Here is a 72,089-nt window from a genome sequence, read left to right on the forward strand (position 1 = left end):
TAGATGCACAGCTACCATAGATAGTCTGGACTTACTTGCTTTATTGGTCATTTGCACAGATATTCTGTCACAGTGACCAACCTGACACACAAATCACAGGCTGGGAGCAGCTCATGGGCACTTAGGGGTAAAGTGCCTTGCTCAAGGGCACAACAGCAGTAGGTAGTATACAGAGATATTGTAGCTGGTAACACTCTGGCAGACGGATCACTCCCTGCAGATTTCCCCACAGGCAGCTCGGGGGTTCGAATATTGGCCTGCCTTTCTAACCTCGGAGCTACTGCCGCCCCTATTCATTTTGCTCTTTCCTCAATCCCTTGCCCTTGTTCAACCATTTGACCTGGCTTATCAACCCTTCCCTCCTCAAAGTATTTAACTAGAAATGTGGGTGAAACTATCCCTTAAATCTCCCACCTAGCAGTTAAGCCTAGCAGTTAAGAGTGTTGGGCGAGTAACTGAGAGGTCGCTGGTTCGAATCCCCGAGCCAGCAAGGTGGAAAAATCTGCCGTTCTGCTCTTAAGCAAGTCAGTTAACCCCCAACAACAACTGATCCCCGGGCACTGAAGACGTGGATGTCGATTAAGGCAGCCCCCCACACCTCTCTGATTCAGAGGGGTTAGGTTAAATGCGGAAGACACATTTCAGTTTAATGCATTAAGTTGTGCTTTCTCTTTTGCAGCAGAGGAGACGGACCAGGAAACGTTCTTGCTTTTGAATGACTCGACTATAGCCTGAAGTTAAAGAAGAACATAAAAGCCTTTTCTGTAAATGCCAAATTTTTATAGACGAGGAGAGGTCATCGGGACATACACGTGAATACGTAGGGATGTGGACACATCAAGCGACACACCAAGCTTGAGCAGTCTTGCCAGGTACATGTTGAAAGATTTGTTGTGTATTTTGAAAACTGATTGTTAAAAGGAATTTATAATTAATTGAATACTTTGTGCTCACAACAGAGTCAAATGTGAGAGGGTGACCAAGTTGCTGAAAAACAACATCTGACCGGTAAACCAAGTTGCGGAGTACATGAAGGAGACCACGATCCAGAGAGCTCAGTGGACCAAACAGAATGAGGCTAAGACAGTGGCGATAGTACGAGAGTATCCACGTCTGCTGGATACTCCAGGCATGGTGAATTACATTTTTTACAAAAACATTAGACTTGAATTTGATTCTGTTTGCTGTGATTAACTAGCCTGGCTGTCGCGACCCACGTGACTCAGCACAGGGAGAGCTGTGACCACACTGGTCTGGAAATGAGGCTGTTTGTTAATGCAATATTCGCTCATAAATTGTGCAACAGGGTTCGATTGGTTCTCTCAAATAGTAATTTTTTCCTCTGGGGTTGAGACCTCTCATTGAGCCATTCCATACTCTGAAGTCAGGAGGACTTTGAGAGTTAGGTGTTAGCCAGACTAGTGATGAACTGTAATGTAATTGTTTGTCTGGCTAGAACATAACACAATTTGAAGTCATATGGGGCAGAGTCTCACAAGCATTACAAACAACATTGGGTGTGAATACGGTGGCAACATGTTGATCTGAGCAAGTATGATATCACTAATGTTTGTGGATATGTATGTAAATGTTAAGTTGTCTATTGTTTGTTTTCTTTACTACAGATTGCTCAGGACATTTTAAACCCGGACTGCTCGGGAAACTGACTGATAACTGGATCACGGTCTTCAAGGACAAAAAACGTTGCTTCGCCAGCCCAGAGAAGCAGGCCCAAGATCTTCTCTTTGAAGTGCAGGTATAGTTTGAAATGACCCTGCTGGTGATGCCTCAGATGCTCATTCATTTTTAGCCTAAAACAATCAAGTTATTCAATAAATATTATTATCTCGAGATACACAAGGTGCAGTGGCAACCCGTCATTCAGGTCATGTGGGTGGTGGTGGGGCAGCCATTGGAAAATACGGAGCATAGGGGTTGGTAATGTTTTCTAGTTGCGCCATGATTGGCTCAGTGTTCTGTCACTCATGGGGACACTACATCACCGCCAAATTTAAGGGTAGAGCTCAAATATTCAAGCCCCTTGGTGGCTGCCGTAGAGTTACATTAGAAGTGCCCATCCAAGAAGGCTCAAGGTCATTGGCCACAGATGAAATGATGTCAAATCACGTTATATCTACAGTAGCTTTGATTGAGCTGATCATGTCAACATCATACTTTCAAAATGTTAGCTAGCCGTCATCATCATGAATCAAGTCGACAATATACTGGCAAATCCTTTTTAATCCTTGTCATATGAAGATAAATAATGAAGAGAAATTATAGATTAAACGTATCGGTGCTCATCGGCCATTGGACATAAACATTACATATCAAGTTGGAAATCGCAAATTCAACAATGAGTGGTTTGGAAGGAATCAGTGGCTGACTGCAAGCATTGCAAAGCAATCACTAGCCTGCTATTCAGTGGAGTGGGTGTGTGGTCCCAAGTCGGGGTTTAAGGGTCTCTTTTCCAAGCTTAAAAGGAGAAACATTCAACATTGGCAATGCTGCCAATCCAGCATGACTTCTGCCACGCTCAAACAACTGGAAACTCGGAACTGGGAAATCTGACTTCAGTCCTAGCTCACTCATTAATGTCTTAATCGAAATTATGGATTGCCTCTTATCCGCTCATCGTTTCGTTATGCCATAGTTTGTACATTTCAATTGTCAGTAGAAACCACATTTGTTTAAGCAAGTCAGCCATATCAGCTATATTTTTTTTAAAGGCAGTAAATTAGGCTGAATTAACTGTTTCGCTGCCAGACAAGGCTCCGCTGATAGCCAGGTGTAACAGTGGTAATGTGTTGGGACTGCTGTTGGGACTCTGCTGTTGGGACAGCTTTATGTAGGCTCTAACAGTTTGTGGGCACCATTTGTCACCGTTATAGTGCAATTAATGTATTGTTTAGTGTTGTGTCGTGTAGTGGCTTTGCTGGCATGCATAAAAAACATTTTTGTTTTTGTTTGCCCCACCAAGATTTACATGCTAAAATCGCCACTGACAAGGTGACATCGCTTTAAGACTTCTGCCAATGGTCCTCCCAACACCAGTCTACAAGATTGGCAGGAAGACATTCCGACCCAGCATCAATGAGACCAGAAATTCCTTAATTGACTTGCAGCCTGCACTGCAAGTTTAAATAGTGGATAGGCATAGGGAGATTGATGGGGAAATTAGATGATAGCATTTGTAAACCTTGAAAGGAAAAGCATTCCAAAATCTGTTATGCATAACTGCACACTCCAAGACATTAGACAGGTTTCCATCCAATTTGCGACAGATTTTCATGCAAATATAAAAAAATCTGCATAAAACAATATGAGCATTTTCAAACCGGAGATGTGTTTCCATTAAACAAACTTTTTGCAGATAAAAGGCTGTGCGTGATGACGTAGTGCACATGAAAATAACTTTTGCCGTTAAATTCCCATGTACCTAAAAATAAAATGGGTTTCCATCACATCTTCAACTCTACTGATGGTTTTGTTACAAAAACTGTTGCATTATATAGCAAATGTGCCCACTCTGGTCTTGGCACATGCGCTCTAGCCAACAGCTCGAACATACAGTGGGGGTAGGCTATCTACATTGAGATTATTATGGATAAGAGCGATATTATTTGTATTTTTCAAACAGCAGCCAAGCATCAATCATCATATCACCAGAATAAGACCCTCGATATTTATTGGAAATGAGCATCAAGCTCATCACCTTGCACAGTCACCACCCTGTGAAGTTAATAATTTATTTAATCTGTAGCTTAATAAACTGCATGCTTTCCTGAGTCTTAGTGGGTGTACCACACAACATATTATCGCGTGACTCCAAGTTTACTTCGATATGATGGTTATTATATCAATATTTGCACATAAAGGAGTTTCCACCGCCATTTCTCAAATAATTAATTTTAACGACACAAAAAGATCCCACCATGTCGAAACGAACATTGTCTGTAGGCATTTATAGAATTGTACTGGCGTTTCATGTTTCCATCAGTCCGGTTTCTGAAATGTTTTATGCGTCAGGTAATTCATCCACATGAAATGGTTGTATGGTAATGAACCTATGAGCCCCAGCCCCAAATTAATGGAAGACGTAGGCATCAAACAGGGATTGGGTGCTGATTGATGTAAATGACTATAAAGTATACAAAATGCATTGTGTGTGATGTCATTGTCAGTGTGCCTCCATACTTTGCCCATATTCTAAAATCGAATGATTTCTCTAACAGGTTGGGACCAACATGGTTGAGTACCTGCACCAGATGGAGGTGACCAGAACCTACCCATTTGTGTTGGCTCTTGAGGACTGCTCACAGGTATTTACAGTCATTAGTGGACAGGCATTGGAGAAAGGTACACTGCTTGGGACGCTGGATGTGTGCTTCAAGTCCTATTATGTGTTTGATATCAACTTTCCTAGACTGTGTGCCCCAGCATGGGAATTCCTAGAGACCACGGTGTATCAGCTGCCAGGAACAGAATCCCCCGCAGTAAGACTGTTTCGAGCATGTCTTTTTTCAAATGAACAATAGTGAATAACAGTGGCGGTCAGTGCCGTTTATGATGAGGGAGGACCTTATTTCTATTACAGCATGTTGGATGACTGTCATTCATATTTCATTCACCCAGTTCAATGTAACATCGATATGTTTAGGCTACTACAGTGGCTTGCGAAAGTATTCACCCCCCTTGGATTATTTCCTAGTTTGTTGCCTTACAACCTGGAATTAAAATTGATTTTGTTTGTATCATTTCAAATCAAATCAAATTTTATTTGTCACATACACATGTTTAGCAGATGTTATTGCGGGTGTAGCGAAATGCTTCAAATCTGACCAGTTTCCCAGTCCCTGCTGATGAAAAACATCCCCACAGCATGATGCTGCCACCACCATGCTTCACTGTGGGGATGGTGTTCTCGGGGTGATGAGAGGTGTTGGCTTTGCACCAGACATAGCGATTTCCTTGATGGCCAAAAAGCTAAATTTTAGTCTCATCTGACCAGAGTACCTTCTTCCATATGTTTGGGGAGTCTCCGACATGGCTTTTGGCGAACACCAAACGTGTTTGCTTATTTTCTTCTTTAAGCAATGGCTTTTTTATTGCCACTCTTCCGTAAATCCCAGATCTGTGGAGTGTACGGCTTAAAGTGGTCCTATGGACAGATACTCCAATCTCTTTGTCCCTGACTTTGTCCCTGACCTGTTTGGAGAGCTCCTTGGTCTTCATGGTGCCGCTTGCTTGGTGGTGCCCCTTGCTTAGTGGTGTTGCAGACTCTGGGGCCTTTCAGAACAGGTTTGTATATATACTGAGATCATGTGACAGATCATGTGACACTTAGATTGCACAAAGGTGGACTTTATTTCACTAATTATGTGACTTCTGAAGGTAATTGGTTGCACCAGATCTTATTTAGGGGCTTCATAGCAAAGGGGGTGAATACATATGCACGCACCACTTTTCCGTTAAGTTATTTTTTTCATTCCACTTCACAAATTTAGACTATTTTGTTCATGTCCATTACATGAAATCCAAATAAAAATCTATTTAAATGACAGGTTGTAATGCAACAAAATAGGAAAAACGCCAAGGGGGATGAATACTTTTGCAAGGCACTGTATATGATACTCAAATTTTCCCTATACCCATCATGAGGTTGCTACAACCTAGCCTATGAATGAAAGTTTACAACATAGGTGCACACAGGTTAAAACATTTTTTTTAGATGACAGACAGTGACACATGTACAGACAGTGACACATTCAGTACCGCCTTGCACACTCTTGCCTGCATCTAGCTTAATTAGGGTGCAATCATTAGTCCAACAGTTGCAAACAAGAGTTTCTACTGGACAAATGCAGGTATTTTTATCCCTGTTTCGTTTGTTTCCATTTAAGAAACGTTTTTCAACAGAATCGGCGGAATTAATACACCTCTGATCACGCATAAACAGAGTTCACTTTCATAGCAGCCACGTTGTATTCATTCTAGCCTCTATGCACTCTCCTCCTCTCACCTTTTCCCTTTGTCAGTGGACTTCAATGAACAACACATCAGCTGTATGTGACCAGGCGAAGAAACCTTTCAAGCCAAACCATGTCATAATAATATGCCATTTAGCAGACGCTTTTATCCAAAGCGACTTACAGTTGTGCGTGCATACATTAATTTTTTTGTGTATGGGTGGTCCCGGGGATCGAACCCACTACCTTGGCGTTACAAGCGCCGTGCTCTACCAGCTGAGCTACAGAGGACCGCTACACACAGCCTATATCTTTGTCCCCATATTAGCTAAAGTAACATCCTAGTCAACATAGCTAATAGAAGTAATGCGTTAGTAAACCCGCTACAATCATGCAGTAACATTATAGTGTAAAGTCAGTAAGCAGTTAGACCGGCGGGCCCCGGTGGCAATAAATTAATAAAACCAAAAGTTTACCTTGACTTGGAAGAGTTCCAGTGTTGTGTTGGATAGTCATAGCCAGCTAGGTAACATAGCATCCCTCTGTTTGAGCCGGGTGTTTGTGTAACTAAACTAGCCAGCTGCATTCGCTAGCTAAGTAAGGGAAACTGAAACTTTCTTGCTTCTCCTTCATTTTTGAAGAACTTAATTTGTTGAAAACTGTTCTTTCTCTCTCTTTGAGTCAACTACTCACCACATTTTATGCATTTCAGTGCTTGCTAGCTGTAGCTTATACTAGATTAATTCTCTAATCCTTTGATTGGGTGGACAACATGTCAGTTCATTCTGCAAGAGCTCTGATAGGTTGGAGGACAACCTCTGGAAGTTGTCATAATTACTGTGTAAGTCTATGGAAGGGGATGAGAACCAAGAGCCTCCTAGGTTTTGTATTGAAGTCAATGTACCAAGAGTAGGAGGGAAGCTAGCTGTCCTCCGGCTACACCATATTGCTACCCTACAGAGTGCTGTTAATAATGATAATAATAATAATATGCCATTTAGCAGACTCTTTTATCCAAAGCGACTTACAGTCATGTGTGCATAAATTTTTTACGTATGGGTGGTCCCGGGGATCGAACCCACTACCCTGGCGTTACAAGCGCCATGCTCTACCAATTGAGCTACAGAGGACCACCTGTTGAGGCTACTGTAGACCTTCATTGCAAAACAGTGTGTTTTAATCAATTATTTGATGACGTGAATATATTTAGTACAGTTTTATCTAAAAAGGATAACTCTTTCAATGTTAAACATAAAAAATAAAAAATGAAATTCACTGAGAAGGATGGTTCGCCCCTTCACTGGTGGATAAGTATGTGCTCTTGTTTGTAGTGTGAGAAGTGACAGGAGGAAGCACAGCCCTCTGAGGGCTGATGTGTTCTGTCGTGGAAATTCTAATCAATTGTTCTTCAAACAATCAATCTTTACTTGATATCGATTAATTATTGCTTAATAATGGAGCTGGTCGACGGACCCCTCGTAGGTGATTCGTTGAGAGCCCTGCAATAATGAGGCTGGTCGACCCCACACTCTTGAGTGTTGGGCCGAGAGCTCTGACATACAGAAATAAACAGAGGTCTTACATAGTAGACCTATAAATCATGTCTGGTTCCACCCCTCTCCGTCAGCTCGGAAGAAAACAAGCTACCTTACTTTCTTCTCGCGGCTATTTGTATCGAAACAAGTAAATGTTCTTGGGGTACATAGCGCACAAACAAGTGATAACGTTAGTTCCGTTACTCCTCTCCGTTCAAGCCAGCCTTTCTCAGAAGCACAGTATTATAAGTTATGAAAATGTCTTCACCACTGTTAAGCTATTGTTAACTATTAAACAAAGCAGGTAAATACAGAATTTTTTCTCTCATGTGAATTAACAGATCAGTGGATGGATGAGCCATGAGTGTCTCATTCCAAAGATAATATGCTCTCAAGGCACTATTTATAGCTCTGTTAAGAGTGACCTTCAAATGTAACAATGTTTTAACTCGACCCAAATGTAGACTATTATTGTATTGCAAAACAGCAGGATGTGTGTGTGCTGTCACCTAAGATATCTGAAGTGTGTCAGTGAATATCTATTGATTAGCTCTGGCACTGTCTGATAGACAGATTTCTGTTAATTCCACTTAAGACAATGTCACACGCATGTTTGTTTTTCTCAGATTGCAATCTGAGTGTGCTCATCAAGTTCAGTCTGAGGCTTTAGTCTGATGTTTGGACTGTTTGGTTCATGAAATAATATACAGTGCCTTCGGAAAGTATTCAGACCCCTTGACTTTTTCCACATTTTGTCACGTTACAGCCTTATTCTAAAATGGATCAAATAAATAAAAATCCTCAGCATTCTGCACATAATACCCCATTATGATGAAGCAAAAACAGGTTTTATAAATGTTAGCAAGTTTATTAAATATAAAAATATGAAATATGACATTTACATAAGTATGCAGACCCTTTGCTATGAGACTCGAAATTGAGCTCAGGTGCATCTTGTTTCCATTGATCATCCTTGAGATGTTTCTACAACTTGATTGGAGTCCACCTGTGGTAGATCCAATTGATTGGACATTATTTGGAAAGGCACACACCTGTCTATATAAGGTCCCACAGTTGACAGTGCATGTCAGAGCAAAAACCAAGCCATGAAGTCGAAGGAATTGTCCATAGAGCTCTGAGACAGAATTGTGTCGAGGCACATATCTGTGGAAGGGTACCAACAAATGTCTGCAGTATTGAAGGTCCCCAAGAACACAGTGGCCTCCATCATTCTTAAATGGTACAAGTTTGGAACCACCAAGACTCTTCCTAGAGCTGGCCGCCCAGCCAAACTGAGCAATCGGGGGAGAAGGGCCTTGGTCAGGGAGGGACCAAGAACCCGATGGTCACTCTGACAGTGCTCTAGAGTTCCTCTGTGGAGATGGGAGAATCTTTCAGAAGGACAACTATCTCTGCAGCACTCCACCAATCAGGCCTTTATGGTAGAGTGGCCAGATGGAAGCCCCTCCTCAGTAAAAGGCACATGATAGCCCGCTTGGAGTTTGCCAAAAGATTCTCTGGTCTGATGAAACCAAGATTGAACTCTTTGGCCTGAATGCCAAGTGTCACATCTGGAGGAAACCTGGCACAATCCCTACGGTGAAACATGGTTGTGGCAGCATCATGCTGTGGGGGTGTTTTTCTGCAGCAGGGACTGGGAGACTAGTCATGATCGAGGCAAAGATGAACGGAGAAAAGTACAGAGTGATCCTTGATGAAAACCTGCTCCAGAGCGCTCAGGACCTCAGACTGGGGCGAAGGTTCACCTTCCAACAGGACAAGTCTCTGAATGTCCTTGAGTGGCCCAGGCAGAACCCGGACTTGAACCCGATCTCTGGACAGACCTGAAAATAGCTGTGCAACAACGCTCCCCATCCAACCTGACAGAGCTTGAGTGGATCTGCAGAGACGAATGGGAGAAACTCCCCAAATACAGGTGTGCCAAGCTTGTAGCCTTATACCCAAGAAGACTCGAGGCTGTAATTGCTGCCAAAGGTGCTTCAACAAAGTACTGAGTAAAGGGTCTGAATACTTAAGTAAATGTCATTTCAGTTTTTTATTTTTTATAAATTAGCAAAGATTTCTAAAAAACTGTTTTTGCTTTGTCATTACGGGGTATTGTGTGTAGATTGATGAGGGGAAAAAAACAATGTAATCGATTTTAGAATAAGGCTTTTAGAATAACAAAATGTGGAAAAGGTCAAGGGGTCTGAATATTTTAGATACATTTTAATAATCAATCCTATCTTATGAAATCTTATCTTGTGAAATAACACATAATTAGACAATAGGGCTTTGTTTCAATGTGCTATTCATAAAAAGTATATATTCTTGTACATTGTGGACAAGTCTCTGACGTGTTGTGATGTACTGTATGTTCTGAAATGCAGGCAATGCAAATGAATTATTTGAAATTCTTGACTGTGTGTGTAGGAAAGGGAGCGGGTGGGGTGGTAGAGAAGGCAAATATATGCACGAAAAATTTAAATGAAGATGACACTGAAAATAACCCAAGGATTACATAAAACATTACCCAGCTTCTGGGTCAATCCCCCAACCCAATGTGCTGGGTTTATGTCACAACCCAACACACTGGTTTGTTTTAACCCAGCAATATAGTCTAATTTACCCAGCAGTTGGGTCAAGTGCTCAACATTTTTACATTTTTTTACATTTTAGTAATTTAGCAGACACTCTTATCCAGAGCGACTTACATTAGCAATTAGGGTTAAGTGCCTTGCTCAAGGGCACATCGACAGATTTTTCACCTAGTCAGCTCGGGGATTAGAACCAGCGACCTTTCGGTTACTGGCAAAATGCTCTAAGCTACCTGCCGCCCGCAACTACCTGCAACCCAAGGCGTTGGTTAGAAGCACAACCCAAACCCACTGAGTTGAATTAACCCAATGCTGTATTTGTCCAATATTGACCCTTGTCGAAATGACCCAAATTTGGTCATTTTTAACCCAGTATTTTTTTGAGTAAAATAATATGAATCTACCTTTTAAGATGCCAAAATATAAATTGTTTTCAGTAATTGTTTTCAGTATCCTAATTTTGTTTGTTTTGTTTTCTGATTGTTTCAGTGCATGCATTCAACAAGCTTCGGACGAAGGACTTCCACAGGATCTCCAAAGTTCACTCAAAAAGGCGATAGTTCTGAACTGGGTTCGATTTAGTTCTTGTTGTGTCACGCCCTGACAGAGTTCGCTAGTTGGTTTGGTCAGGGTGTGAGTATCTATGTATGTGTATATCTATGTGTATGATCTAGTATGTGTAGATCTATGTTGGCCGGGTGTGGTTCCCAATCAGAGGCAGCTGTCGATCGTTGTCTCTGATTGGGGATCATACTTAGGTAGCCATTTTGCCTACCTATGTTGTGGGATCTTGACTCTTGTTTGGCTTGTTTGTGTGTAGCCATTGTGAGCTTCACGTTACGTTGCTTTTGTTGTTTTGTCGTGTGTTAACTTAGTGAATAAACATGTATGCATTCCACGCTGCACCTTGGTCCAATCCTGTACTCAACGAACGTGACATGTTAAATTTTTTTTAATGTTGTTAATTATCTTTTAAACTTCCATTGGTTTAAATCTATTGATCATGTAAATAATTCTGTAGCTATACCTTTAAACATCATAAGGTCAAAATCCCCATAGTGTTCACATTTCTCTCATGTAAATGTTGTAGCTACATAAAAAAATTAAACAATTTTAGTTGGGAAATATCCAGTCTTTGCTATTTTCTTCATTACCATACTAATCATTTAAAGTTGTATTGGATTTATTTTGATCTGTTAAGACATTGAATACTTGTTGTTTAGTATATTTACTACATTTAGTATGTTTAGTTTTTTCTCTGTGAAGTACGTTCATTTAAAGTTATGTGATTTGGTTTATGTAGATACATTTCAATGTTAAAACACAGTAACCAAAAACCTGATAAATTTTGCATATTCATACAGAGTTTGCAGCAAACAGAAGAATGTTCTCCACAAATGTCCCAGATTTTTTTGCCAGAAGTTCACAAGTTGCCGCATATTTACCGCAACAGTTTTCCTCAACTAATTTGCATGTGAAAATATGAGCTTGCTGCAAACTTTGAGGCAAATTGGCCAAAGGTTTGCCACAACTGTTTGCCAGAAGCCATTTTTTTCGGTAAGGGTTGGGAGAGTTGTCTGTCTGAAGAGGACAGACGAAAGAGTCCGCCGTTGAAACCAGACCCTAGTCACTGTTGCCTAGGGTCGGGTTTTTGAGACTAAGCATTCAGTTACTGTACTGACCCTGTCTTTTCCCCTGTTTCGCCTGTAGGGTGCGGCAGCATACATAGTCAACTATCTGATGTTCATGTTCTGGGCTCTACTGTTCTTTTTCTTGGCTGTTATATTGGTCCGGGCCTTTGCATCTTACGCCTGTGGATCAGGAGTACCAGAAGTGAGCACACACATGGACGGTACACACACACATTCACTGAACTATGCTCACGTTAAGGAGTAACCTCACTCTGAGGACTATCAACTTCCAAAGTGAAAACCTACATTTTAGTTCAGGGGTTCAGTTAAAGCTTTTGTCAAAAACGTTTATTTATTTATTATATTACTCTTTCACTTCTGCCTCCTACAGTCTCATCGATGTTCATCCATACATTCATCTATTTAAAGCCAGAGCCTGAACTCCGTTCTCTCTACTTTATTTCTGAGAAAACAAATGACTGAGAATAGTGTGTGTCCCAAATGGCATCCTAATCTTTAAGTCCACTACTTTTGACCCGGACCCATAGGATAAAAGTAGTACACTATATAGGGAATAGGGTGCCATTTGGGATGCAGTCAGTTTGTTTTGGAGTGAAGACTATATCTGTGTTTTTGGAGCTGTCACTGGAGACACACACACTAGCATATTGATGCTGGCAAACACACTGTCCTATAATATCTGTTTCATTGTTTGCTTGGGGGCAGAGCACACACACACACTTGTAACTAACCTTGTGGGGACACACAATTCAGTCCCATTCAAAATCCTATTTTCCCTAACCTGAACCCTAACCTTAACCCCAAAACCTAACCTTAACCCTAAACCTAACCCTAGCTCCTAACCCTAAAACTAACCCTCGCTCTAAACCCTAACCCTAAACATAAACCTAATTCTAACCCTAACACTAATTCTAACCTTAACCCTAAACCACATAGAAATAGCATTTGACCTTGTGGAGACTAACAACATGTCCCAAGTTTTTGTTTGTTTACTATTCTTGTGGGGACTTCTGGTCCCCACAAGTATAGTTAAACAGTCCACACACACACACACACACACACACACACACACACACACACACACACACACACACACTCCTAGACCCACAAGAAGAAGCAAATAGAACCACACGCAGATGGAGCTATAGCTGTATCTCATTCATTTAAAAGTAGAAAGAAATGTATGTACCAATCACAGACTGCAGCTTTAGGAGTCTCATTGGAGTTGACTAAAAAAATCTAACTGAGGGAACAACATTGTGAAAGCTTAGTCAAACGTCCCATATTCAGAGGATAGGTTTAAAACCATCATTGATACGTTGGTATTGTATTGCAATCACACCAGCTGAAGTAGATTAGCACATCTCTTAGAGTTATAAAGTTAGGATGTTACAACTGTAAAACTCTATGTCTTGGCTGGGTTTTTGGCTTAGTGCGTTAGCCTAGAACGTGCTACAATATTATATCTGCAGTCATTGTTTTGTTGAAGATGGATAGAGAAAAAAAGAACTATGGTCACTTTCTGTTTGCTCCCTCCCTCCACTTTTCCCTTCACCCTTCACACCCACCAGCCATAACCTCCTCTCTAACCCCCTCTCCAATCTCTCCAGAAAGTAATATTCTTGGGATAATAAAGATTACCTGACTTGACCACAGTTTCTCCCCTCAATAACCTCCATGCCCTAACCCCCTCTACCCTCTCGCCTCTCCCCAGATAAAGACTAGCCTCTCTGGGTTAATCATTAGAGGGTACCTGGGGTAGTGCACCCTAATCATCAAGACCATCACCCTGGTCCTGGCTGTGTCCTCGGGGACTCTCTCTCACCCTCTTTCTAAAATGTACACGATATATACAAAAGTATGTGGACACCCCTTCAAATTAGTAGATTCGGCTATTTCAGCCACACCCGTTGCTGACAGATGTATAAAATCAAGCACACAGCCATGCAATCTCCATAGACAAACATTAGCTGTAGAATGACCTTACTAAAGAGCTCTGTGACTTTCAACGTGGCACCGTCATAGAATGCCACCTTTCTAACAAGTCAGTTCATCAAATTTCTGCCCTGCTAGAGCTGCCCCGGTCAACTGTGCTGTTATTGTGAAGTGGAAACATCTAGGAGCAACAACTGCTCAGCCGCGAAGTGGTAGGCCATACAAGCTCACAGAACGGGACCGGCGAGTACTCTGTTGAAACACTCACTACCGAGTTCCAAACTGCCTCTGGAAGCAACGTCAGCACAATAACTCTTCGTCAGGAGCTTCATGAAATGGCCGCACAGAAGCCTAAGATCACTATGTGCAATGCCAAGCGTCGGCTGGAGTGATGTAAAGCTCGCCGCCATTATACTTTGGAGCAGTGGAAACGAGTTCTCTGGAGTGATGAATCACGCTTCACCAACTGTCAGTCCGACGGACTAATCTGGGTTTGTCGGGTGCCAGAAGAACACTACCTGCCCGAATGCATAGTGCAAGCTGTAAAGTTTGGTGAAGGAGGAATAATGGTCTGGTGCTGTTTTTCATGGTTCGGTTAGGCCCCTTGGTTCCAGTGAAGGGAAACCTTAACGCTACAGCATACAATGAAATTCTAGACGATTCTGTGCTTCCAACTTTGTGGCAACAGTTTGGGGAAGGTCCTTTCCTGTTTCAGCATGACAATGCCCCTGTAAACAGAGCGTGGTCCATACAGAAATGGTTTGTTGAGATCGGTGTGGAAGAACTTGACTGGCCTGCACAGAGCCCTGTCCTCAACCCCATCGAACACCTTTGGGATTAATTGGAAAGCCGACTGCGAGCCAGGCCTAATCACCCAACATCAGTGCCCAACCACACTAATGCACTTGTGGCTCAATGGAAGCAAGTCACTGCGGCAATGTTCCAACATCTAGTGGAAAAACTTCCCAGAAGAGTGGAGGCTGTTATAGCAGCAAAGTGGGGACCAACTCCATATTAATGCCCATGATTTTGGAATGAAATGTTCGACGAACAGGTGACCACGTACTTTTGGTCATGTACAGTGGGGGAAAAAAGTATTTAGTCAGCCACCAATTGTGCAAGTTCTCCCACTTAAAAAGATGAGAGAGGCCTGTAATTTTCATCATAGGTACACGTCAATTATGACAGACAAATTGAGAAAAAAAAATCCAGAAAATCCCATTGTAGGATTTTTAATGAATTTATTTGCAAATTATGGTGGAAAATAAGTATTTGGTCACCTACAAACAAGCAAGACTTCTGGCTCTCACAGACCTGTAACTTCTTCTTTAAGAGGCTCCTCTGTCCTCCACTCGTTACCTGTATTAATGGCACCTGTTTGAACTTGTTATCAGTATAAAAGACACCTGTCCAAAACCTCAAACAGTCACACTCCAAACTCCACAATGGCCAAGACCAAAGAGCTGTCAAAGGACACCAGAAACAAAATTGTAGACTTGCACCAGGCTGGGAAGACTGAATCTGCAATAGGTAAGCAGCTTGGTTTGAAGAAATCAACTGTGGGAGCAATTATTAGGAAATGGAAGACATACAAGACCACTGATAATCTCCCTCAATCTGGGGCTCCACGCAAGATCTCACCCCGTGGGGTCAAAATGATCACAAGAACGGTGAGCAAAAATCCTAGAACCACACGGGGGGACCTAGTGAATGACCTGCAGAGAGCTGGGACCAAAGTAACAAAGCCTACCATCAGTAACACACTACGCCGCCAGGGACTCAAATCCTGCAGTGCGAGACGTGTCCCCCTGCTTAAGCCAGTACATGTCCAGGCCCGTCTGAAGTGCATTTGGATGATCCAGAAGAGGATTGGGAGAATGTCATATGGTCAGATGAAACCAAAATATAACTTTTTGGTAAAAACTCAACTCGTCATGTTTGGAGGACAAAGAATGCTGAGTTGCATCCAAAGAACACCATACCTACTGTGAAGCATGGGGGTGGAAACATCATGCTTTTGGGCTGTTTTTCTGCAAAGGGACCAGGACGACTGATCCGTGTAAAGGAAAGAATGAATGGGGCCATGTATCGTGAGATTTTGAGTGAAAACCTCCTTCCATCAGCAAGGGCATTGAAGATGAAACGTGGCTGGGTCTTTCAGCATGACAATGATCCCAAACACACCGCCCGGGCAACGAAGGAGTGGCTTCGTAAGAAGCATTTCAAGGTCCTGGAGTGGCCTAGCCAGTCTCCAGATCTCAACCCCATAGAAAAATCTTTGGAGGGAGTTGAAAGTCTGTGTTGCCCAGCGACAGCCCCAAAACATCACTGCTCTAGAGGAGATCTGCATGGAGGAATGGGCCAAAATACAAGCAACAGTGTGTGAAAACCTTGTGAAGACTTACAGAAAACGTTTGACCTGTGTCATTGCCAACAAAGGGTATATAACAAAGTATTGAGAAACTTTTGTTATTGACCAAATACTTATTTTCCACCATCATTTGCCAATAAATTCATTAAAAATCCTACAATGTGATTTTCTGGATTTTTTTTTCTCATTTTGTCTGTCATAGTTGACGTGTACCTATGATGAAAATTACAGGCCTCTCTCATCTTTTTAAGTGGGAGAACTTGCACAATTGGTGGCTGACTAAATACTTTTTTCCCCACTGTAATGTCCTTTAGATAAATCTGACTTGAATTACTCTGTCTTTTCAGGGCTGAGTCTGGGCAAGGAAGGCCCCCTGGTCCATGTGGCATGCTGTTGTGCTAATATCCTCTGTCACTTGTTCACCAAGTACAGACAGAACAAAGCTAAACGACGAGAGGGGAGGGAGGAAAAGGTAAAGGAAGAGAGGAGGGGGGATGTTGGGGAGGAGGAGAGGAGAGATGGAACTTTATGTGCATCTCAACAGCAATGATCTCCTGTGATTTTTGCATATCCTTCATGAACACTGTCATTTGGTGTCATATGTACTGATAATACTCCTGCTCTATGTGTTTGTGTAATGAACTGCTATGTCTCTTGCTGTAGGTGTTGTCTGCTGCTGCAGCAGTGGGTGTGTCTGTAGCCTTTGGAGCGCTCATTGGAGGCGTTCTCTTCAGTCTGGAGGAGGTACGTGATATGGGACTATTTAGCGAGACCAGTAAGAATAATAATATAATATGCCATTTAGCAGACGCTTTTATCCAAAGCGACTTACAGTCATGCGCGCATACATTTTTTTTTTTTTTTGTGTATGGGTGGTCCCGGGGATCGAACCCACTACCTTGGCGTTACAAGCGCCGTGCTCTACCAGCTGAGCTACAGAGGACCACCAGAAACAGACCAAATACTTTAAGTGTTTGCTTTAGCCTGCCTGAAGTGCCAGATAGGTGGGATTTGCAGTTTTGCAACTATTCCACTGGTTCCATTTCGCCGGGCAAACTCAACCAAACCCAGATAAAGTATTTGAAATGAAATAGTATTTGAACCCAGGTCTGGTAAGGAAGTCAACAATTAAAGGAATATTTTGACATTTTGGCAATTAAGACCATTTTTCTACTTACCCAGAGTCAGATTTCTCTGCGTGCACTTTGAAGGAAGTTTGAAGGTAGTTTCTGGAGTCATTGCTAACTAGCGTTAGCGCAATGTCTGGAAGTCTACAGAAGCAGCTAGCATGCTTTACTGATCTCTCTTTCTCCCCTCCCCCAGGTGAGCTACTATTTCCCTCTGAAGACCCTGTGGAGGTTGTTCTTCGGCTGAGTTGGTGGCAGCCTTCACACTCCGCTCCATCAACCCTTTCGGGAACAGCCTAATTATTATTTTGTTTTAACGGTAACAGTCATTTGGTGTTATTCTATGTAGAGTTCCATAATCCCTGGCACATGGTGGAACTAGTACTAGTCCCCTAGTATAATTGTAAAGTGGTTATCCCACTGGCTATAGGGTGAATGCACCAATTTGTAGTCGCTCTGGATAAGAGCGTCTGCTAAATGACGTAAATGTGCCCTTGAGCAAGGCACTTAACCCTAATTGCTCCTGTAAGTCGCTCTGGATAAGAGCGTCTGCTAAATGACTTAAATGTAAAAGTCCTGCTTTATGTTTGGTGGCCTCTGGGGGGCACCCTTCATCAGAGAGAGAGAGAGAGAGAGAGAGAGAGAGAGAGAGAGAGAGAGAGAGAGAGAGAGAGAGAGAGAGAGAGAGAGAGAGAGAGAGAGAGAGAGAGAGAGAGAGAGAGAGAGAGAGAGAGAGAGAGAGAGAGAGAGAGAGAGAGAGAGAGAGAGAGAGAGAGAGAGAGAGAGAGAGAGAGAGAGAGAGAGAGAGAGAGAGAGAGAGAGAGAGAGAGAGAGAGAGAGAGAGAGAGAGAGAGAGAGAGAGAGAGAGAGAGAGAGAGAGAGAATACTTATTTTACTGGTAATGAATGACCCTCTCTGTTTCTCTCCTGTTCCAGTTTTGATTGTCTAACTAACTGATTGATTAACACAATTATTAAGTAATTAACTCTACTGACTGATTGACTTCCTCCAATCCCCCCTCCTCTTCCCAGGAAAGAACACTCGTTTCGGCCACTACCCGGTGCTAGAGGTCCTGGTTGTAACTGGAGCTACAGCCCCACTCTCCTTCCCTAACATGTAGTTATAATGTGTGCTGGTATAACATGTACTAATGCACTAACAGTGTGTAATAGCACACACATACTGTATACACATTACAAACAATTTGCTGACGTTGGGTTACCAGGTAGCTTTTATGAATGAATAAAACTAAAAACAAACTTCTTCCCTAACAGTTACACCCGTAGTTCATACATGCATAATCTATGAGCAGAATTACTCTCTTACCTCAATTATCCACAAAATCCCTAGTTTGAAAGCAACTGTTTTCTGGAAGCTATGCTATGCTATTATCCCTAGCAATTTGAGTTTCAGCCAATGAGCTTCAACCCCCTCGCTATTTGAGTGACAGTTAGCAAGATGCACACACAGCAAAGTGAGAGCAATGACGTGGTGCACATATCTGCACGTGTGACGTAAGCAATTTTCGGGGACCACTTTTGGCTCGTGAGCGCTACTTTCAGAACTACTGGCTAAAAAGTATATAAAAGTACCAGACAATCTCTTTAACATGGGTCCAGGAAACTGTCCCCTAAAGTTGCCCCAACTGAGTGTACAACAATGTTTTATATACAAATCTGTATTTTTATAAAACATATTTTAGATCAATCTATCATTGGTGATTGATTTATATGCATTTATTTTTTAGTGAAACATTTTCTATAGGACAGCAATACTCAGTCGATATTCACGTAATAATAAGGAATTCCCCTCGACCACACCCACAAATTGGGGAAACAAACATTCTTTCCCATTGTCCCCCAGTGTAAAAGAGCCAACTTCGTCATCGATTTTTTTGTTATACAGAAATAACAAAACATGCAGAAAAGCTGCTGTGTTGTTCAATGTACATGTAACCAGGTTATGAATCCCGACCTACGGTTCGCAATGGTCCCACATAGGGAAATAGACCCTGCGAGAAGAGCACTGTGACTTCAGGCTATTCAGCGTGGGAGAGTATTTAGTCAGCCACCAATTGTGCAAGTTCTCCCACTTAAAAAGATGAGAGAGGCCTGTAATTTTCATCATAGGTACACGTCAACTATGACAGACAAAATGAGAATTTTTTTTCAGAAAATCACATTGTAGGATTTTTTATGAATTTATTTGCAAATTATGGTGGAAGATAAGTATTTGGTCAATAACAAAAGTTTCTCAATACTTTGTTATACAGTGGGGAAAAAAAGTATTTAGTCAGCCACCAATTGTGCAAGTTCTCCCACTTAAAAAGATGAGAGAGGCCTGTAATTTTCATCATAGGTACACGTCAACTATGACAGACAAAATGAGAAAAAAAATTCAGAAAATCACATTATAGGATTTTTTATGAATTTATTTGCAAATTATGGTGGAAGATAAGTATTTGGTCAATAACAAAAGTTTCTCAATACTTTGTTATACAGTGGGGAAAAAAGGTATTTAGTCAGCCACCAATTGTGCAAGTTCTCCCACTTAAAAAGATGAGAGAGGCCTGTCATTTTCATCATAGGTACACGTCAACTATGACAGACAAATTGAGAATTTTTATTCCAGAAAATCACATTGTAGGATTTTTAATGAATTTATTTGCAAATTATGGTGGAAAATAAGTATTTGGTCACCTACAAACAAGCAAGATTTCTGTCTCTCACAGACCTGTAACTTCTTCTTTAAGAGGCTCCTCTGTCCTCCACTCGTTACCTGTATTAATGGCACCTGTTTGAACTTGTTATCAGTATAAAAGACACCTGTCCACAACCTCAAACAATCACACTCCAAACTCCACTATGGCCAAGACCAAAGAGCTGTCAAAGGACACCAGAAACAAAATTGTAGACCTGCACCAGGCTGGGAAGACTGAATCTGCAATAGGTAAGCAGCTTGGTTTGAAGAAATCAACTGTGGGAGCAATTATTAGGAAATGGAAGACATACAAGACCTTGTGTGAAAACCTTGTGAAGACTTACAGAAAACGTTTGACCTGTGTCATTGCCAACAAAGGGTATATAACAAAGTATTGAGAAACTTTTATTATTGACTAAATACTTATTTTCCACCATAATTTGCAAATAAATTCATTAAAAATCCTACAATGTGATTTTCTGGATTTTTTTTCCTCATTTTGTCTGTCATAGTTGACGTGTACCTATGATGTAAATTACAGGCCTCTCTCATCTTTTTAAGTGGGAGAACTTGCACAATTGGTGACTGACTAAATACTTTTTTTCCCCACTGTATACCCTTTGTTGGCAATGACACAGGTCAAACGTTTTCTGTAAGTCTTCACAAGGTTTTCACACACTGTTGCTGGTATTTTGGCCCATTCCTCCATGCAGATCTCCTCTAGAGCAGTGATGGTTTGGGGCTGTCGCTGGGCAACACGGACTTTCAACTCCCTCCAAAGATTTTCAATGGGGTTGAGATCTGGAGACTGGCTAGGCCACTCCAGGAACTTGAAATGCTTCTTACGAAGCCACTCCTTCGTTGCCCGGGCGGTGTGTTTGGGATCATTGTCATGCTGAAAGACCCAGCCACATTTCATCTTCAATGCCCTTGCTGATGGAAGGAGGTTTTCACTCAAAATTTTACGATACATGGCCCCATTCATTCTTTCCTTTACACGGATCAGTCGTCCTGGTCCCTTTGCAGAAAAACAGCCCCAAAGCATGATGTTTCCACCCCCATGCTTCACAGTAGGTATGGTGTTCTTTGGATGCAACTCAGCATTATTTGTCCTCCAAACACGACGAGTTGAGTTTTTACCAAAAAGTTATATTTTGGTTTCATCTGACCATATGACATCCTCCCAATCCTCTTCTGGATCATCCAAATGCACTCTAGCAAACTTCAGACAGGCCTGGACATGTACTGGCTTAAGCAGGGGGACACCTCTGGCACTGCAGGATTTGAGTCCCTGGCGGCGTAGTGTGTTACTGATGGTAGGCTTTGTTACTTTGGTCCCAGCTCTCTGCAGGTCATTCACTAGGTCCCCCCGTGTGGTTCTGGGATTTTTACTCACCGTTCTTGTGATCATTTTGACCCCACGGGGTGAGATCTTGCATGGAGCCCCAGATCGAGGGAGATTATCAGTGGTCTTGTATGTCTTCCATTTCCTAATAATTGCTCCCACAGTTGATTTCTTCAAACCAAGCTGCTTACCTATTGCAGATTCAGTCTTCCCAGCCTGGTGCAGGTCTACAATTTAGTTTCTGGTGTCCTTTGACAGCTCTTTGGTCTTGGCCATAGTGGAGTTTGGAGTGTGACTGTTTGAGGTTGTGGACAGGTGTCTTTTAAACTGATAACAAGTTCAAACAGGTGCCATTAATACAGGTAACGAGTGGGGGACAGAGGAGCCTCTTAAAGAAGAAGTTACAGGTCTGTGAGAGCCAGAAATCTTGCTTGTTTGTAGGTGACCAAATACTTATTTTCCACCATAATTTGCAAATAAATTCATTAGAAATGTGATTTTCTTGATTTTTTTTTCTCATTTTGTCTGTCATCGTTGACGTGTAACTATGATGAAAATTACAGGCCTCTCTCATCTTTTTAAGTGGGAGAACTTGCACAATTGGTGGCTGACTAAATACTTTTTCCCCACTGTACCAAACTCAAAACAGACAGAGTAAACACTTCGTCACCAGTGGACGGGCCTCCAATCTTGGTCTTTGGGAGATCAATCCATGTTGAAATCATAAGTTCCTTTCTTCCGTTTATCCTCCTTCTCCACTGTACGTTCTGTCTCCCCAAAAACCTCCTACTCCTTCACCTACCAGGGTCAAAGAAAAGACAAAGAAAGAAAACCCAGGGCGCGGTTAAGTAGAGGCTCTGATTGGTTTCACCTGTCTGCAGTTTGGCTCTAACAACTGTAGATAGGTGTGGCTGTTCTGCTGCAGTCTAGAAGTGTTGAGCTGTCCATGGTCCTGCCTCTTGGGAATACTTCACATTGCTGTCCGTGGTCCTGGCAGCCAGAAAACAAAGAAACCTTGTAGGGACATACCGTCCCTCCACCACACAACCCCTGAAACAGCTACATACCTTCCCACTCAGCGTTGACCCTGTGGTCAGAGCAGTCAACGAAAACATGGCATGCATACGGGACATGGCATCAGCATTAGCATGTTTAGAACCCGAACGGTGGACGATCCGATAGTGGAAAGACTGAAGGCTGAGGAACCACCAGGTGTTCCGGGCGTTATTGTCCTTATTCTGCTTCATCCAGGTAAGGGGAGCGTGATCTGTCATCAACACAAATCTGCAGCCTAGAACATAATATTTCAAGGACTCCAGAGCCCATTTGATTGCCAAACACTTCTTTTCCACTGTTGCATATTTGGTTTCACAGGGAATTAACTTACAGCTAATGTTCAGCACCGGATGTTCCTGCGAGAGTACAGCTCCAATTCCAGTGTCCGATGCATCTGTCTGTACAATGAGGTTTAGAGAAATCCGGCGAATACAACACGGGGCAGTGCATAAGGCCGTTTTCAGTTTCTGAAATGCCTCTTCGGCCACAGGGTTCCACTGTACCATGGCAGGTTTTGTCTTCCGGGTCAGGTCACACAGGGGACCAGAAATGAAACAGGAGACCAGAAATAATCATGGATGAAACGTCTGTACTAACAGGTTATTCCCAGGAAAGCCCGTACCTGTTTCTTATTCACAGGTCGAGGCCAATTCTGGATTGCAGCGACCTTCTTCTCTTGTGGTTTGATCAACACTCACCCTATGGAATAGCCCAGATACTTTTCTTCACTTACCCCCAGCGTGCATTTCTTTGGGTTGGCCGTGAGTCCTGCTTGCCGAAGGGCATAGAGGACTGCTGTTAATTGGATTAGGTGCTCCTCCCACGTGTGGCTGTGGATTATCACATTGTCCAGGTAGGCTGCAGCATAGGATTGATGTGGGCGCCGAATGCGGTCTATCAGCCTTTGAAACGTGGCGGGGCTCCATGAAGTCCAAAGGGCAGTCACACATATTGGAACAGACCGTCTGGAGTGGAGAATGACGTCTTCTCACGAGCTGCAGGGGTCAGAGGAACCTGCCAATATCCCTTGGTTAGGTCAAGTGTACTGATGAACCGGGCATTTCCCAGTCTTTCTATCATCTCATCTATTCTCTGCATGGGATAAGCATCAAATTCCGAAATGGAATTCAACTTACTGAAGTCATTACAGAATCGTCCTGTACCATCTGGTTTCGACACCAGGACTATCGGGCTGGACCACGCACTGTGTGACTCTTCAATGACATCCAGCTCCAACATCTTCCCCACTTCTTGTTTTATTGCCGCTCACTTCGCCTCTGGCGCCCGGTAAGGTTTTTGATGGACCCTTATCCCCGGAGGCTTGATGATGTCATGCTGGATGTGATAGGTGTGTCCTGGTAAGGAAGAAAACACATCTTTATTTTCCATAACCAACTCACGTAACTCTTGGGTCTGGGACGGCGATACATCTCCAAGGGTAATCTCTTCCAGCAGGTTCTCGGAAGAAGAGGAAGTGGCCGAAAGTACTGAAGTCTGTATCTTTGTCCACCCCCCCCCCCCAGCCCCTCCCCACCCCACACCCCACAGTGCTTCTTGACTTACTCACTTTTTTAACAGGTTAATATGATACACCTGTTCTGGCTTACTTCTCCCTGGCAGATGGATGAGGTAGTTCACATGCCCCAATTTCTGCAGCACCATGTAGAGACCCCGCCATGTGGCCAGGTATTTACATTCCGTTGTGGGTACTAACACAATAACCCGATCCCCTGGGCCAAACTCTCGGTGTTGAGCGGGACGGTTATACACTCGACTCTGGGCTTCTTGGGCCTGCTGTAAATGTTCCTTCACAATGGACATTACATCTAACAATCCCCTGGGCCTGTGGGACAACAATAGCTCAAATGGGGAAAAACCAGTAGGATACCAGGGGTACCTCTCTTATAGCAAACATCAAAAACGGCAGCAGCTGGTCCCAGTTTCGCCCATGCCGCTTCATGGTCCGTCTAAGCATGGATTTCAGGGTTCTTTTGAATCTCTCGACTAGGCCGTCTGTCTGGGGGTGATATACAGACGTGCGCAGTTGTTTGATTTTAAGCAATTTACATAAATCTTTCATCACCTTGGACATGAACACTGTACCTTGGTCCGTCAGTATATCTCGGGGTAAACCTACCCTGGAATACATCTGTAGCAGCTCTCTGGCGATTCTCTTGGTGTTGGCACTACGCAGGGGAATAGCCTCGAGATACCTGGTGGCATAATCCACTACGACCAGTATACGTTGAAAACCTTTTTCCGACTTTGGTAAGGGTCCAATTAAATCCATAGCAATTCTATCGAATGGAGTGTCTATCACTGGCAACAGGATTAAGGGATTTCGTAAATCAGGGGAGGGGTGAGGTTCTCTGACTGTCAGGACACCCCTGACAATACCTTACCACATCTGTATATACCCCTGGCCAGAAGAAGCGTTTTAACACCCGTTCTTGTCTTTTTTCTCTCCGTAAATGTTCTCCCAACAAGTGGCTATAGGCCAGGTTCAGCACTGTCCGCCGAAACAGGGTTGGAGCCAACAGCTGCTCCACTGTGACATCATTGGACTTCGTGACCTGGTATAAGAGATTGTTTCTCATGGAAAAATGGGGAAAGGTGAGTACATGAGCAGGAGTTACAGGTTCACCATCTACAGTGAGGGAAAAAAGTATTTGATCCCCTGCTGATTTTGTAAGTTTGCCCACTGACAAAGAAATTATCAGTCTATAATTTTAATGGTAGGTTTATTTGAACAGTGAGAGACAGAATAACAACAAAAAAATCCAGAAAAACGCATGTCAAAAATGTTATAAATTGATTGGCATTTGAATGAGGGAAATAAGTATTTGACCCCCTCTCAATCAGAAAGATTTCTGGCTCCCAGGTGTCTTTCATACAGGTAACGAGCTGAGATTAGGAGCACACTCTTAAAGGGAGTGCTCCTAATCTCAGTTTGTTACCTATATAAAAGACACCTGTCCACAGAAGCAATCAATCAATCAGTTTCCAAACTCTCCACCATGGCCAAGACCAAAGAGCTCTCCAAGAATGTCAGGGACAAGATTGTAGACCTACACAAGGCTGGAATGGGCTACAAGACCATCGCCAAGCAGCTTGGTGAGAAGGTGACAACAGTTGGTGCGATTATTCGCAAATGGAAGAAACACAAAAGATCTGTCAATCTCCCTCGGCCTGGGGCTCCATGCAAGATCTCACCTCATGGAGTTGCAATGATCATGAGAACGTTGAGGAATCAGCCCAGAACTACACGGGAGGATCTTGTCAATGATCTCAAGGCATCTGTGACCATAGTCACCAAGAAAACAATTGGTAACACACTACGCCGTGAAGGACTGAAATCCTGCAGCGTCCGCAAGGTCCCCCTGCTCAAGAAAGCACATATACAGGGCTGTCTGAAGTTTGCCAATGAACATCTGAATGATTCAGAGGAGAACTGGGTGAAAGTGTTGTGGTCAGATGAGACCAAAATGGAGCTCTTTGGCATCAACTCAACTCGCCGTGTTTGGAGGAGGAGGAATGCTGCATATGACCCCAAGAACACCATCCCCACCGTCAAACATGGAGGTGGAAACATTATGCTTTGGGGGTGTTTTTCTGCTAAGGGGACAGGACAACTTCACCGCATCAAAGGGACTATGGACGGGGCCATGTACCGTCAAATCTTGGGTGAGAACCTCCTTCCCTCAGCCAGGGCATTGAAAATGGGTCGTGGATGGGTATTCCAGCATGACAATGACTCAAAACACACGGCCAAGGCAACAAAGGAGTGGCTCAAGAAGAAGCACATCAAGGTCCTGGAGTGGCCTAGCCAGTCTCCAGACCTTAATCCCATAGAACATCTGTGGAGGGAGCTAAAGGTTTGAGTTGCCAAACGTCAGCCTCGAAACCTTAATGACTTGGAGAAGATCTGCAAAGAGGAGTGGAACAAAATCCCTCCTGAGATGTGTACAAACCTGGTGGCCAACTACAAGAAACGTCTGACCTCTGTGATTGCCAACAAGGGTTTTGCCACCAAGTACTAAGTCATGTTTTGCAGAGGGGTCAAATACTTATTTCCCTCATTAAAATGCAAATCAATTTATAACATGCGTTTTTCTGGATTTTTTTGTTGTTATTCTGTCTCTCACTGTTCAAATAAACCTACCATTAAAATTATAGACTGATCATGTCTTTGTCAGTGGGCAAATGTACAAAATCAGCAGGGGATCAAATACCTTTTTCCCTCACTATATGACCTTGACATTCTGTCTGGCGTTCTGTAGTGTGGAGTCTTCCAGCTGAGCCGTACCAAACCTTCCCCTATACTGTGTTAACTCAGGAGGAAAGATCTCATTGGCATAAGAATTTCCAGGCCCCTCGCCTCATGTTCCTCCTCTTCCACCATTTCTGGCCCGTTTATCCCCACTGGGTTTCCTGCCTCTTCGTTGTTTCCTTCCCCTTCTTCTCCCAGGAGAACTCGAGTGTCAGCTGCGGGAGTTGGGCAGGTTAAGTACCAACTTGTTAATTTTCCTTTCATAGGTATGGGAGTTATTTGGTAGCGGTTTCATTTTATTTTCACTGGAAAATGTAAAATGTAAATGCTACCTGGCATGCCCTATTACTGGCACCGCCAACTCCTTTGTCCTGTAGTCCTTTCCACAATTCTTTAACATATGGACAGTCGCGACCCAGTAGCACGGGATATGGTTCTCAATCAACCCTAGGTTACCTCTGAACCGCCCTCTGGTGGTGTTAATCTCTACATCTGCGGTTGGGTAAGTTTTGGTGTCCCCGTGTACACAGGTGATGTCCAAGGTTGGAGCGGTAGTCCTCTGTTGCTGGGTTAATAGTGAAGGCATGATGAGGGAGACCATGTTCCCGGAGTCTAGAAGAGCATCAACTTCTTTCCCTTGGACCTGTACCCGACTGAGGTGCGGTGGGTGGTGGTGGGCTTGGATATGGGCAGAAATGACATGGCAGTGGTGTTTATTGGAAATGTCAACCTGCATGGGTTCCTCCTTCTTAGGACAGTTCCATGCGATGTGTCCTATTTCGCCACACTGGTAGCACTCCTGGATGTCGGTATCCACCCCTCTATTCCAGGCTGACAACCTTCTTTAACTCGTTAGGTAAGGCCCAGATGTAGTGGTCAATCACTATTCTTTCCACGATGTCCCCAGTACTGAGGGTTACGTGCTCTAGCCATACCTTTGCTAGGTGGTCCAGGTCAAACATGACCTGGGTGCCTTCTCGGGTTGATATGTCCAAGTGTGGAACCGCTGTGCCCTCAAAGAGACAGTGACTCCCAACCGTGCTAATATTTCCTTCTTCAGTGTGTCATAGTCATTGGCTTCCTTTGCTTCCAGTTCAGACCACGCCTGTCTTGCATCCCCACAAAGAAACCAGTATTCCTGCCCATTTTATCTGTGGCCATGCCTCTCATTCTGCCGTTCGCTCAAATGTCTTGAGAAAAGCCTCAACGTCATCATCCTGCATCATTTTCTGCAGATACCGAGTGGCCATGAAGGGTAGACCAGCGGTCTGTTGAGCCATTTTCACCGCAGTGATTTCAACAGTTAACTTTTGCATGTCCATATTTGTCTGCAGTTGACCCTTCCTTTGTTCCTCCAATATCAAGTGATAGGTTTCCGTTTGCTACCGAGTGGCTTCTTGTTGCAGGTTATTGGAAGTGACTAAATACTTCAACAGATCTTCCATGGTTGTCTGTCCTTAAACAACCCCCCAAAGAATTGGTGTGGCTGTATGTGTATCCTCACTGCCTTGCCCGCATTCTCCACAAATGTGGCAGTTTCGGCGCCAAGAGCTTTGTAAGGCAGGGTTTACACATACAAACACACACCACCAGTCCAAGTGAAGGGTTCAACCGGTCTATTACTATCAGGTTTCGGCAGCGTTCCTGATATACCAAACTCAAAACAGACAGAGTAAACACTTTGTCACCAGTGGACGGTCCTCCAATCTTGGTCTTTGGGGGTTCAATCCGTGTTGAAATCATAAGTTTCTTTCTTCCGTTAATCCTCCTTCTCCACCGTACGTTCTGTCTCCCCAATAACCTTCTACTCCTTCACCTACTGGGGTCAAAAAAAAGACAAAGAAAGAAAACCCAGGGCGTGGTTAAGTAGAGGCCCTGATTGGTTTCACCTGTCTGCAGTTTGGCTCTGATTACAACTGGAGAGGTGTGGCTGTTCTGCTGCAGTCTAGAAGTGTTCCCCTGAGCTGTCAATGGTCCTGCCTCTGGGGAATACTTCACATTGCTGTCCGTGGACCTAGCAGCCAGAAAACAAAGAAACCTCGCAGGCACATACCGTCCCTCCACCACAACAACCCCTGAAACTGCTACAGTAACTACAGGTTGTTTTCCCCACAGGCGGGCGGAGCCGCAACATTCTATCTAATACCGACTGGGACTATATTGATTTGACTGGTTGTATGCTTATACACATAATTGTTTTAATGAGTAAGCAAATAAAGTCCCTCTCTCCAGGTCCCCTCCGTTTTTTTCATCCCCAGTATGGCTGTGGGACCAATAGCAGGCAGACTACTGGGCATTGCCATGGAACAGATTACGTTAAACCACCATGATTGGGTCATCTTCAAGGGCTGTTGCTCTCCAGGGGAGGACTCTATCACCCCAGGGTTGTATGCCATGGTGGTGGCTGCTGCATGTTTGGGTAAGGAGATCACTAGATGGCCAAGCTGGGAGGGACAACAGTGTTGAGGTTAGGGATAGGTGCAGGGACGGCCTGTTCAATAGGGCGATATGGGCGACGCACTGCCAAACGGGAAAAGGAAGGGATTTTTTTTCTAATCAATTATATCACGGCAACAGTAGTTATCAGTGTTCACGTCTGATCTGCCAGCCACTAAATGTCAAATCAGGCTAAAGTCGTGCTTCAAATGGCCACGCCCGTTTTTGGGGCGATTTCAGTCAAGTTGAAAATCGCCCAGAAGTCTCTCATAGCCTGTCATGTAAAATCTATTTTTTTCACATTTCAAAGCTTTCAATACATTCTCTATGGGTGTCTGTGGGCATGCACTTACGCGCTTTCGTCATACGTGACGTAACGTTGAACGTAACTAAGACAATGGCGGATAGCAGCGTCTCTGTTGTGACCTGCAGTGTGGCGTTATTTTATGTTTTTAATTTGTAGACTTAGTTTACAAACATTCTGCCAACCATGGATTTCCAGTGGTTGGTTTTGGACTGATCTTGTTGATCGTGTACATACCCGCTACGAACGGACTAAATAATGAAAACGCTGCTGGCAGCTGAATCCCAATACAGCTGGGAGACTTGGCTGGATGACAGAGTCCCGGACAGAGAAGTGGAGCCGGCCACCTTCACCCTGGTCAGAGCGGACCGCGATCCTGGTAAGAGAGCGACTCTGTACCCCGACATTGAACTGCTTTCTGTGTCATTGCGACCTTACTATCAATTCAATTCAATTTAAGGGCTTTATTGGCATGGGAAACGTGTGTTAACATTGCCAAAGCAAGGGAAGTAGATAGTAAACAAAAGTGAAATAAACAATAAATATTAACAGTAAACATTACACTCAGAAGTTTCAAAAGAATAAAGACTTTTCAAATGTCATATTATGTATATATACAGTGTTGTTACAATGTGCAAATAGTTAAAGTACAAATGGGAAAATAAATAAACATAAATATGGGTTGTATTTACAATGGTGTTTGTTCTTCACTGGTTGCCCTTTTCTTGTGGCAACAGGTCACAAATCTTGCAGCTGTGATGGCACACTGTGGTTTTTCACCCAGTAGATAAGGGAGTTTATCAAAATTGGGTTTGTTTTCGAATTCTTTGTGGATCGCTGTAATCTGAGGGAAATATGTGTCTCTAATATGGTCATACATTTGGCAGGAGGTTAGGAAGTGCAGCTCAGTTTCCACCTCATTTTGTGGGCAGTGTGCACATAGCCTGTCTTCTCTTGAGAGCCAGGTCTGCCTACGGCGGCCTTTCTCAATAGCAAGGCTATGGTCACTGAGTCTGTACATAGTCAAAGCTTTCCTTAAGTTTGGGTCAGTCACAGTGGTCAGGTATTCTGCCACTGTGTACTCTCTGTTTAGGGCCAAATAGCATTCTAGTTTGCTCTGTTTTTTTGTTTGTTCTTTCCAATGTGTCAAGTAATTCTCTTTTTGTTTTCTCATGATTTGGTTGGGTCTAATTGTGTTGTTGTTGTTGTTGTTGTTGTTGTTGTCCTGGGGCTGTGTGGGGTCTGTTTGTGTTTGTGAACAGAGGCCCAGGACAAGCTTACTTAGGGGACTCTTCTCCAAGTTCATCTCTCTGTAGGTGATGGCTTTGTTATGGAAGGTTTGGGAATCGCTTCCTTTTAAGTGGTTACTATCTGCCCCGTGAGTTCCCCCAATTGTTTGTTACCGTTGTGTACTGTTGATAATCACAAGTTTACTGGAGAACTGAGACCAAGTAGAGACTTTGGACAGGGTGGATATGGTATAATAAAGGCAGTTTATTCAGAGGTAAAGATATCTGGAATCGCGTGCACGGACTCGTTCGTGCACGCGAGTAAAGTAAAAGTGTCCTGTCTTAGGTCAGCTAGGATCACCACTCCTTGGCCACCTGCTGACAAGGCTGACAAGATAGGACTCTTTTGTCCATTGTTATAGGATAGGAACAGCATTGATTGAAAACAAACGCCCAACACAAAATGGGTCATGCACAAGATTTTAGTCAGACCAAGCTATAACATTATATATTTACTACGACAGTACATTCAACCAAAAGCTAATATAACAAAGGCATCAGAGATTATTTATAATCTGTCACAGAAACTGGAATCCATCTCCCCAGATCAGTCAATAAATGCTTCTGGTATTGACTTATATGCTGCCCCTGTCTTCATGTTGTTGCTGGACATATCTTTTTTAAAATGTGTGTAGGTCACCTAAATCATCAGAAAAATTGCCCCTCCTGAGAATTTTTTCAGGAGCCGCCACTGGATAGGTGTATGGTTGGGGTTAGTAGGGATGTGCATCATTCCCTTTCAAGACGATTCAATATTTATCTAGATACATGGACTCCGAAACAATACAGGAAGTATAAGTTTTAGTTTGAAACGATTCGGGTCGATTCGGTTTGATTAGAGGAACGAATGGATGTGATTCAGTTCAATGCAATGCGATTCAATGCACTAACATTTGTTGATGCACTAACACATGATGCACCCTAGGCGGTCGGACCCTCCCTTGGTAGTGCTCAGCAGGGTATGAGTGTAAGGAAGGTGGAGGGGATGGTAGCAGACACAGGGTTCCTTGTGGTGGTCTCACAGGAATCTCAGAGACTAGTAGGCTTTGTGCTGAGGAGGGTCCTTGTTGTATCTCTAGGTGATGGTGGTGGAGGGGGGGGATGTGTGAGATGCAGAAACAACTATCTCATTATTTTTCTTTCTCACAGTAACCATTCTCTCTGCTACTCACCCGTTGTCTGTCTGCCTGTCTCTCTCTGTCTGTCTCTCTCTCCATCTCTCTCCTCCTTCTCTCTCTGTGTCTATGTTTGCTTTGTGTGTTTGCCAATCAGTTCCACATGTGATGTGTGTGTTTGCCAATGGACAGGTTTGACAATGAGGTGTGTGGCAATGTTGTGAGCAATGTTGGACTGTGTGGCTGATCTGTATTTGCTAACGTGTGTCTGTTAATGTGTAATCTTCAGATATGTGTGTCCGTGAGGCCCATTACAAATTACAAATCAGTATGTGTTTGCATATCGCTGTGTGTAGATACTTTAGTTTTATGCATCTATGACGAAATCCTCCCCACTTTCTCTACATCCGTCTTCCCCGCGTTCCCCCCTCAGTCCCCCCTCCCTCTCCTTCCCCTTTTAGACAACGCTCGTAAGCGACAGGAGGGGGTGGTCAGTGCCTCATTTAGTGTTCTTCACAGAACACGTGCCCCCCTCCACCCCAGGCTCCCTGATGTCAAACTGAGGGGTAAGGTCCCACACACACAAACACACAGAGAATATGTTATATAATGTTATGTTTATATTATACTATGTTATATTTGTATATGTATAGGCATCCTGGACCTTAGTCCCTTCACTGTGACAGGCCATAGCCCCATGGAGATACAGTGGCTTGCGAAAGTATTCACCCTTCTTGGCATTTTTCCTATTTTGTTGCCTTACAACCTGGAATTAAAATATATTTTTTGGGGGGGGTTGTATCATTTGATTTACACGACATGCCTACCACTTTGAAGATGCAAAATCTTTTTATTGTGAAACAAACAAGAAATAAGACAAAAAAACCTTTTGCAACAATTACAGCGGCAAGTCTCTTGGGGTATGTCTCTACAAGCTTGGCACATCTAGCCACTGGGATTTTTTCAAGGTAAAACTGCTCCAGCTCCTTCAAGTTGGATGGGTTCCGCTGGTGTACAGCAATCTTTAAGTCATACCACAGATTCTCAATTGGATTGAGGTCTGTGCTTTGACTAAGCCATTCCAAGACATTTAAATGTTTCCCCTTAAACCACTCAAGTGTTGCTTTAGCAGTATGCTTAGGGTCATTGTCCTGCTGGAAGGTGAACCTCCGTCCCAATCTCAAATCTCTGGAAGACTGAAACAGGTTTACCTTAAGAATTTCCCTGTTTGGAGAGGTCCTTGGTCTTCATGGTGCCGCTGGAAGGTGAACCTCCATCCCAATCTCAAATCTCTGGAAGACTGAAACAGGTTTACCTTAAGAATTTCCCTGTTTGGAGAGGTCCTTGGTCTTCATGGTGCCGCTTGCTTGGTGGTGCCCCTTGCTTAGTGGTGTTGCAGACTCTGGGGCCTTTCAGAACAAGGTGTATATATACTGAGATCACGTGACAGATCATGTGACACTTAGATTGCACACAGGTGGAATTTATTTAACTACTTATGTGACTTCTGAAGGTAATTGGTTGCACCAGATCTTATATAGGGGCTTCATAGCAAAGGGGGTGAATACATATGCACGCACCACTTTTACGTTATTTATTTTATAGAATTATTTGAAACAAGTGATTTTTTTCATTTCACCTCACCAATTTGGACTATTTTGTGTATGTCCACAAAATGAAATGAAATTCAAATAAAAATCAATTTAAATTACAGGTTGTAGTGCAACAAAATAGGGATAAATACTTTTGCAAGACACTGTAGCTGTGGATCTTCAGGAAGCTGGGACTCAGGCAGTTTCTGGTCACATATAACGGGTGAGTAGGGGAGAGGGTGTGTGTGTTTGTCAGGGTCAGGGTTGGGGTCAAACCCATTTAAATTAACTCAATTCAGGAAGTAAGCGGAAAGTCTAATGTACATTTTTCTCAATGCTTCTCTATGAGTAAAAGTGTGCATTTGAACTTTAGTTTGGACTGAACTGAGATGGATTGACCCCAACACTGGTGTGTTTTCTGTAGCAAGTTTGGTTTGAAAGAGGCTAAAGGGGAGAGAGCAAAATGGAGTACAGCTTGAGGGCAAGGAGTGTTGTTTCTCAGAACCTCAGATAACTGAGTAGAATGATGTTCTGTAATCACCAAAACATTATATTCTATTGTCTTTACAACAATGAAGATTCCAGGAAAGATTCCTTGTGTAAATACACTGAGTACACAGAAACATCTGAGTGTGACAGAGCACAGAATAACTGATGAATTTACGAACGCTCAACACCCGTTGAATATAAGGAAAATGCTACCGAAGTTCTATCAACACATTCCCTGTAGTCCTCGCGCAGCAAAAACGCACAACCATTGTTACTCCCCCTTCCGGGATGGCTACAAGGCCCTCCATCACCCTTCATTTGGCAAATCAGATCACAACTCCATTTTACTCCTCCCTTCCTATAAGCAGAAACTCAAACAGGAATTACCCATGCTAAGGTATTTTCAGTGCTGGTTTGACCAATCGGAATCCATGCTTCAAGATAGTTTTGATCACGCGGACTGGGATATGTTCCGGGTAGCCTCTGAGAATAACATTGACGTATACACAGACACGGTGACTGAGTTCATCAGGAAGTGCATAGGGGATGTTGTTCCCACTGTGACTATTAAAACCTACCCAAATCAAAAACTGTGGATAGATGGCAGCATTCGCGCAAAACTGAAAGTGCGAACCACCACATTTAACCACGGCAAGGTGACTGGGATTATGGTAGAATACAAACAGTGTAGTTATTCCCTCTGTAAGTCAAACAAACAGGCAAAACGTCCGTACAGAGACAAAGTGGAGTTGCAATTCAACAGCTCAGACACGAGACATATGTGGCAGGGCCTACAAACAATCACAGATTACAAAGGGAAAACCAGCCACTTCGCGGACACTGACGTCTTGCTCCTAGACAAGCTAAACACCTTCTTCGCCCGCTTTGAGGATAACACAGTGCCACCGATGCGGCCTGCTCCCAAGGACTGTGGGCTCTTGTTCGCCGTGGCCAACGTGAGTAAGACATTTAAGCGTGTTAACCCTCGCAAGGCTGCCGGCTCAGACAGCATCCCTAGCTGCGTCCTCAGAGCATGCGCAGACCAGCTGGCTGGAGTGTTTACGGACATATTCAATCTCTCCCTATCCCTGTCTGCTGTCCCCACTTGCTTCAATATGTCCACCATTGTTCCTGTACCCAAGAAAGCAAAGGTAACTGAATTAAATGACTATCGCCCCGTAGCACTCACTTCTGTCATCATGAAGTACTTTGAGAGGCTAGATAAGGATCATATTACCTCTACCTTACCTGACACCCTAGACCCACTTCAATTTGCATACCGCCCAAGAGATCCACAGGTGATGCAATCGCCATCGCACTGCACACTACCCTATCCCATCTGGACTAGAGGAATACCTATTTAAGAATGCTGTTCATTGACTATAGCTCAGCCTTCAACACCATAGTACCCTCTAAGCTCATCATTAAGCTCGGGCCCTGGGTCTGAACCCCGCCCATATGCAACTGGAGCCCAGACTTCCTGACGGGCCGCCCCCAGGTGGTGAAGGTAGGAAACAACACCTCCAGTTCGCTGATCCTCAACACAGGGGCCCCACAAGGGTGTGTGCTCAGCCCCCTCCTGTACTCCCTGTTCACCCATGACTGCGTGGCCAAGCACCCCTCCAACTCAATCATCAAGTTTGCAGGCGACACAACAGTACTAGGCCTGATTACCAACAATGATGAGACAGCCTACAGGAAGGAGGTAAGGGCCCTGGCAGAGTGGTGCCAGGTAAATAACCTCTCCCTCAATGTCAACAAAACGAAGGGGCTGATCGTGGACTTCAGGAAACAGCAGAGGAAGCACGCCCCTATCCACATCGACGGGACCGCAGTGGAGAAGGTGAAAAGCTTAAAGTTCCTCAGCATACACATCACTGACAATCTGAAATGGTCCACCCACACAGACAGGAGGCTGAAGAAATTCGGCTCCTAAGACCCTCACAAACTTTAACAGATGCACAATTGAGAGCATCCTTTCAGGCTGTTTCACCGCCTGGTACGACAACTGCACCGTACGCAACCGCAGGGCTCTCCAGAGGGTGGTGCGGTCTGCCAAACGCATCACCGGGGGCACACTGCCTGCCCTCCAGGACACCTACAGCACTCGATGTCACATAAAGGTCAAAATGATCATCAAGAACATCAACCACCCAAGCCACGGCCTGTTCACCCCGTTATCATGGAGAAGGCTAGGTCAGTACAGGTGCATCAAAGCTGGGTCCGAGAGTCTGAAAAACCTTCTATCTCAAGGTCATCAGACTGTTAAATAGCCATCACTAGCCGGCTTCCACCCAGTTACTCAACCCTGCACCTTAGAGGCTGCTGCCTTATATACATAGACATAGAATCACTGGTCACTTTAATAATTGAACACTAGTCACTTTAATAATGTTTATATACTGCTTTACTAATTTCATATGTATATACTGTATTCTATTCTACTGTATTTTAGTCAATGCCACTCCGACATTGCCCGTCCTAATATTTATATATTTCTTAATTCCATAATTTTACTTTAGATTTGTGTGTATTGTTGTGAATTGTTAGATACTACTGCACTGGAACACAACCATTTCGCTACACCCACAATAACTTCTGCTAAATATGTTTATGTGACCAATCAAATTTGATTTGATTTGATATGGCCGGTGTCAGTAAACGTCGGAAAAAAGCGTAATTAAATTGTTGCCAGCAGCACAGTTACAGTCATCAACGATCTGGATAACATGAAAACAGCCTGACCAGCTCTCCTAGGGTGAGTAAAATGGTCAGAGTGAGGTGTTCTCTCATTTGTGTCTGGAAGTAGCTAGCAAGCTAGCCAACGTTAGCCAGTTAGCTTGGGTGCTTGACCGCAGTTGTGAGTTGTGTGCGCACTGAACGCTCCGAGAGCGAAACACTCTGAATTTTCGGACAATCTGACAACGCTCTGAATTTACAAACGCCCAGAGTGCACTCTTGCACTCCAGATTGAATTTACGAACACACCCATAGACTGACCAGGTGAATCCAGTTAAAAGCTATGATCCCTTGTTGATGTCACCTGTTAAATCCACTTCAATCAGAGTAGATGAAGGGGAGGAGACAGGTTAAAGAAGGATTTTGAAGCATTGAGACATGGATTGTGTATATGTGCCATTCAGAGGGTGAATGGGCAAGACAAATATTAAAGTTATTAAAGTGCTGGGGTATGGTAGCAGGGGCATCGGTTTGAGTATATCAAGAACTGCAACGCTGCTGTGTTTTTCAAGCTCAACAGTTTCCTGTGTGTATCAAGAATGGTCCACCACCCAAGGGACATCCAGCCAACTTTACACAACTGTGGGAGGCATAGGAGTCAACATGAGCTAGCATCCCTGTGGAATGCTTTTGACACCTTGTAGTCCATGCCCCGACGAATTGAGGCTGTTCTGAGGGCAAAAGGGGGTGCAACTCAATATTAGGAAGGTGTTTGTTTGTCTCTCTCAGAACATCAATACATACAGTTAGGGAATAGAATAGAAAAGGCAAAGTGTGTGTGCGGGTGTGTGTATGTGTGCGCGTCTGTGTATCTGTGCGTATGCGTGTCCATGTGTGTTTGTGTGTGTGTGTGCGTGTGTGGGTATACATCCTCATCTCCATTTCCAGACAGAGAATGAGTGACAGTGAACATCTGACTCTGCCAGATTGTGTGCATCTCTCCTCCACTAGAGAATAAAAAACAAACAAGCCTTCGTCCCCCTCTCCTCTACTCCCTCCATCCCTCCATCCTAAACAACATCATGGCCTGATTAGCAGAGAGGGTGGAGTCTGTCAACAGAATAACATAATCTTCACTACACACACACACTCAGTATTGTACAGCTAACCTTGTGGGGACACACAATTCAGTCCCATTCAAAATCCTATTTTCCCTAACCCCTAAACCTAACCCTAGCTCCTAACCCTTAATGTAATTCTAAACCTAACCCTGACACTAATTCTAACCTTAACCCTAAACCCCCTAGAAATAGCATTTGACCTTGTGGGTACTAACAAAATAGTTAAACACACACACACACACACACACACATATACACACAGAGAGAGATTTAAACCCGGAGACCTTGTATGGTGATGTCAGTGTGTATTGTTTGGTTGTCTGGTAGGTTGGCTCTTGTTGATTTGAATACAAAACCAGACCTTTGAATTGGATACAAGTTTCCTCTCTTTCATAAAGATCTCTTTCTCTCTCTCTTATGTGCAATTTAAAACTCTCTCTCTCTTTCCCTCTCTCTTTCCCTCTCTCTTTCTCCTCTCTCTTTCTCTCCTTTCACTATCTCCTCTCTCTCACTCTCTCTCAATTTAATTGAAGAATGCTGTATTGGTATGAAATTGTAAACATCTGCTTAAACATCACTCACTGTAAACATTGTTCTCATTGTTCATCTGTAATGGTAAATTATCTCTCTCTCTTTATCGCCCCCTTCTTTCTTTTCCCCCTCTCTTTATCTCTCCCTTTCTCTCTCTCTCTCTCTCTCTCTCTCTCTCTCTCTCTCTCTCTCTCTCTCTCTCTCTCTCTCTCTCTCTCTCTCTCTCTCTCTCTCTCTCCCTCCACCTCTCTCATTCATTCCTCTCTCTCAGGAGGTTATTGGGAATCATCACTAAGAAGGACTCCATCCTCTTCAACTGACCTCCTCTCCTACTTCCATATCTCTGTCTTGCTTTCCTAATAAAAGTTGGGACTCAAGGGAGGGAAGGAGAGTGTGTGGAAAAAGAAGTGGCTACAGACTGAACACGTCATAATGGCAAATCATGAAGGAATATTCATGATGCATTGATACCACTGACACAGACAGGATGGGAAAAGGAGGGGAAAGAGAGAAGTAGGGAAGAGGAGAGGAGGGAGAGAAGTAGGGATAAGAAGGGTGAGGAGAGGTGGTGGGAAAGTGCTGACTTAAGTGTTTCTGATATTAGCCACAATTAAGACATTGTATGGAGCCCCAAGCTAGCTCCAGCTTTCACCTTTCGCCGTCAGAAGACATGCCCAGACAGAGCACTCCATCCTGGGCTGATGGATGCTTGGGAGCCCCCTTGCCCTGGTTCTTCTGTTCTGGCTTCCTCTACCCTCAGGGAAGGGATAGGGTGGGAAAAGAGGATTCAGACACTCGCGCACATAAACACACACACACACACACACACCAAAGACTCTCTTGATGCCTGGGAACTGCTCTGAGACATATTGAACAGACTGCGAGAGCTGCAGTATCTCACACACACACACAGAGAGAGGCCACCGCTGTAAACATAAATCTGTGCCTTCTTCAGGAATCTTTTAGACATATGTCTATGACCATAATCTCTGTGAGAAGGTATTTCTAAGGTATCTTTAACAAGCAAGAAGTGTGTGTGGGTTGGGGGCGAAGCTGTGAGTGTACGGCCTGTGTGTGTTAGCCTGTGTGTGTGTGTCTAAGTGTGTTTGTGTGTGTGTGTGGTGGTGGTGTATGTGTCTAAGTGTGTGTGTGTGCAAGTGTGTGCTGAAGTAAAGCTAGAACACAAAAGGGAAACAGTGTAGTATTCCCCCTAAAATAGTCCCCATTACTGCATATGTATGTTTCCATGACAACCTTGTTGCCTTTGTCAATTTGATCCGCGACAGGTGTGGGAAAAGTATGACAACACACACTGACACACTGTCAGGTCATTTGAATACAATGCAGTTAGCTACAGGTGACTCTCACAGTTACAACAGGATGCTAAAGAGCTAAACGGATCACATGGTGATCAGGTTACTGACCTGCTCAAATTCACACATTCCTCAAACAACTACTTATTGGAAGAGACACACAGGACACACACGTGTGTTTGTGTGTGCGCGTGTGTCCTGTTTCTGAGTTGAAATATTAAGGAAGTTCACACATAGACCCATGTTCCAGGTTAGTCAAGTTGTCAGTTTAAATTTGTCAGTTTAAATTGTTTGTCAAGTTGCCGGTGTAACCTTGTCAGTTTAAATTAGTCAAGTTGTTGGTTTAACCTTGTCAGTTTAAATAGGACTCTGGAACAGTCTGAAAAGTTTAGGAGGAATCTCTGGGTCTTTTCACTTCTCTTTTTCTGATCCTAAAATCTTTTTTGAATTGTGAATCAAATGGGATCAATTCCTAATTGAATTGTAATGAAATTGAGCCCAACAAACTGTAGTTTAGTTTTTTTATCTAACCACTATTGGTTACTCATGTGCACATAGACAGAGTGGCATTGTACTTCTTTAGTGAAGGTACTGTTGGCAAAGTAGGGGTAGTGTGTGAGAGCTGGGGTGTCCGTGAGTGTGTGTGAGTTTGGGGGTCGGTGAGCTGCGTGTTTGTGTATCGATGAGTTCTTGGATGCCTTGTGTTTATAATGAACAATGTTATTCGGATTATCTCATAATCGTATCCTTATTTTGTTGTAGGAAGAACCAAAACACATCTTTCATATATTCACTGTTCCCTTCTTTTTATTATGGCATTATTGCAGACATTTATCAGTTTATCCACCCATCCCTCTTTCACATGCTCACACCATCTTGGCATGTGTCCCAAATGGCACCATATTCCCTATATAGTGCACTACTTTTGACCAGGACCCATAGGGAAGTAGTGCAGTATGTAGCGAATAGGCTGCTATTTGGGACGCAAGCCCTGGTAACTCCTTTTAATCGTCATCCTGCTATCCACCCATTCAATCTGTCATGATATAATTTCGGCACCTGCTGTGAATCTCATGCTACACTTGTTTTATAATAATGTTATGTCATCCCTTTACCCACCCATTTCTCTCTCAGTCTTAATGTGATTCTCATGTTCACTGTTCTTGGACACTCATTTTATACAATAAATCCAGTTTTTTTCTTTCTCTCACTCTAGGGGCCACTTCCTCTGCTACTGCCAACCTTTGTGTGCTTGGCTGGGGATTAAAAGCCTTATCACTGAGACGGATCACTGAGACTGTACTTACAATGAGCACCTCCATACTTCCTAAGAGCCTTATCAGAAGTTTAATGATTTTTCATTCTGAATGTGGAATGTTGCATTGTTTTCATGCCCTATGAGGTATTCCGAAATTCCGTGTCACTCCCAGAATTATAGAAGAGTCCAAATTCCCCTGAAATCTGGGCAGTGGGCTTATTGCACTCGTATTGTTCTGTGAGGCTGTGTTCGGTGTGTGTGTGTGTGTGTGTGTGTGTGTGTGTGTAGATGTACAGTATGTGTGTGTTTCTCTCTGTCTGAGCCACACACACACATACACACAGTCATCTGGCCCCAGTTAGTCTATCCAGGATGTTGTTGGTTTGTTTCCTAGACCTGGCCACAGACAGAGGGTGTAGGGGGTGAGGAGGGGTGTGGGCTCCAGTCTTAGAAAGCTAATTTCCTGACTGGCTCTTAGAACAACACAGAACTCTATAGACTAATAACACTGGAGAGAATGGAGAGAATGTCAAAGTTGTAGATACAAAGAAGTATGTGTGTGCATCTCTGTGTGTGTGTGTGTGTGTGAGAGATAGGTGTGTGTGTGTGTGTGTGTGTGTGTGTGTGTGTGTGTGTGTGTGTGTGTGTGTGTGTGTGTGTGTGTGTGTGTGTGTGTGTGTGTGTGTGTGTGTGTGTGTGTGTGTGTGTGTGTGTGTGTGTGTGTATGTGGCAGGATGGGAGGTGTTGGACAAAGAGGGGGATTAAAAGAGGGATTAGTCCTTGTTCACACTCCATAGAAAATAATGAACGAGGGAGGTGGGAAAAGAGAGAACGGTTGGTCAAACAAGACACTATGCCCCACATAGCCTTCACTGGTCACCTCAATCATACCACACGTGTTGGCATAGAAATTGAATGATGCGGTTCAATGTCTTACATGTAATTGACATGCCTTGATTGAACTCTGTGGATCATGTAATTGTCTCACTTATTGTAATCGTCTCAACGTCGATCAGAAGTCAGAACTCCTAATGGCCAGTTGGAGTTAAGCGTTATACAGAAAAATACCAATAATTTACCTAAATCACTTAGCTGTAAGTTCTAGAATTTGGCCATATTTTAGAACTGACCTAAACGCTGCTGGGGAATTCTATTTGACCCCATCCAAGAGGACCACATGCGCACGCACGCTTGCATGTGCAAACACACACACACTAGGATTGGATTTTTATTTATTTATGTTTTGCTGGATGTAACACATCATATGAAATGGATGACGTAGTACAAACAAAACAGGGACCAGTTTGGGCTTGTGAGTACCACTTTCAAAACTACTGGCTGAAATTATACAAAAGTTCTGGAGCATCACTTTAAGACTGAGGGGATTTGATTAAGGTGGCCCAGGTGAAAAGGGATTGCATTTGTTTTGAAATCGGGCTGACTCCCGGGCGTGAGCCGGGTGCCATGTTCAAAGCTCATGGTGAAGTCGGCTCAAAACAAAGTGAGGTATGTCACAGCACGTGGAGTAATTATTTAGAATGCAAGTGTTCACATGCAAAAGTTGTTTGCTCTTGATAAAAATGCATATGTGACCAACCGGCTCGATTCGGTCTTATGTAGCAAAATTTGAAATAGTGTTTTTTACATTGGATAAAAGTAGAGACTCAGAGCTAGAAAACAGTATATCATACACTACACACACAATGGGAAAGTAATTCTGCTTTGAAAGTTGATAAACTTGTAACCACATTTTTGAGAAAATGTCCCTTGAATGTTTTGGAACACCTACTGGAGAGCTCTTCTTTGTCTACACCAGGGGTGTCAAACTCATTTTAGCTCAGGGGCCACATGGAGGAAAATATATTCCCAAGTGGGCCGGACCGGTAAAATCATGGTATATATAACTTAAAAACAACAACTTCAGATTGTTTTCTTTGTTTTAATATGATCAACATAAAACATAAAGCTGGAGCCTGAGGACAGTGTGTCCAAAATAGTACAAGCACAACATCACTATTAATCATAAAACACCTCAAGTTTATTTGAAAATTCTAAAGAAAAAGAACACACAATGCCTCAGTGATTAACAGAACTGTTTCACAGATCACAGAACTATATCAGGGTGTCATTTCTCAGGCAGAAATGTAGATAAAAATAATGAAATCCTGTTCCCCAAACAAGTGCAAGAACCACAGAGTCAAGAATAGGTTAAATATACAAATAAAATAAAATCAATTAAAAACAATAGCACATCAACATAAAAACATATAAACATAAAGCTGGAGCCTGAGGACAGTGTGTCCAAAAGCACAACATCACTATTAATCATAAAACACCAAGTTATTTGAAAGTTCTGAGGACAAAGAACACACAAACACACAATGCCTCAGTGATTCACAGAAGTATATCACAGATCACAGAACTATATCAGGGTGTCTCATGCAGCACTTTAAGTGGGGTTGCATAGTTTATTTGACTCCTGATACCTGGCATCTTTTAGCTTTCACCAGCACATCAATATCAGGCGTCACATCCTGAGTGGCAGCCAACTTCAGGATGTGATTCAAGTGCTTGTGCGAGAGCCTTGAGCGCAGCTTTGTTTTATTTATGCTCATTACAGAGAACTTGCTCACAAAGATATGTGGTTCCAAACATGCACAACAGTTTTGCAGCGAGGGCTGTCAAGTTGGGGTAACCTGGCAAGAGATTCTGATAAAATGTGTCCAAGCCAGCTGCGGCAAATTTGCCCTTCAAATCCGAGTCACACTGCAAGTCTATTATTTCAAGTTGGATGCTGACGGGCAGATCAGAGGGATTCACGGTGAATGGCGAGCAAAAAACGTTGAATTCTTTCTCCAGTTCACCAAAAATCTGAAAGCGTTGCTCAAACTCCCGTAACAGTCCCATTATTTTATCTTTGAACCGCTTCATGTCTGCCACATGTTGGGTCGCGCACACATTTTTCAGACAGGGGAAGTGAGCTGCATCACCACCGGCGAGTTGCGTCTCCCACAATGACAGCTTCAACTTGAAAGAACGTATGCTGTCATAATACTGCGTGACAACTTTGTTGCGCCCTTGCAGCTGTTTGTTCAAGTTATTCAGGTGCTCTGTAACATCCACCATAAATGCAAGGTCCTGCATCCATTCTGCGGAATGAAATTCTAACACTCCTTTTCTTCAATGAACTGTTCAATTTCTTCTCGTAAATCAAAGAAACGCCTCAGCACAGCACCTCGGCTTAACCATCTTACCTCAGTGTGGTATGGCAGGCCATAGATGTGGTCTTTCTCTCTGAGAAGGCTGTCAAACTGACGTGATTCAGGCTTCTGGATCGGATGAAATTAACAGTTTGGATGACCACCTTCATGACGTTATCCATCTTTAATGACTTGCAACACAAAGCCTCCTGGTGCAAAATAGTGAAAAGTCAAAAAATCACGTCCTCCATTTGCAGATTGCACTTTCTCTCTGAACTTTGTCACAACGCCTGCTTTTTTTCCCGATCATTGAGGGCGCACCATCTGTAGCCAGGCTGACAGCACGGGACCAGTCCACTCCGACCCTGTCCAGCGCGTCGACGAGTGCGGTGAAAATATCAGCTGCTGTCGTTGTATCTGTCATCGGCACCAACTCCACGAACTCCTCGGTGACGGTCAATGTGTCATCAACTCCGTGGATGAAAATGGCCAGTTGTGCAACATCTGTAATGTCCGTGCTTTCATCAATTGCAACCGAAACGCAATAAATGACTTTACTTTTTGCTTCAACTGGCTGTCCAAATCCACTGAAAGATCGGAAATCCTGTCTGCAACTATGTTTCTTGTCAGGCTGATATTTACAAAAGCCTGACGCTTTTCAGGGCACACAAACTCCGCTGCCTTCATCATGCATGTTTTTACAAATTCACCCTCACTAAATGGTTTTGAAGCCACTGCGATTTCATTAGCAATGAGTTAGCTAGCTTTCACTGCAGCGTCACTGATGTCTCGGCTGTGAGTAAACACAGACTGCTGTTTCTTCAGACCCGCCAACAGTTCATTCACCTTCTCTCTTCTCCGCTGTCCTTGAAAGTTGTCATATTTGTTGGCATGAAGACTCACATAGTGGCGACGAAGGTTATATTCTTTCAGCACTGCAACATGCTGTGAACACACCAAACATACAGCTTTCCCATTGAATTCCGTGAATAAATAGGAGGATGACCATTTTTCTTGGAACACTCTGCGTCCACTTTTCTCTTTTTTGACAGAGACATATTGGGGCAATGAGGGTGCCAAAGCACATAATGTTAAAAGTAGAAGCCGTAATAAATACCGCGGGCAAAACAAAGTAGCTCATCCGGACTGGCTGCACGTGCTTGACGTACTTGCTCTGCCCCGGTATAAACAGTTTGCTTGCTTAACACAATTGCTATTGCGCCATCCAGTGGACGCAATTGGAACAGCAGTTTATTTTATTGAAAAATTGCAGCGCATTTTTATACTTTACAAAATCATCTCGCGGGCCGGATTAAACCCGTTTGCGTGCCGATCCGGCCCGCGGGCCAGACGTTTGACACCCCTGGTCTACACCCATTCAGTATCATTCACACTCTCTTAAGACTTAGCCCCACCCATCTCTTTAAGAATTCACATGTGGGGCCATGTGTTAAACAGAGTGAGTACGGTAGTGTACTAAACAACCAAAGATTTCAAGACTAAAGGCTGGTTTATACTACGTCTACTGATATGTCTGTAGATAGTTGTTGCAGTGACATCATGAACATTCTATTGTCGTCCGACATCAAACTTGTCGTTGTTGTTATGAAAAAGTATAAACTGGAAAACTACAGGCTGGATGACATCAGCAGCCTGGTGGTCCAAAATAGCATAAATTGTGTATTTTAACACCAGTAAACCCATATGATTAAAAATATATTTCAATCTAGCAAACCAGGCAATTAAAGGCACATTTCTAAACAATTGTTTTGGTTAGTTTCTAGCTTGTTAGCTAGCTAACGTTAAGTTCAAACAATGACCTTATCATATAGCTGACAACATCTTAACTTTAGCTCATTTTAATTCATTATTACAGGAAAATAAACTCAATATATCATTATTTACAAGTTAATTGCGAGCTAATTACAGAAAACAGCTTACGGCTGTGAGTGTGACGAAATTAAGTTGGGCATTCTACTGGAGAATTTTAGAACTTGGACACTGTCTTGTTGGCCTAACGTTATATCCTAATTTGACTTTGGTGCAGGTCATGTTGTTCTTCACATTACTGTCTCTGGTAAACACACACTATATCAAATAAAATCAAGTTTTTTTTTTTTTTGTCATTTAGCAGACACTCTTATCCAGAGCGACTTACAGGAGCAATTAGGGTTAAGTGCCTTGCTCAAGGGCACATCAACAGATTTGTCACATGCACAGGATACAGAAGGTGTAAATGGTACAGTGAAATTGTTACTTGCATAGTGGAGTCTTTTGTTTAGCCATTACTTATTTTGTTTAGCTAGCTAAACAACTCATAACGTTACTACCCTGCATGAATCTGCAGGCAGTGAACAAACTAGGTTAAATGTTAGCTAGCTAGCTAGCTAGCTAGCTAACATTAGGCTATAAATAGCAATGCAAATAGCTCTGAGATACTAATAATATTACTACACAGATCATATACATAACGTTAGCTAGCGAGCCAGCCAGCTAACATTAGCTAGCTAGCTAGCTAACAGTATGCTTTAACTTGCAATGAAAACAACTTTGACAAAATTGGAAACGTAAAATATCTGAAAATGTAGCTAGCTAGACTATTTTACCCGTATACATGGATGAACGCTTCTCACTTTCTGTCACGGATGCCATGGTTTCCCTTAGTTTAAAGATGTAATCCGGAGACAGCTGTTTCATACAACCGCCTTCTGTGTGTACTCTTTTCGACTCCCTCCACATATTTGCAATCAAACGGCAGAATTTTCTCCATCTCCTTAGCTATCATACTCTGCTTCCACTGGGCATTCCAGTGATTTTGTCACTCGGTCCTCCAGAAAGTGGAGAGCAACACTTTTGCAGTTCTTCGTGATGTCTTTCAAAAAAGCTGCGTTAGAAAGGATTACCTACACATACTGAGCAGCTCATGGTATTGACAGAAGCGGGCTACATGGCAGACCAATCCGAACTCATCTCTCGGCATGACCAGCCCATCCATTAGTTAGCCAATCATGGCTAGCGGGAAGGTTCCTGTCTTTTTCCGTGGCTAAACCAACTAATTTAACAGAGGGCATACAAGTTTGTTATTAAGGCACATGAAAGTTCAAATGTTCCAGAAGGCATTTCTGCCAAAAAACTAATGTTGATAAAAAATGTAATGTGTACGTTCAAATACGCCTAGTCTCCTGAAAAGAGTCAAATATGTACTTTTATCTGCAGTGATCAAATGTTTTAATTTAGTTTGCCATGATTTATTCAACTGAGTTTTGCATCTTTTGTAGAGAGTTGTTAGCAATTGCTTAGCATTTGCATTGTGTGTTAGAGCAATGAGAAATTAATACTGTTGTGCTCATTAGGTTATGATGGAGATCAAGTGGACCCCAGTTTCATTAATAGTCTCTTAGCGATCGAGAAAAACTGTAACCATTCCATCAGTCAAATGTCCCACAGTTATAAGGCAAAGGTGTGGGCACACACACGACTCGAATTACACACATTTCTTCAGTACATTGGACTCACAAACACACACTGACTGAGTGATGGATAGGAATGTGTGTCATTCGAGTCACAAGGCCAGGGTGGAATCCTCTCTCCCTCTGACCACGACTATTAGGACCAGTCTGTACAGGCCAGGGTCAGTACTCTAATACATGATTTCCCTCTCTCCCCCTCCCTTCTTCCCTCTCTCCTCTCCTACAGTATAGGACTTTAGTCAGTTATTTGGCTTCCCTCTATCCTCTCCTCTCCATACTGTGCCAGTGTAACAGAGGTGGTTCGAACCCAGTAAAATAAAGCAAAAGCAAGATGCTGGGAACAAAACCAAAGTGAGGGTGGGAATTACAATGTGGTGTAGCTGGCTTCAACAGTGGAAAACCGTCTAACCCAGGCAGCCTTGTGTGCCAGCCTCTACTAGGTCAACCCTGAAAGGCATATTGTCCACATCAATAGGACATCCTGGTTTAAATAAAGTTTATCTTACTATTGGACTTGTTTTGTGAGGTATCCTGCCTTTCGTATCTGTTTCTGCTTTTGTATTAAAACAAATACAGAGGAGACGAGTAATGGAACACCCAATACTAGCCATGGTAGGGATTGTAATAATAAAACACATTGATAGTATTTTATAAAGGGATAAGATGGTATTACAAGAAAGGATAACAAGCGAAATAATACATCTTCAAATATAACTAATTAGAACACAAACACTCAATCAACACAGTGGAGCTAAAAACATAGCAAACAGAAGACATAGAAGGCAGAGTATGTGGGTATGTGTGGATGTGTTGTGATGGAAGGAGTGGTGTGCGTTTTTGTGTTTGGAAAATTGTGGCGTTAAGTGAGTGAGAAAGGAAATGGTTGCATATCCCAGAACCAACGTGTGTCTGTGAGCAGGGATTGTGAGAGAGAGCTTTCAATTTTGTGCAGATGAGGGATATACATTTTAAAATAAAGTATACATCTAATCGATTATTTTATTGTCCTATCATGATGGAACGGTCTCCAACCCTATATCCTAGACACCCACCTGAACAACCCATACACCAAAGAGAAGTCCCCATCTATTTTATGGCCCTGCTGTAAATTGCCTATATGCAGCCAAAACAGAAAGATAAATGCGGTCAGAGACCTACAAGAGCAGCAACGCCTCCTCAAGATTCTGAGCCTGCCCGGCAGGGTTGGTCCTACAAATCCAGAAACCCTGATGGGAGAGCATAATATACAAGGACATTCTCAAAGCTGCTAATGAGAACCTTGAGGAGCTTGTACCTAGCCGGTGGGGATTCCGGTGGGGTACTCCCACCCAGGTAGTGGCACTGCTGGAAACACTGGCTGCAGTAACCCATGGGGAGGGGGTCACACTCGGACAATCAGAGAGGGGGCATATTATTGTGGCCCTGGTGGCACAAAATAATCAAAGGTCTGACTGCACAGAGATGCTTGGAAAAATAGTTGCAACGGGGGACCAGAGTGTTTGTGGCTCAGGGAAAGAGGGTAGATCTGATCTCCATCACCTAGTACTTGACATACAGTGGGGAAAAAAAGTATTTAGTCAGCCACTAATTGTGCAAGTTCTCCCACTTAAAAAGATGAGAGAGGCCTGTAATTTTCATCATAGGTACACGTCAACTATAACAGACAAATTGAGAAAATAAAATCCAGAAAATCATATTGTAGGATTTTTACTGAATTTATTTGCAAATTATGGTGGAAAATAAGTATTTGGTCAATAACAAAAGTTTCTCAATACTTTGTTATATAACCTTTGTTGGCAATGACACAGGTCAAACGTTTTCTGTAAGTCTTCACAAGGTTTTCACACACTGTTGCTGGTATTTTGGCCCATTCCTCCATGCAGATCTCCTCTAGAGCGGTGATGTTTTGGGGCTGTCGCTGGGCAACACGGACTTTCAGCTCCCTCCAAAGATTTTCTATGGGGTTGAGATCTGGAGACTGGCTAGGCCACTCCAGGACCTTGAAATGCTTCTTACGAAGCCACTCCTTCGTTGCCCGGGCTGTGTGTTTGGGATCATTGTCATGCTGAAAGACCCAGCCACGTTTCATCTTCAATGCCCTTGCTGATGGAAGGAGGTTTTCACTCAAAATCTCACGATACATGGCCCCATTCATTCTTTCCTTTACACGGATCAGTCGTCCTGGTCCCTTTGCAGAAAAACAGCCCCAAAGCATGATGTTTCCACCCCCATGCTTCACAGTAGGTATGGTGTTCTTTGGATGCAACTCAGCATTCTTTGTCCTCCAAACACGACGAGTTGAGTTTTTACCAAAAAGTTCTATTTTGGTTTCATCTGACCATATGACATTCTCCCAATCCTCTTCTGGATCATCCAAATGCACTCTAGCAAACTTCAGATGGGCCTGGCTTAAGCAGGGGGACACGTCTGGCACTGCAGGATTTGAGTCCCTGGCGGCGTAGTGTGTTACTGATGGTAGGCTTTGTTACTTTGGTCCCAGCTCTCTGCAGGTCATTCACTAGGTCCCCCCGTGTGGTTCTGTGATTTTTGCTCACCGTTCTTGTGATAATTTTGACGCCACGGGGTGAGATCTTGCGTGGAGCCCCAGATCGAGGGAGATTATCAGTGGTCTTGTATGTCTTCCATTTCCTAATAATTGCTCCCACAGTTGATTTCTTCAAACCAAGCTGCTTACCTATTGCAGATTCAGTCTTCCCAGCCTGGTGCAGGTCTACAATTTTGTTTCTGGTGTCCTTTGACAGCTCTTTGGTCTTGGCCATAGTGGAGTTTGGAGTGTGACTGATTGAGGTTGTGGACAGGTGTCTTTTATACTGATAACAAGTTCAAACAGGTGCCATTAATACAGGTAACGAGTGGAGGACAGAGGAGCCTCTTAAAGAAGAAGTTACAGGTCTGTGAGAGCCAAAAATCTTGCTTGTTTGTAGGTGACCAAATACTTATTTTCCACCATAATTTGCAAATAAATTCATTAAAAATCCTACAATGTGATTTTCTGGATTTTTTTTCCTCATTTTGTCTGTCATAGTTGACGTGTACCTATGATGAAAATTACAGGCCTCTCTCATCTTTTTAAGTGGGAGAACTTGCACAATTGGTGGCTGACTAAATACTTTTTTCCCCACTGTAGGTTAATCAAATCTCAAATTGTTGTCAATTTTTGCTAAATCTTGAATGCTTTCTCAAACAGCTGTAACTGTATATGCATTCGTAAATCAGGTCCTTTCTTGAGTTGGGCTCTGGGATGTAACAACCGTTGAGCATCTGAGCATATGGTTGATTGTGGAGGAAAGGGGTTGTGTGTGTGTGTGTGTGTGTGTGTGTGTGTGTATGTGTGTGTGTGTGTGTGTGTGTGTGTGTGTGTGTGTGTGTGTGTGTGTGTGTGTGTGTGTGTGTGTGTGTGTGTGTGTGTGTGTGTGTGTTTGTGTGTGTGTGTGTGTGTGTGTAGCCCACATCTGTTGTAAGGGGGTAAGGATGTTAGGGAGAATATAGGATGAACCACAATAATTGTTTGCTAAAATAATAAGAATGCTTGACAAAAATGTAATGTAATACAATCCGGGTTATAGGTAACAATACTTCGCATGAACTGCCGACAATATTACGCATATTAATTGGTAATGATGGAAATTAAGATATGCAAGATATTTGAATAGATACATATTTTTAATAGCTATGTATACATATTGAGGTGAGAGCATTGGAAATGCTTATGGCGGTTGACCTGCTTCTGTTTTGTGGGTGGCACTGTGTGCTGTTTTCGAAGGATGGGTCCTGGCCTCTTGGGGGGCCAAGGGATCCGGGGGGAGAGGGGTTGTATGCCGATCACTGGGATGACAACCAAACTTGAGATGGGGAGGGGTTTTAGTGGGGGGAATAGTGGAGAACAATTGGAGGGTTACTTAGAAGCAATGCAAATATCATGGTACAGCTACAGTGAGGGAAAAAAGTATTTGATCCCCTGCTGATTTTGTACGTTTGCCCACTGACAAAGAAATTATCAGTCTATAATTTTAATGGTAGGTTTATTTGAACAGTGAGAGACAGAATAACAAAATCCAGAAAAACGCATGTTAAAAATGTTATAAATTGATTTACATTTTAATGAGGGAAATAAGTATTTGATCCCCTCTCAATCAGAAAGATTTCTGTCTCCCAAGTGTCTTTTATACAAGTAACGAGCTGAGATTAGGAGCACACTCTTAAAGGGAGTGCTCCTAATCTCAGTTTGTTACCTATATAAAAGACACCTGTCCACAGAAGCATTCAATCAATCAGATTCTAAACTCTCCACCATGGCCAAGACCAAAGAGCTCTCCAAAGATGTCAGGAACAAGATTGTAGACCTATACAAGGCTGGAATGGGCTACAAGACCATCGCCAAGAAGCTTGGTGAGAAGGTGACAACAGTTGGTGCGATTATTCGCAAATGGAAGAAACATAAAAGAAATGTCAATCTCCCTCGGCCTGGGGCTCCATGCATTTGCAATGATCATGAGAACGTTGAGGAATCAGCCCAGAACTACACGGGAGGATCTTGTCAATGATCTCAAGGCAGCTGGGACCATAGTCACTCAGAAAACAATTGGTAACACACTACGCCGTGAAGGACTGAAATCCTGCAGCGCCCGCAAGGTCCCCCTGCTCAAGAAAGCACATATACAGGCCCTTCTGAAGTTTGCCAAAGAACATCTGAATGATTCAGAGGAGAACTGGGTGAAAGTGTTGTGGTCAGATGAGACCTAAATCGAGCTCTTTGGCATCAACTCAACTCGCCGTGTTTGGAGGAGGAGGAATGCTGCCTATGACCCCAAGAACACCATCCCCACCATCAAACATGGAGGTGGAAACATGTTTTTCTGCTAAGGGGACAGGACAACTTCACTGAATCAAAGGGACGATGGACGGCACCATGTACCATCAAATCTAGGGTGAGAACCTCCTTCCCTCAGCCAGGGCATTGAAAATGGTTCGTGGATGGGTATTCCAGCATGACAATGACCCAAAACACACAGCCAAGGCAACAAAGGAGTGGCTCAAGAAGAAGCACATTAAGGTCCTGGAGTGGCCTAGCCAGTCTCCAGACCTTAATCCCATAGAAAATCTGTGGAGGGAGTTGAAGGTTCGAGTTGCCAAACGTCAGCCTCGAAACCTTAATGACTTGGAGAAGATATGCAAAGAGGAGTGGGACAAAATCCCTCCTGAGATGTGTGCAAACCTGGTGGCCAACTACAAGAAACGTCTGACCTCTGTGATTGCCAACAAGGGTTATGCCACCAAGTACTAAGTCATGTTTTGCAGAGGGGTCAAATACTTATTTCCCTCATTAAAATGCAAATCAATTGATAACATTTTTGACATGTGTTTTTCTGGATTTTTTTGTTGTTATTCTGTCTCTCACTGTTCAAATAAACCTACCATTAAAATTATAGACTGATCATGTTTTGTCAGTGGGCAAACGTACAAAATCAGCAGGGGATCAAATACTTTTTTCCCTCACTGTAACAGTAATTTCGATCCGAATGTGCAAATTGTCCAAACAGATCCGCAAGGTAGATGGATGATTTTAAATATGTTATTGGACCATAAACAGATATGGCTCATTAACCTTTATGGACCAAATAATGATGATTCACACTTCTTTGACAATATATATAAGAAATTATCAACCCTGCAAGCAATACAAGACTCTATTATTATGGTGGGAGATTATAATACTGTTTTAAATAGCTCAATGGACCGTAAAGGAAATCACACTACAAACTATATCACCCTCATGCGCTTAAGGAAATCATGAATGTCATGGATACATTAGAACTAGTAGATATATGGAGGCTTAAATATCCTGACCTAGTGAGATATACATGGCGGGGACACAATCAAGCTAGTCGTTTTGACTTCTTGCTTATGTCATTCTCGTTGGCACCAAAAGTTGAAAAAGTGTTGATAGGGGACAGAATGCGCTCGGACCATCGTATAATTGGCATATACATTACTCTTACTGAATTTCCACGTGGGCGAGGATATTGGACATTTAATCAAAGCCAATTGGATGATAACTTGTTTTGAACTAGGACAGAGGAATTTATAACTGATTTTTTCCGACATTACATACAGTGGGGAGAACAAGTATTTGATACACTGACGATTTTGCAGGTTTTCCTACTTACAAAACATGTAGAGGTCTGTAATTCTTATCATAGGTACACTTCAACTGTGAGAGACGGAATCTAAAACAATAATCCAGAAAATCACATTGTATGATTTTTAAGTAATTAATTTTATTATTAAGTATTTGATACATCAGAAAAGCAGAACTTAATATTTGGTACAGAAATCTTTGTTTGCAATTACAGAGATCATACGTTTCCTGTAGGTCTTGACCAGGTTTGCACACACTGCAGCAGGGATTTTGGCCCACTCCTCCATACAGACCTTCTCCAGATCCTTCAGGTTTCGGGGCTGTCGCTGGGCAATACGGACTTTCAGCTCCCTCCAAAGATTTTATTTTGGGTTCAGGTCTGGAGACTGGCTAGGCCACTCCAGGACCTTGAGATGCTTCTTACGGAGCCACTCCTTAGTTGCCCTGGCTGTGTGTTTCGGGTCGTTGTCATGCTGGAAGACCCAGCCACGACCCATCTTCAATGCTCTTACTGAGGGAAGGAGGTTGTTGGCTAAGATCTCACGATACATGGCTCCATCCATCCTCCCCTCAATAAGGTGCAGTCGTCCTGTCCCCTTTGCAGAAAAGCATCCCCAAAGAATGATGTTTCCACCTCCATGCTTCATGGTTGGGATGGTGTTCTTGGGGTTGTACTCATCCTTCTCCTTCCTCCAAACACGGCGAGTGGAGTTTAGACCAAAAAGCTCTATTTTTGTCTCATCAGACCACATGACCTTCTCCCATTCCTCCTCTGGATCATACAGATGGTCATTGGCAAACTTCAGACAGGCCTGGACATGCGCTGGCTTGAGCAGGGGGATCTTGCGTGCGCTGCAGGATTTTAATCCATGACGGCGTAGTGTGTTACTAATGGTTTTCTTTGAGAATGTGGTCCCAGCTCTCTTCAGGTCATTGACCAGGTCCTGCCGTGTAGTTCTGGGCTGATCCCTCACCTTCCTCATGATCATTGATGCCCCACGAGGTGAGATCTTGCATGGAGCCCCAGACCAAGGGTGATTGACCGTCATCTTGAACTTCTTCCATTTTCTAATAATTGCGCCAACAGTTGTTGCCTTCTCACCAAGCTGCTTGCCTATTGTCCTGTAGCCCATCCCAGCCTTGTGCAGGTCTACAATGTTATCCCTGATGTCCTTACACAGCTCTCTGGTCTTGGCCATTGTGGAGAGGTTGGAGTCTGTTTGATTGAGTGTGTGGACAGGTGTCTTTTATACAGGTAACGAGTTCAAACAGGTGCAGTTAATACAGATAATGAGTGGAGAACAGGAGGGCTTCTTAAAGAAAAACTAACAGGTCTGTGAGAGCCGGAATTCTTACTGGTTGGTAGGTGATCAAATACTGATGTCATGCAATAAAATGCAAATAAATTACTTAAAAATCATACATGTGTTTTTCTGGATTTTTGTCTCTCACAGTTTAAGTGTACCTATGATAAAAATTACAGACCTCTACATGCTTTGTAAGTAGGAAAACCTGCAAAATTGGCAGTGTATCAAATACTTGTTCTCCCCACTGTAGGTACAGCAAATCCCCTTATTGTATGGGACATTTTTAAATGTGCCTTTAGAGGCCATGCAATTCAGTACTCATCTTGAAAACAAAAGCAATTTAGGTCAAAAGAGTCCATACTAACAAAGGGAATAGAAGGTCTACCAGAACAGATAGACAGCAATAAAAACTGTAACACAGAGGCTCAGAATAAATTAGAGGAAAAACAAAAAGAAATGGAGAAACTTATTCAAGAAAGATTAAGTGTGATATATTATAAAAAGAAAGGAAACTGGATGGAATATGGGGAAAAATGCAACAAATATTTTTTTTATCTTCAATATAGAAATGCTACCAAAAAGAATTTACTGAAACTGGTTACAAATGACGGAGTCACCCATGATTCACACAATTATATTTTGAAGGAGGAAGCAAAGTACTTTAAGCATACGTTTTCATTTCAATCGCCTCCATCTCCTCTAACTGAAGCTAATTTTAGGGATTATTTTTATATTGATAATGTAAAATTAACAGCCATACAGAAAGACTCATGTGAAGGTGAAATTACAGAGGAGGAACTTCTGGATGCAATTAAAGATTTTAAGTCCGGGAAAACTCCAGGGTTGGATGGCATACAAGTCGAGGTATACCAAATATTTTTTGATATACTCAGAGGACCGTTATTAGCATGTTTTAACCACTCCTATGTAAATGGTAGATTATCAGACACTCAAGAAGAAGGTCTGATCTCATTATTACTGAAACAGGATACAATTGGAAATATATAAAGATCCAGTCCATTTAAAAAATTGGAGGCCCCTTACACTTCAGTGTTGTGATGCAACATTTTTAGCAAAATGTATAGTGCATAGAATTAAAAAGGTATTGTCTGACATTATCCATTCTAATCAGACAGGTTTTTTACATGGACGATACATAAGAGATAATATAAGGCAAGTACTGGAAACAATAGAACACTATGAAAAATCAGGGAAACCAGGCCTGCTATTCATAGCAGACTTTGAAAAGGCATTTGATAATGTACGACTGGAGTTTATATATAAATGCCTGGAGCATTTCAAATTTTGAGAATCTCTCATAAAATGGGTAAAAATCATGTATTGTAACCCTAGGTGTAAAATAGTCAATAATGGCTATTTCTCCAAAAGTTTTAAACTGTCAAGAGGAGTAAAACAAGGTTGTCCACTATCGGCATATCTATTTATTATGGCCATCGAAATGTTAGTTGTTAAAATCAGATCCAACAATAATGTCAAGGGATTAGAAATCCAGGGCTTAAAAACAAAGGTTTCATTGTACGCTGATGATTCATGTTTTCTTTCAAATCCACAACTTGAATCCCTTCACAGCCTCATAGAGGATCAAGATAAAAAAAATTTAACCTCTCTGGATTACAACCAAATTATGATAATTGTACAATTCTTACATGACCATGTAGTTTACCAATACAATGGTCTGATGGTGATGTGGATATACTCGGAATACATATCCCAAATGAAATAAATGATCTCACTCCAATACATTTTAATAGAAAAATAGCTAAGATCTTAGTACCATGGAAAGGTAAATACCTGTCTATTTGTGGAAAAATCACCCTGATTAACTCTTTAGTATTATCCCAGTTTACCTATTTGCTTATGGTCTTGCCTACACCTAGCGAACAGTTTTTTAAATAATCAAATAAAGCATTAGACCTATCAATAAAAGGTTATACTTAAATCCGAACTGGTTCTCTAGCAAATTAGTAAGATTGTCTCACCCCATGTTCAAGAATGGCCCTTTTCCCTTTATTCAGATTACAACCTCTCACTTTCAGTTATTTGAAAAGGAATGTATCTCCCAAATATCACTATTTCTATAACAAGCCATTGAAAGTTGGTTGCAATTTCAATTTAATCCTCCAGAAACAACAGAACAAATAATGCAACAAATATTGTGGTTAAACTCAAATATACTAATTAATAATAAAATCATTATTTTTTGAATTTAAAAAAAAAAAAGGTATAATCTTCGTAAATGATATCATAGGTAGGACTGGTGGAGTTATGTCGCACATGCAGCTAACAAAAACATATGGAAATGTCTGCTCTAACCTAAATTACAACCAAATAATTGCAGCATTACCGCAAAAATGGAAGAGGAAAGTGGAAGGGGGAAAAAGTAAGGAACTTGTCTGTCGGCCCTGCATTAAAGAACATAACTGGTTAAAGAAAATTGTGATGAATAAAAAAGTATACCAGTTTCATTTAAGGACCAAAGGATTGACAGCCGTCCCATATAGATTGCAAAATAGTTGGGAAAGGATTTTTGACGTACCGATTCCATGGCATAGTGTTTATGAACTGATACGCAAAACGACGCTAGATAAAAAACTTTAAATTTAAACTATTATACAAAATTCTTCCTACCAATAGAATGCTATTTATATGGGGGATACAATCTTCCCAGACAGAATCATTCGATCATTTGTTTTGGTACTGTCCATTTGTAGCTTGTTTTTGGTCACAGGTCCAGGAATGGCTGAAGGATTGCAATATTTTCCTGGAGCTAACCCTGTAGATAGCACTACAGGGTGATCTGAAAAGTCATAGTCAATCGATCAATAATATACTAATACTTTTAGCAAAATTTTTTATTTTCAATTTACAATCTGTAGAAACAATGAGAATAGAAGGGTTCAGAACTTTTGTGAAACATCACAGTACAGTAAAAAAATATATGGCAAATAGAAATCCAATATGGATGGTGTTAAGAGATAGATGGGAGGTGTTGAATGGAGCAGAAGGATGGGACTAATAACAACTAACAACAACTAAAAACAAAAAGATAACTACTGTAAAGCATACTGTTTCCAGAATAAGTATATAGGTTATAGGTTGAGAGCTTTTGTGAAAGAGCACAGTTAGAAAGATATGGCGTATAGAAGCAAACCGGATGGACATCATGAAAATGATATGAGAGGTTGAGGGTAGAGGATGTTCAGGAGTAAAAACAAAAAAAAATAAAGATTGTAAAATTGACTGTGTCCATAAAATGTATATAGTATGTATAAGCTGGAAGTAGAGGCCTAAGCATTATTATTCACTAGTTTACACCAATTAGGGAAGGGGTGGTGGGGTTGGAAAGTAATACAGGGAAATATATTTTTTTAAAGGATATGTATGTACAGTGAGGGAAAAAAGTATTTGATCCCCTGCTCATTTTGTACGTTTGCCCACTGACAAAACATGATCAGTCTATCATTTTAATGGTAGGTTTATTTGAACAGTGAGAGACAGAATAACAACAAAAAAATCCAGAAAAACGCATGTCAAAAAGGTTATGAATTGATTTGCAATTTAACGAGGGAAATAAGTATTTGAATTCCAGTCGGGATCAGAACAAATTAATTTACAGCCAGAATTCCAGACTCCTAAAAGATGTTGAGCAGATCGTGGTCCTGGGGAAGAATAGCAACACACACACACACACACACACAGAGATCCACTCAACTGAGTCTCCTACACAGACACCGTCACTAACAGCAGACTCTTAAATTTTTTACATTTTAGTCATTTTTTAGCAGATGCTCTTATCCAGAGCGACTTACAGTTAGTGAGTGCATACATTATTATAATTTTTTCATACTGGCCCCCTGTGGGAATCAAACCCACAACCCTGGCGTTGCAAACACCACGCTCTACCAACTGAGCTACATCCCTGCTGGCCATTCCCTCCCCTACCCTGGACGACGCTGGGCCAATTGTGCGCCACCCCAGGGTCTCCCGGTCACGGCCGGCTACGACAAAGCCTGGATTCGAACCAGGATCTCTAGTGGCACCACTGCGCCACTCAGGAGTCTTGAGACCATAACAGCTGGCTCTGCTAGATAGCACATTTTCACCATTCATACAATATAGAAATGTGTTTATATATATTTATATTTAGAGAGATGTATCCCGTTCTCAGTTTATTGTCGATTCATTTAGTTTGTTCCTAAAACCGACAATTTTGGTCACACAGAAGGAATCTCTGCAGCACTTAGACAGAAAACGACAGGAACCACAGATTAAAAATCTTCATTATTATATCTGCGTCAATAGTGGAATCATGACACTAACAGCTATTGGAAATAGTAGAGGACTTGAGTGCAGGAAAAGACAGCGAGAGAGTGCGATGGAATGGGGGCCAGAGAGCTTTAGAGCAGCACAACAAAGCACTAAATACAAAAACATGACGATTCATGACTAATATACTCAGGGAAGGCGGGGTGTTATAAAATCAAAACGTATAAAATGGCATGACACTTAATGGATGCATCTACACTGCATACTGCTGCAAACTACTCACTAGGTTAAATATACAGATACAGGGGCAGGGCTTGGGAGAGAGAGGTGGGACAGGAGACGTGTTAGTTGCAACAGGAGCACAGAAGAGCGACACACACACTACTACGCCAGCATCAGTTTCTTGTAGTTGGCCACCAGGTTTGCACACATCTCAGGAGGGATTTTGTCCCACTCCTCTTTGCAGAACTTCTCCAAGTCATAAAGGTTTCGAAGGCTGACGTTTGGCAACTCGAACCTTCAGCTCCCTCCACAGATTTTCTATGGGATTAAGGTCTGGAGACTGGCTAGGGCACTCCAGGACCTTAATGTGCTTCTTCTTGAGCCACTCCTTTGTTGCCTTGGCCGTGTGTTTTGGGTCATTGTCATGCTGGAATACCCATCCACGACCCATTTTCAATGCCCTGGCTGAGGGAAGGAGGTTCTCACCCAAGATTTGACGGTACATGGCCCCGTCCATCGTCCCTTTGATGCGGTGAAGTTGTCCTGTCCCCTTAGCAGAAAAACACCCCCAAAGCATAATGTTTCCACCTCCATGTTTGACGGTGGGGATGGTGTTCTTGGGGTCATAGGCAGCATTCCTCCTCCTCCAAACACGGCGAGTTGAGTTGATGGCAAAGAGCTCGATTTAGGTCTCATCTGACCACAACACTTTCACCCAGTTCTCCTCTGAATCATTCAGATGTTCATTGGCAAACTTCAGACCGGCATATATATGTGCTTTCTTGAGCAGGGGGACCTTGCGGGCGCTGCAGGATTTCAGTCCTTCACGGCGTAGTGTGTTACCAATTGTTTTCTTGGTGACTATGGTCCCAGCTGCCTTGAGATCATTGACAAGATCCTCCCGTGTAGTTCTGGGCTAATTCCGCACCGCTCTCATGATCATTGCAACTCCACGAGGTGAGATCTTGCATGGAGCCCCAGGCCGAGGGAGATTGACAGTTCTTTTTTGTTTCTTCCATTTTCGAATAATCACACCAACTGTTGTCACCTTCTCACCAAGCTGCTTGGCGATGGTCTTGTAGCCCATTCCAGCCTTGTGTAGGTCTACAATCTTGTCCCTGACATCCTTGGAGAGTTCTTTGGTCTTGGCCATGGTGGAGAGTTTGGAATCTGATTGATTGATTGCTTCTGTGGACAGGTGTCTTTTATACAGGTAACAAACTGAGATTAGGAGCACTCTTTTTAAGAGTGTGCTCCTAATCTCAGCTCGTTACCTGTATAAAAGACACCTGGGAGCCAGAAATCTTTCTGATTGAGAGGGGGTCAAATACTTATTTCCCTCATTAAAATGCAAATCAATTTATAACATTTTTGACATGCATTTTTCTGGATTTTTTTGTTGTTATTCTGTCTCTCACTGTTCAAATAAACCTACCATTAAAATTATAGACTGATCATTTCTTTGTCAGTGGGCAAACGTACAAAATCAGCAGGGGATCAAATTCTTTTTTCCCTCACTGTACATGCATTTGGTCAGGCATGGGAATAGTCAGAACACCATTTGTATTATATATCTATGGCAGGCAGCAATGGAACCAATAGAATAGTCCCAACCTAACTTCTCACATCTCAATCAAATGGGCGAGGTTGCTCAATGTCTACTGAAAAGAAAACCCGAAGGACGGGCAGGGCTTAGACTACATGACTGACAACACACTGGCCCTCATTTTGACTTCACGCCTTTGACTGATGAGAATTCAGATTGGTAGAGAAAGACTGGTAAACCCAGCTAACAATTCTAGGGAGAGAGAACGTTTATGTAATGTTACCTGTAATTTTCCCCTGATGTTTCAGGGTCCACTTTTCCGTTAGTTATGGGAACATTCTATGTTAGCAAAAACCTTCTGAGAACCTATTTAGCATGTTTTGGTGTTAGAGTTAGGAGAACATTTCCTTAATGTCAAACACAACTTACCCAGAATGTGGTTACCATGTTTTCAGAATATCCTATATTAACTTCTGGACATGTTTCATGGGACGTTGCAAGAACATTTGTGTGTCCAGTTTTCTGAGGGTTAGGTGAATATTCCATCAATGTCACACCAATCAAACACAGGAAATGGTTGCCATGTTCTCCAAATGTAAGATAATAATGTTTAATTGGAACGTTGTAAGAACATTCCTGTGTCCAAGGACATTTTTAAACATAGGACATTCTGTCATGGTCCGTTGGAGGTTTTTGTCTAGTTCCCGGCTTGTTACGGGGACCTCCCTAAAGACGTTTTTAAGATGTCACCTGATGGTCCCAAAGAAGCGTTCTCACCCCAAAAAACTTGTTTCATTACACATTACCCCTTGTTACTGTTGCCGAGCCCATCAAGGCCCTGATTGGTGAACCAGTGATCCATTCACAGGTCTTTGTTTGTTGGCAAGGTTAGGGACTCCAGGAAAAAACCCTTGAGGTTAGAAACCTGGTGTTGTGTGTTTGTGCAAGATACATTAATAAATCATGAATCATTATTATTCCTGCCGTAATTTTTCATGTGGTGTTGATATGATTGATATGATGAGATGTTTACTATAGGAGCGAGAGGTCAGTTGTTAGAGCCTTGGTCAGCATATTCTCCAACGGTTTGGCTCGGGTCTCTAGGCATGACTCTGACCGGTTGACCACAGTGGGCCAGCCGCGACCACTGGATTGGCATCACTAGGCATTTGCTTCTTTATCTTTCCGCTCTCAATGTTGTCCACATAATTTCAGAAAAAGCGCAACCAACTAAAACATCCATTGTGTGCTTCCCCGCCGAACGATGACAATCTGTGGCATTTAGGAAGACTAAATTGGTCTTGTTCCAAAATGCATCCTTCTTTCCTCCCTTTATTGAAGTAACCGGTGAACTGATATGACCATTGATCTGATATACAATTGTGTATGGTCAGTGTTAGGGAAGGATGGAAAATGACGTTTTTTAACAGACCCGGGGGCACCACAGAGCAACAGCTGAATGGTATCACTAGGTGAAGATGAAACACAACATCTGTCTGTCTGTCTGTCTGTCCGAGTTGGGGTTAGCATGCCCACTGTCTACTCCTTATCTCTGGTCTCTATTTTTTTTTTTTTAGATCACCATGGTTACATAAAGATGGTTACCATGGTTACATAAAGGTTGATTGTACCTGGCACCGACGAAGATGGCGGCCTCGCAACTAGCTCTTAGGAAACTTTGCAGTATTTTGTTTTTCAATCGGAATCCACGCTTCAAGAATGTTTTGATCACGCGGACTGGGATATGTTCTGGGTAGCATGCACATTTTTTTTTAGACAAATACACTGAAACGGTGACTGAGTTTATCAGGAAGTGTATAGGTGATGTTGTGCCCAGTGTGACTATTAAAACCTACCCTAACAAGAATCCGTGGATAGATGGCAGCATTTGCGCAAAACTGATTTAACCATGGCAAGGTGACTGGGAAAGTGGCAGAACACAAACAGTATAGCTACTCACGCCGCAAGGCAATTAAACTGGCAAAACATCAGTATAGAGACAAAGTGGAGTCGCAATTCAACGGCTCAGACACGAGACGTACGTGCTTTGAGAGACTAGTCAAGGATCATATCACCTCTACCTTACCTGTCACCCTAGACCCACTTCAATTTGCTTACTGCCCCAATAGATCCAAAGACGATGCAGTCGCCATCACACTGCACACTGCCCTATCCCATCTGGACAAGCGGAATACCTATGTAAGAATGCTGTTCATTGACTATAGCTCAGCATTCAACACCAAAGTACCCTCCAAGCTCATCATTAAGCTCGAGGCCCTGGGTCTGAACCCCGCCCTGTGCAATTGGGTCCTGGACTTCCTGACGGGCCGCCCCAGGTGGTGAAGGTAGGAAACAACATCTCCACTTCGCTGATTCTCAACACTAGGGCCCCACAACGGTGCGTGCTCAGCCCCCTCCTGGACTCCCTGTTCACCCATGACTGCGTGGCCAAGCACACCTCCAACTCAATCATCAAGTTTGCAGACGACACAACAGTAGTAGGCTTGAATTACCAACAATGACGAGACCGCCTACAGGGAGGAGGTGAGGGCTCTGGGAGTGTGGTGCCAGGAAAATAACCTCTCACTCAACGTCAACAAAACAAAGGAGATAATCGTGGACTTCAGGAAACAGCAGAGGGTGCACCCCCCTATCCTCATCGACGGGACCGCAGTGGAGAAGGTGGAAAGCTTTAAGTTCCTTGGCGTACACATCACCGACAAACTGAAATGGTCCACCCACGCAGACAGTGTGGTGAAGAAGGCGCAACAGAGCCTCTTCAACCTCAAGAGGCTGAAGAAATTTGGCTTCTCACCTAAAACCCTCACAAACTTTTACAGATGCACAATTGAGAGCTTACTGACGGGCTGTATCACCACCTGGTAGGTATATGTATATATTCTTAAATTCCATTCCTTACTAGATTTGTGTGTTTTGGGTATATGTAGTGAAATTGTTAGATATTACTTGTTAGATATTACTGCACTGTCAGAGCTAGAAGCACAAGCATTTCGCTACACCCGCTATAACATCTGCTAAACACATGTATGTGACAAATACCATTTGATTTGATTTGATTGCGATAGATAAATACAGAAATGTAATATTGTGAACCAGTACATAGGCAGCAGATGAGGTGAGTTTGTCAGATAATCCCATCAATATCTAAATACTTTGAGCACCAGAGGGGTCCTATACTACAAAGCAGGATCAATGCATTAGCCAGATAATTTGCCTAAATATTCTGAAAAACAAAATGTTTAAAGATAAGCTTGAAATGAGCATGGTCTAATTGACTCAACAACCAAAAACACCTCTAATTTTAGATTTCTTAATTAAATCAGTACATCTAGTTATTTCTGGTTGTTTATCAAACTAAGCTGGCTAAGGCCTCAATTCAATCAGATCAAATAAAATAAAAACATCTATAAAATGTGTCACATGCTTCGTAAACAACAGGTGTAGACTAACAGTGAAATGCTTACTTACAGGCCCTTCCCAACAAAGCAGAGAGAAAAATATTAAAAAATATATTAAAAAATAATGAATAAATAAATACACAATGAGTAACGATAATATGGCTATATACACGGGGTACCAGTACAGAGTCAATATGCAGGGGTACGAGGTAATTGAGGTAGATATGTAAATATTGGTAGGTGTAAATTAACTAGGCAACAGGATAGATAATAAACAGTAGCAGCAGCGTACGTGTTGAGTCAAATGCAGATAGTGCGGGTAGCTATTTGCTTAACTACACTGAACAAAAATATAAACTCAACATGTAAAGTGTTTCATGAGCTGAAATAATAGATCCCAGAAATGTTCCATACGCACAAAAACCTTATTTCTCTCAAATTTTGTGCACAAATTTGTTTACATCCCTGTTAGTGAGCATTTACAGTGGGGAAAAAAAGTATTTAGTCAGCCACCAATTGTGCAAGTTCTCCCACTTAAAAAGACGAGAGGCCTGTAATTTTCATCATAGGTACACGTCAAATATGACAGACAAATTGAGGAAAATTGAGGATTTTTTATGAATTTATTTGCAAATTATGGTGGAAAATAAGTATTTGGTCACCTACAAACAAGCAAGATTTCTGGCTCTCACAGACCTGTAACTTCTTCTTTAAGAGGCTCCTCTGTCCTCCACTCGTTACCTGTATTAATGGCACCTGTTTGAACTTGTTATCAATATAAAAGACACCTGTCCACAACCTCAAACAGTCACACTCCAAACTCCACTATGGCCAAGACCAAAGAGCTGTCAAAGGACACCAGAAACAAAATTGTAGACCTGCACCAGGCTGGGAAGACTGAATCTGCAATAGGTAAGCAACTTGGTTTGAAGAAATCAACTGTGGGAGCAATTATTAGGAAATGGAAGACATACAAGACCACTGATAATCTCCCTCGATCTGGGGCTCCACGCAAGATCTCACCCCGTGGGGGCAAAATGATCACAAGAACGGTGAGCATAAATCCCAGAACCACACAGGGGGACCTAGTGAATGACCTGCAGAGAGCTGGGACCAAAGTAACAAAGCCTACCATCAGTAACACACTACGCCTCCAGGGACTCAAATCCTGCAGTGCCAGACGTGTCCCCCTGCTTAAGCCAGTACATGTCCAGGCCCGTCTGAAGTTTGCTAGAGTGCATTTGGATGATCCAGAAGAGGATTGGGAGAATGTCATATGGTCAGATGAAACCAAAATATAACTTTTTGGTAAAAACTCAACTCGTCGTGTTTGGAGGACAAAGAATGCTGAGTTGCATCCAAAGAACACCATACCTACTGTGAAGCATGGGGGTGGAAACATCATGCTTTGGGGCTGTTTTTCTGCAAAGGGACCAGGACAACTGATCAGTGTAAAGGAAAGAATGAATGGGGCCATGTATCGTGAGATTTTGAGTGAAAACCTCCTTCCATCAGCAAGGGCATTGAAGATGAAACGTGGCTGGGTCTTTCAGCATGACAATGATCCCAAACACACCGCCCGGGCAACGAAGGAGTGGCTTCATAAGAAGCATTTAATAATAATAATAATATGCCATTTAGCAGACGCTTTTAGGAGTGGCCTAGCCAGTCTCCAGATCTCAACCCCATAGAAAATCTTTGGAGGGAGTTGAAAGTCCGTGTTGCCTAGCAACAGCCCCAAAACATCACTGCTCTAGAGGAGATCTGCATGGAGGAATGGGCTAAAATACCAGCAACAGTTTGTGAAAACCTTGTGAAGACTTACAGAAAACGTTTGACCTGTGTCATTGCCAACAAAGGGTATATAACAAAGTATTGAGAAACTTTTGTTATTGACCAAATACTTATTTTCCACCATAATTTGCAAATAAATTCATAAAAAATCCTACAATGTGATTTTCTGGATTTTTTTTCCTCATTTTGTCTGTCATAGTTGACGTGTACCTATGATGAAAATTACAGGCTCTCTCATCTTTTTAAGTGGGAGAACTTGCACAATTGGTGGCTGACTAAATACTTTTTTCCCCACTGTATCCTTTGCCAAGATAATCCATCCACCTGACAGGTGTGGCATATCAAGAAGCTGATTAAACAGCATGATCATTACAAATGAAACCAAATCAAATTTTATTTGTCACATACACGTGTTTAGCAGATGTTATAGCGGGTGTAGCGAAATGCTTGTGATTCTAGCTCCGACAGTGCAGTAATATCTAACAAGTAAAATTGAACAATTTCACAACATATACCTAATACACACAAAACTAGTAAGGAATGGAATTTAAGAAAATATACATATATGGACAAGCAATGACAGAGCGGCATGGACTAAGATACAGTAGAATATTATAGAATAGAATGCTGTATATATATTTGAGATGAGTAGTGCAAGATATGTAAACATTATTTAAGTGACTGTAAACATTATTAAAGTGAATAGTGTCCCATTTCTTAAAGTGTCCAGTGATTTCAATAGCAGCAGCAGCAGCCTCTAATGTGCTAGTGATGGCTATTTAACAGTCTGATGGCCTTGAGATAGAAGCTATTTTTCATTCTCTCAGTCCCAGCTTTGATGCACCTGTACTGACCTCGCCTTCTGGATGATAGCGGGGTGAACAGGCAGTGGCTCGGGTGGTTGATGTCCTTGATGATCTTTTTGGCCTTCCTGTGACATTGGGTGCTGTAGGTGTCTTGGAGGGCAGGTAGTTTGCCCCCGATAATGCGTTCGGCAGACCGCACCACCCTCTGGAGAGCCCAGCGGTTGCGGGGGGAGCAGTTGCCGTACCAGGTGGTGATACAGCCCGACAGGATGCTCTCAATTGTGCATCTGTAAAAGTTTGAGGGTTTTAGGTGCCAAGCCGAATTTCTTCAGCCTCCTGAGGTTGAAGATGCATCTTGTGCTGGGGACAATAAAATGTTGAGGGAGAGTGCAGTTGGCAGGCTGACTGCAGGAAGGTCCACCAGAGCTGTTGCCAGATAATTGAATGTTAATTTCTCTACCATAAGCCGCCTCCAAAGTTGTTTTAGAGAATTTGGCAGTACGTCCAACCGGCCTCACAACCGCAGACCATGTGTAACCACGCCAGCCCAGGACTTCCATATCTGGCTTCTTCACCTGCGGGATCGTCTGTGACCAGCCACCAGGACAGCTGATGACACTGTGGGTTTGTACAACTGAAAAATGTCTGCACAAACTGTCAGAAACCGTCTCAGGGAAACTCATCTGTGTGCTTGTCATCCTCGCCAGGGTGTTGTTCTGACTGCAGTTCGGTGTCGTAACCAAACCGGTTTCAACTGTACCGGGCAGATGGCAGACGGCGTGTATGGCGTCGTGTGGGCGAGCAGTTTGCTGATGTCAACATTGTGAACAGAGTGCCCCATGGTGGCGGTGGGGTTATGGTATGGTCAGGCATAAGCTACGGACAACGAACACAATTGCAATTTGAATGCCAGAGATACTGTGACGTGATCCTGAGGCCCATTGTCGCCCATTGTCCACCACCATCACCTTATGTTTCAGAATGATAATGTACAGCCCCATGTCGCAAGGATGTGTGCACAATTCCTGGAAGCTGAAAATGTCCCAGTTCTCCCATGGCCTGCATACTCACGAGATATGTCACCCATTGAGCATGTTTGGGATGCTCTGGATCGACGTGTATGACAGCGTGTTCCAGTTCCCGCCAATATCAGCAACTTCGCACAGCCATTGAAGAGGAGTGGGACAACACTCCACAGACCTCAATCAACAGCCTGATCAACTCTATGCGAAGGAGATGTGCCGCGCTGCATGAGGCAAATGGTGGTCACACCAGATACTGACTGATTTTCTGATCCACACCCCTACCTTTTTTGTTTTTAAGGCATCTGTGACTGACAGATTCATATCTGTATTCCCAGTCATGAAATCCATAGATTAGTGCTTAATTAATTAATTTAAAATGACTTATCTCCTTATATGAACTCTAACTCAGTAAAACCTTTGAAATTGTTGCATGTTGCGTTTATATTTTTGTTCAGTGTATTTAGCAGTCTTATGGCTTGGGGGTAGAAGCTGTTCAGGGTCCTGTTGGTTCCAGACTTGGTCCATCAGTACCGCTTGCCGTGCGGTAGCAGAGAGCGTTAACCAACGTTTGGCGGTGTTGGAGGTATAAGTGCGGTGTGAGCTGACGAATAGGTGAGCGGCTGCTCGTGTATCACAAACCACTCCCTTCCATATGATAGCTACTGCGTTAGAAGTTCAAAATGGCGATAGAAAGTGTTTCATTGCATCCAATGGCTACCGATAAGGTAACACAAGGAGCTGCTTGTGGAATTGATAGCTCTAACAGAGTTCCACCTCCCACACCGCCAAAACAACCACTATGCGTGTGTCGGCAAGCATGGATCTGATAGAATCTAGTCTTAACTCATTGATCCGGCTTTGTAGTATACCTCTCTGGTAATAAGTAATCCAATCCATTACAGTATTACCATTATTCAGCACTTTATTTAACACACATCAAACATCATAGTCAAAGGAACGTCAGAATAAAATGTATACATGTACATACATTCCACAAGTGGCTTATCATTATCAAACGAGTTGAAACAGAAAAACACTTGTAAAGGAGTGTAGGGAAGGGTAGGATTGCTTCCCAAATGGCACACTATTTGCTATTTAGTGCACTTCTTTTGATCAGTGGTCTGGTCAAAAGTTGCACACATTATAGGGAATAGGGTGCGATTTGGGACGCAACCTAGGAGAGAACATGTGGTTAAAGCATGTAAAAAAAATTACAAATTCCATCTGTAAAAATAACGAGTAAAGGAGAACAATACACCTTTTCTTCTGAGAATGTGCCCTTTGGTTTTATAATGGTTTTCTCCTCACTCTGTTTCTCTCATACACACACACCACACAAACATACAGAGAGAAAGAGAGACATCGACACACATAGAGAGAGGGAGCGCAGTATACCTATGTAGAATAAGATCTCAGTCTTTATCACATTTCACACCCATCCCTTACACATGCAGCTACACTAACCTCTCTCTCTTTCCCTCTCTCTCTTTCCTTTTTCTAACTCTCTCTCTCTCTCTCTCTCTCTCTCTCTCAATACAGTGAATGGGTACAGGTTGTTGTTGTGCTAGTCCAATTTGTGACCCACATCAACTTGATTTGTTAGATTTTTTAAAACTTAATTCACATTAATGACTTAATATCGTTAGAGGGGCAAAAGTTCCAGGAAGCCACGTAATTCAAAGGGATGTTTTTACATCCTTGTTGTTGCCATTCACTTTTTGTTTGAACAGGCACACCCACGCGTACACGCACGCACACCTAGAGTTCACATCACTGAACCATATTCCCATGAAAAAAAAACACTATAATTTTACAACTGAACTGTTACAATGTACGCAGTATCTTTTTCAAGGACAGGGAGAGACTTTGAAAGTAACCAACTTAGTATCTGGCAGTGATTACATTGATACACTATAATCATAAAAGTCAGGCTTTCAAAGGCATTTTTACTTATAAAAACACATACGGGACCCACTGTGCAGGAAATCCGGGAATCCTAACACAATATGATTGCATAACACCAAAAAATTGCATATTCACATAACCAACATGCTACAAAGTAGAGAAATTTCATTTGCTGGACTGAATATCTATGAAATAAACATACAGCTCCCTGCCAATTCATACAGCTTGTGGGTTATACACTGCTCAAAAAAATAAATGGAACACTTAAACAACACAATGTAACTCCAAGTCAATCACACTTCTGTGAAATCAAACTGTCCACTTAGGAAGCAACACTGATTGACAATACATTTCACATGCTATTGTGCAAATGGAATAGACAACAGGTGGACATTATAGGCAATTAGCAAGACACCCCCAATAAAGAAGTGGTTCTGCAGGTGGTGACCACAGACCACTTCTCAGTTCCTATGCTTCCTGGCTGATGTTTTGGTCACTTTTGAATGCTGGCGGTGCTTTCACTCTAGTGGTAGCATGAGACGGAGTCTACAACCCACACAAATGGCTCAGGTAGTGCAGCTCATCCAGGATGGCACATCAATGCGAGCTGTGGCAAGAAGGTTTGCTGTGTCTGTCAGCGTAGTGTCCAGAGCATGGAGGCGCTACCAGGAGACAGGCCAGTACATCAGGAGACGTGGAGGAGGCCGTAGGAGGGCAACAACCCAGCAGCAGGACCGCTACCTCCGCCTTTGTGCAAGGAGGAGCAGGAGGAGCACTGCCAGAGCCCTGCAAAATGACCTCCAGCAGGCCACAAATGTGCATGTGTCTGCTCAAACGGTCAGAAACAGACTCCATGAGGGTGGTATGAGGGCCCGACGTCCACAGGTGGAGGTTTGTTCTTACAGCCCAACACCGTGCAGGACGTTTGGCATTTGCCAGAGAACACCAAGATTGGCAAATTTGCCACTGGCGCCGTGCTCTTCACAGATGAAAGCAGGTTCACACTGAGCACGTGACAGACGTGACAGAGTCTGGAGACACCGTGGAGAACGTTCTGCTGCCTGCAACATCCTCTAGCATGACCGGTTTGGCAGTGGGTCAGTCATGGTGTGGGGTGGCATTTCTTTGGGGGGCCGCACAGCCCTCCATGTGCTCGCCAGAGGTAGCCTGACTGCCATTAGGTACCGAGATGAGATCCTCAGACCCCTTGTGAGACCATATGCTGGTGCGGTTGGCCCTGGGTTCCTCCTAATGCAAGACAATGCTAGACCTCATGTGGCTGGAGTGTGTCAGCAGTTCCTGCAAGAGGAAGGCATTGATGCTATGGACTGGCCCGCCCGTTCCCCAGACCTGAATCCAATTGAGCACATCTGGGACATCATGTCTCGCTCCATCTACCAACGCCACGTTGCACCACAGACTGTCCAGGAGTTGACGGATGCTTTAGTCCAGGTCTGGGAGGAGACCCCTCAGGAGACCATCCGCCACCTCATCAGGAGCATGCCCAGGCGTTGTAGGGAGGTCATACAGGCACGTGGAGGCCACACACACTACTGAGCCTCATTTTGACTTGTTTTAAGGATATTACATCAAAGTTGGATCAGCCTGTAGTGTGGTTTTCCACTTGCATTTTGAGGGTGACTCCAAATCCAGACCTCCATGGGTTGATAAATTTGATTTCCATTGATAATTTTTGTGTGATTTTGTTGTCAGCACATTCAACTATGTAAAGAAAAAAGTATTTACTATGATTATTTCATTCATTCAGATCTAGGACGTGTTGTTTAAGTGTTCCCTTTATTTTTTTGAGCAGTGTATTTCTAACTGTGTGTGTGTGTGTGTGTGTGTGTTGTATCTAAGTATATAGGTCCATGTTCATAACTGTTGTCAGATTGCGTGTTGGGAAACATTGTGTGTGTGTGTGTTGTACTGTATCTAAGCCAATAGGTCCATGTTCATAACTGTTGTCAGATTGCATGTTGGGAAACCTTGTGTGTGTGTGTCTTGTACTACACTGTATGAAACAGAACAAAAATGATATATCAACCCAAAGAGGAAATCCGTAGAGGAACAGAACGTGCTGGGGAACAATATATCTACAACATACTCCGTCTTGTTTACGGTTGCAAAATTACAGTAACTTTCCCAAAAATACGGGTTGGGGGTCCTGTGTGGCACAGTTGGTAAAGCATTGGCGCTAGCAATGCCAGGGTCATGGGTTTTATTCCCGTTGGAGCCACCAATATGAAAATGTAGCAGGTTGA

The 72,089-nt window shown here is 42.8% G+C and overlaps 1 pseudogene across 1 annotated transcript; it reads left to right on the forward strand.

Annotated features, from left to right (window-relative positions):
* Window positions 1-1,029: 1,029 nt before the first annotated feature.
* Window positions 1,030-38,433, forward strand: LOC311132526 (H(+)/Cl(-) exchange transporter 5-like; annotated as a pseudogene). The gene is made up of 16 exons: window positions 1,030-1,129; window positions 1,626-1,756; window positions 4,236-4,359; window positions 4,441-4,496; window positions 11,812-11,934; window positions 13,468-13,615; window positions 16,407-16,516; window positions 16,723-16,803; window positions 17,383-17,480; window positions 18,218-18,264; window positions 28,790-28,995; window positions 31,535-31,665; window positions 32,163-32,244; window positions 32,355-32,422; window positions 33,464-33,516; window positions 38,385-38,433. The product of its transcript is annotated as a H(+)/Cl(-) exchange transporter 5-like (transcript).
* Window positions 38,434-72,089: the final 33,656 nt, after the last annotated feature.

The sequence above is a fragment of the Coregonus lavaretus genome (assembly GCF_964263955.1).
Source record: "Coregonus lavaretus genome assembly, chromosome: 7".
NCBI classification, from domain to species: domain Eukaryota; kingdom Metazoa; phylum Chordata; class Actinopteri; order Salmoniformes; family Salmonidae; genus Coregonus; species Coregonus lavaretus.